A 72,089-nucleotide genomic window follows, 5' to 3' on the forward strand; every position below is an offset into this window, starting at 1 on the left:
TTGCCAAGGGGGAGAGGGAGGGAGTGAGATGGATTGGGAATTTGGGGTTAATAGATGCCAACTATTGCTTTGGAATGGATAAGCAATGAGATCCTGCTGTGTAGCACTGGGAACTATGTCTAGTCACTTATGATGGAGCATGATAATGTGTGAAAAAAGAATGTATACATGTATGTGTCACTGGGTCACCATGCTGTATAGTAGAAAATTGACAGAACACCATAAACCAGCTATAATGGAAAAATAAAAATCATTATAAATTTTAAAAAAAGAAAGAAATGAGATAGCGCAGACTCACAGACGTAGAGAAGAGTCCTGTGGTTGCCAAAGGGAGGGGTGGTGGGGAAGGGGTGGGGTTCGAAGATGCAAACTATTACATATACAATGGATAATAAAAAAGACCTGTTGTATAGCACAGGGAACTAATTCAATATCTTGTAAACCATAATGGAGGAATTCCCTTCATGGCTCAGTGGCTAATGAATCCGACTAGTATTCATGAGGATGTGGGATCGATCCCTGGACTCTCTCAGTGGATTGAGGATCCGGCATTGCCATGAACTCTGGTGTAGTTGGCAGACATGGCTTGGATCCCAAGTTGCAGTGGCTGTAGCTCTGATTTGACCCCTGGTCTGGGAACCTCCACATGCCGTGGGTGTGGCCCTAAAAAGACAAAAGAAAAACAACAACAACAACAACAACAAAACCCATAATGGCAAAGAATATGCAAAAGAATATATATATATGCATAACTGAATCACTTTGCTGTGCAGTAGAAACTCACACAACATTGTTAATCAACCATACTTCAATTTAAAAAACACAAAAAAACTTTAGCCAACTGAAAAGAAAGAAAGAAAAAAGAAGAAAATGAGGTGACGTAGTCTTGGCTAATCTACACACTGAAGAATTGGATATTGACATATTTAGATCCGTTGCAGAAAAACGTTCTCGAGTGTTTACCAGCTATTAATTGGAGACTCCAGCATGACTCAGGGAACGTGTTTCGCATTTTAAAGCAGGGGGCACAGTTATAAGATGGGTGGGATTGGCTTCTTCAGGTCTGTGGCGACCTCCGTCCATCTGCCTTTCAGACCCTGGTGCTGGAGGAGAGCATGGCCCTGAACCACACGGCCCCGCCCCCGGATGAGCGCCGGCCACACTACCTTCGGGAGGGGGATCCCTTTGCTTCCAAGCTTTCCTGGGAAGCGGATTTAGTGGCCGGCTTTTACCTAACAATCATTGGTAAGTTTCCTTAATTTTTTCCGTGCAAAGCCTGCACCTAGAAAATTCATGGGCCGCCATGTTGATTTTGCATGAAGATGCCAGCACTCCAGTGGATATTTTGAGTGGAGATAGAGAGGGGGCGGAAGAAGGAAAAGGGGGTGTGGTACCACGACGTTCATACGTACTTCATAGAAGGGACTCCATTACCTTCATGATTAGGAATGAATAATAGTCCCTTAAGAATCCAAAAAGAAGTTCAACCACAAACAGTTCGAGATTACATTTCATTTTGGTTGCTTGGATAGTAGGCTTGTTCACTGAACAACAAAAGTCATGATCATGAGAGCTTCTTTAAATTTTACTTGCTGGAGGATGCTTTTGATAGAGTGCTAAGAGGCTAGGCTCCGAAGGGACCTTAGAAGTCATTTAGTTTAGCCTCTGCTTTTCATAACGGAGGGAACTTGGTCCCAATGCTGTAGGATGGATGTGCTGAATTGACTTCGCTTTAGTCAGGTCGCTCTGTGATAGGGGGAAGAGATGAAAAAAAAAGTGTGAATAATAAATGGAAGTCAGTCCAGGGTCAAAAGTTTTTGTGCCTAACGCACAGCACAGGACGTCTGTCTGCTGTGCAAGACTCTGCCATCCAAGGCCGTGACCGCCCGGGACTCCTGAGTACTTGAAATGAGACTTTTCCCAGTTGAGATGTGCTGTAGTGTAAATAGATACACAGATACTGAAGATGTAGAATTAAAAACAGTACTGTAACATAACAATTTAAAACAATTGACTACATATCTAACCCACAACACTTTGGACATATTAGGCTAAATACATATGGTATCAAAATGAATTTAGTAATATTTTCACTTGGTTTACTATAGCTACCAGAAAGAAATTTAAATACATGTGTGGCTCATATTTCTGGCTTACCTTACGTTTCTATCGGACAGCACTAGTCCAGGCAATTAGCTTCAATCATGATACTTGTCTTACATTTAAAGCTGTTTTAAATTTGGGTAACCAGTGTGCAGGTGGGTTACGTCTTTAGATGTGTCTGCCTTTAATCTTTTCAGACGCTGGGTCAACCTTTCTCTCTTCCCCTCCCTCCTTCTTTCCTTCCCTCCCTCTTTCCCCTCTCTCTCATCTACCTTTTATTGGCTAAGACTTTCATTTAACCTCCTAAAATTAGCCCAACTCATTAGAAAAGTCTGGAGACCTCTCTATGGCCAGTGCTTGAGGCAAAAGGAATCCAGGAAATTGAATCAGAAAGTCCACTGCATAGGGATTCCGTGGGTCTTTGGCTTTATTATTAGTTATTATGGTGCTGATTGAAATTCTGTTTCTTATAAATGGACCTCCACGTCCTTTCAAATGCAAATATATATCAACTGCCTATTCATTGTCACGGTTTAAATTGCTGGGCATATAGCAGTGAACACAATGAGCAAACGACTCGCATCCACACAGGGACCATCTGGTCGTAAAATCCACATGGCATTTTTATTAAACCTAAGTACTGTTGATGATCAGAAAAGACAGAACAATTCTTAGAAGAATTCAACTTATATTCTTATAAGTTGAATTTGTCTCTATAAGTTGCAAGGAATGAATTAAAAAGTAGCATCTTTAACCTGACAGATTTCTCCAATGACACAAAATAGGGAGGGCAATCGGTCCGTCCCCCATGAAGGAGGGCGGAAGAGAGACAGCCAGGGTGGGCAGGGCAAGCAGCAGAATTTCCCCCTCAATGTCTGGGTGGGGTTGGAAGGGAAATCTACAATTATATTCAAATGGGAGTGCTGAGGGGAACCAGAACAAGAGGTCCCAAACAAAGGGAGTATCAGGTGACGCAGAAAGATAGAGATGGAGCCAAAGGTAGTAAGTTTGAGAAGAGTCATTCAAACTCAGCATCAGCTGGGAGGGTTGGACTCATCCTGCACCCAGTCTTAGGCTTGGTTCTATGTCTGGTTTCATCCCATCCTAGGCTAAACATGGGGATATACCCCGATGCCTCTTAAGGAACCAGAGCAGGATGACCTTCTTGGTGAGCTTCATTAGATTCTAGAAGTCTTCGTAGAAACTGGAGGAAGAAATGATGATGTGAACTTGGAATAGAGGAGAAACCCTCAGAGACCCATTTGCACCCTCTACTCTTTCATCATAAATACTTAGTTCACTGACAGTCTATACATGAGATTTAAGCTTTTTGTATTCCTAGAAAGATTCAGGATTTTGATAATCAAAAAATGTCCCCCTCTCCTGAGCTCTTATCTTCTTAATTTTGTTTTTCCTTTAACTCTCATTAAAAAGAAGTTTCCCTTCCCTCATCCTCTAGATAAGATAACCTCCATGCAGCTCCTAGAGAGTCGACTATTTTTGGATAAAGCTTTGGGCACTGGGTGAAACCTTCTGAATCACTGGTAGCGCTAATTTAAGAAAGACAAGTCAGAAAATCAACATGCTCAAAAGAGAAGTAGAAAGACACCAGGTGTTTAATGAGCTTTGTGCATCAGGTGCATATGCATAGGTTTGGTTTTTCATCTTTTTGGATGCAAAGTAGAAGGCATGTGTTTATGATTTTGCAAGCCGTGTTTTCACCTTTTAATTCCCCAGTGTGCCTTGCTAGCTGGTTTCCTTTAATGCAGCGTGGGTTTCATGTAGGCTGGTTGGCTCTAGAATCTCTGCAGCCTCTTCTACCTTTCTTCCCTCTTCCGACTTAAGAAAGCTAAAGACGTTTTAATGCACCACGTGGCAGCACTGAGTCCTGGGATTCGATTTCCTAAGAGCACAATGCAGTTAGCGCCTGGTGGTTTCAAACCATCAGCTGAAACACACATTTTTTTGCCCCCCAAAATGAATGGTGGTGGAGAAGTAGAAGTTAAGAGAGAAAAATCTGGGTTTCTCCTGTTAATACTCTCCTTATTCCTTACTACCAAAGGCAGCTGTACCAGATTCTCATTTATACACAGCTACACTATGAAGCAAGAATTCCTGAAGAAATCTACTCTACATGTTAAGCTATGGAAGTAGGTGTATTCTTTTCTTCAATACAGTCAGTAGGGATTGGGTCTTTTTGGATTTAAACTGGGTTTGTAAGAACTTTGGAACAGTATCCTTGTAATGCCAAAGCCAATCAGTCATTAATAAAAGGATATGAAAAAAAGTGGGAGCACATGGATCCCATTGTTGGTAGGTTGGTGGGTTGACGGGCATCTTCTCTCCCTTTGGTGGGCGGGGAGAGCCCATATAACCCACTGTCACTCACTTCCCCTCAATGCCTGGTCCAGTAGCAGCTGCAGACACCCAGCGTCCGTGTGTCCCAGGATGCAAAATGTCTCCAGAGATGACTTTGTTTTTGCCGGGGGTCATGCCAGCCTAACCTGGCCTCTGCCTCTCCTGAATGCCGGCCACCCCTCTGGAAGTCCACAAGGAGAGTCAAACACCTCATTTGGTTTTGAGTCATTTCGTCTTCAGACTATATCGCTAGTCCAGGGCTTAACCCTTCTCATCAGAGGGAAGGTGTTCTGTAAAAGCCAGTCCTCTAAAGATGGCTGAGGAGTTGCTCCGTCCTGGGGGCCAGTACAAGAACTGACCACAGGATTCCCTTTCTCTCCTGAGCTTCACTGGGAAATTAGTGGTTCCTTTTTCTGGGTAAGTGCAGTTTGATGATTCCCTGACTCCTATCCCTTTGGAGGCAACCCATCCCTCGCCTGTCACTCACAACTCATGCCTTTTATTTCATCTTCTTGACGTAGATTTTTATTTAGAGTCCTCTCTAAATCTATGGTGTCCATTTTTGAAATTGAGAAGTGTGTCATAGCAGAGTGAACTCTCCATCCTTGTTTTAACGAGGGGGATTTTTTATTTTTCCTTGTAGGGATTCTGTCCACATTTGGAAATGGGTATGTCCTTTATATGTCTTCTAGACGGAAAAAGAAGCTGAGACCTGCAGAAATAATGACTGTCAATTTAGCGATCTGTGATCTGGGGATTTCAGGTAAGGCAGACATGCCGTTTCTTCTTGGGGCGGGGGGGGGGGGGCTGGAGGCCCCCTTCTGAAGTCCTCACTGGCTTGCAGACCACCTACCCCCATTTTCTTTTGCCCCTCCCTTCACAAATCATCTTTACGGAACTGAGGGTAAGTCCATGGAGGGTTATCTGGCTAAAGAGATCATTCATGGAACACACACTGAGTCCTTTTTAGGCACCGGGCGTGTCAGATGCTGAAGAAACACTTTGAAAAGATAACTGATCCTTTGAATACCTCAAAGTGTAGTGGGTTGAGTGACTCAGAAAACAGAAACTTGCCGGCACATTCCAGATCACTGTTTGGAGGTCTGTTATATCCCTCCCACCTTTATGGAAATGTTTAAAAATAAACATCAAGGGGGAAAGGTCTTAAGAGTAAAGGATGAGTCTGAGAAGTGAATACAGGCTGAGGAAGAGCTGCCCTTGTCATGACATGTGTGTGGTTTAGGGACTGATTGCAAGTATAGGGAGCTTCTAGTTCAATGGTTCTTGAACTTGGCCGCACAAAAACTGTCACTTGGGGAAGATAAAAAAAATGAACAAACAAACAAATAAAAAACTCTGGGGTGGGTTTCACTCCCAGGAATTTTTATTTAATTGGTTGAGAATGTTACCTGGACATCAGATTATTTAAAATTTAAGATTTCCAGGTAAGTTTATTGTGCAGCCAAAATTATGAAACAATGGTTTATTTCTGGATTCTTTGGTCTCTCTGATACCCCAGCAAGGAGGGATTGGAATACCATTTCTCTTTAACTGTAATTCATTTTTACAAATATGAATGATTTGGGGCAAGTCACCTCCCTTTGTGTTCATCTATAAGATTCCAAGGTTGCCTAGATATACTCAAATATGTCTTTGGATCCCCACTCTCAGTTGGGTAGCCTGTGGTCTTAAGGTGTAAGAACTGGGGGAAATTGAATTTGAACAGCACACATCAATTGGTCTTTCCACTGGAAACTTTTTAGCAATTTCCATTCTAAAGCATCCTTTTAAAAATATTTCCTGATATGTATTTCTCTCCTCAAAAGTGTATTTTTCTGCCACTGCCAATCTCTAAAAACAAGGCTCAATAAACGTCTATCTATTGAGTCACTATTTGTCGCTCAGCAGTGGATGTGCTGCCCTCTTACTGAGTTTGAATGGTCTTAAGTATTTGGGGAGACTTTACTCAGTATGCACAGGCTTAAATATCATGAGCTCTTTTAGGAAATTCACATACACACTAAGAGAAGCATGACATATCTGGCCCCTTTCTGTGAAAATAGTCAAGGTGGACCCCAGGGAATTTGCCCAGAATCCAGAATGACTGCCATTTCCGCTATTGCCACACGATGGCGGTGTCACAACATGAATGATAGCCCTCCTGCCCCCTCGAGGTTCTCCCCCTGCTACTGAATGTAAAAGAAATGGAACCTGCCGTTTCAGCCTCATCCTGGAAATAGCTGACTGATGCTTCAGGCTGAATTAGACTAGGCTCGAATAAACATGTCCTTAATTGGCCAGATATATTGAAAATGCTTTCAATCAAGCAAATTTGCTTTAAAATTGCATAAACCACCCCATTACTCTCCATTTATCTTTAGTGCAATTCACCAGAAAGCATTTTCTTCCATGGGTTAGTTTTCTCTGATTAACTCAGATCACTTTTTCAACTTCTGAAAAACTCCCATAAAACACCTTTCTCTTCCAGTAAACCTTAAAAAATTATGTCTAAATTTTTTTCTTGACTATATTCCATTTAGGCATCTTGAGGAAATACATCCCAGAGACCAGACGGATTTCATCTACAACAACTAATATTTATTGTTTCAATATCAATGACTCTTGAATGTATATACGTATTAGAATCACATGGGGAGCTAAAAAATATATTGTGATGGCCCTGCTGACTCCAGAGAAATTAAGCCAGACTCCCGGGGGGTTGGAGCTGGACATTTTTTTTTTTTTTTAACTTTTTAGGGCTGCGCCTATGGCATGTGGAAGCTCCCAGGCTAGCAGAATTTTGCTCCATTTGAGTCACTTTCAGTTGCCTTTGGGGCTGCCCCTCCCCCTGCCCCCAGCAGACCCTTAGCTTGAACTCACAGTTTGCTGTCTCCCAAGCCTAGAATATTTTTCCTCTAAATGTTTGCTTGCCTTCCAGGCTATTGATTTATCATCTGCCTAAATGTCACATTCTCAGAGAGGTCTTTCCCCATCTCCTAACATAAAACAACAATTTCTGTCTGCTCCCCTTGCTTCATTTTTCTTCCCAGCTCTCCTCACTGCCTCTCATTCCATTTGCTCACAGCTTCTATTACAGTTTCTCTGTCTTTGGTCTCCTCTCTCTATTAAATAATGAATCTGTTCATCTTGATCTTTGTTCTCCAGCCCTCTGTGGCCTCGGGGGCACTGAAACATTATTTGTTGAATGAAAAAAATTAATCTTTTACCCCTGGGTTTCCCTCCTGGCCATGGGGTTTAGATCCCATAGGATTAGGAGGCTCAGATATGAGGGTACAAGTCTAGCCAGTTGGAGTATGACACTAGCTGTGTAGACAACGAGAGGTGAGGTGTGCCTAGCTTATAAAGGTGCCCAGTAAATATATGTTAACAGGTTGAACTGTGTACCAGGAAAGGGCATGACTAGGAGGGCTGGGGTGGTGGTCCCAATGCATGCAGATTGGGGAACCTTGTTTTGGTGATGGAGCAAATAGAATCTTTAGAGACCTCCTCAGCCATTCCCTTCAAGGAGGTAGATATTAGGTCCAAAGACTGAATAAGAAAGGTGCAGGGGAAGAATGAAAGTAGAATACAGTCTAGGAGTTCCTGTTGTGGCTCAGCAGTCACGAACCCGACTAGTATCCGTGGGGACACAGCTTTGATCCCTGGGCTTGCTCAGTGGGTTAAGGATCCGGCGTTGCTGTGGCTGTGGCATAGGCCGATAGCTACAGCTCCGATTTGACCTCTAGTCTGGGAACTTCCATATGCCACAAATGTGGCCCTAAGAAAACAACAACCAAAAAAAAAAAAAAAAAAAGGAAGAAAAAAGAAATAAAAGAAAGTAGAATACATTCTAGAAAGTTAAAAACAAATAAACAAAATGAGCTGGAGGAATCAAGAGTTTACATCCCAGAAATCCAGGTCTGGTTGTAAATAAATGGGACCCCACACTGAACTAACGTCACTCTTTCATCTGCCTGGGATAAAACTCGACAGCAAGTTGAGGAAGGCGGGTCTGTTTTTCCTGGAGGGACCTTCCCTTGACCAATTGCTTGGTGCTCTAGTTGTAGGCAAACCGTTCACCATCATCTCTTGCTTCTGTCACCGCTGGGTGTTTGGCTGGATTGGCTGCCGCTGGTACGGATGGGCTGGATTTTTCTTTGGCTGTGGAAGTCTTATCACCATGACTGCTGTCAGCCTAGACCGATACCTGAAAATCTGCTATTTATCGTATGGTAAGTAGGAAGGTTTCTAGTCCCTGATAGTCAAATCTAGGTGGATTGTCAGACCACTCCATGTTTTACCTATAGGTATAAACAAAGATTATGCATAACCTCAGGGATCAGGAGTGTTTCTATTTATAGCCTACCCTGTTCTAACATATGTTTAAGGATTGGAACCTGTGTCCATGTAGGTTGCTTTGACTACTCCTCTTATAGGAATGTCTGGTGTTTGGCTACAACGCTTTTACAAGTACCACTCCTTTGTATAAAGAATAAGCCTTTACCGTGTTATGCCATGCAAACAAAAGAAATAAAATGCCTTGAACGGATGTTGGGTCCAAAGCATTTAGCTGGTTCCCCATGAAGTAAATACAATTATATGGAAAGATGCTTCCTGTTCTCCTTTAGTGCCCAGGCTCCCCAGGACTGCAGAGATGAGGAATCCCCCTCCAGGTCAGAGAGCCGTGCCTGCAGGAAAGGACACACAGACAGAAATACTTCCCAGCATTCTTTTTGTGGTGTTGGTAGGTAGAAAGATGAGTGGCAAAGAGAGTTGATCAGGGGTAAGCCAGCCATGAACAACAGTGTCAGAGGCTAAATTTTTTTTTCTTTAATGATAAGACCATTCTACATGTGAGAAAAATAAATTTTAGTACTTTGGCTTCTTGGGGTTCTGGAAATGTATTGTATTCCAAAGAGAAGAATTTAATGTCGAGAACTAGGCGCAACCAGGGAATAATATTGGTTTCACTGGGCTGCTTTGCTTGTCAGTATCCATCAGCTTGGTGCTTGTGACCACGGGGACAGAGCCTGGCCTGGAGCCTAAAATCAAAAAGACCAAGTTGAGCTGACACTCTCAACAGGGTGTAATTTTTTTTTTTTTTTTTAGGGCCACACCTGAAGTATATGGAAATTCCCAGGCAAGGGGTTGAATTGGAGTTGCCTCTGCAACCTACACCACAGCTCATGGCAACGCCGGATCCTTAACCCCCTGAGTGAGGCCAGGGATCGAACCCACATCCTCTTGGATTTGTTTCCTCTGTGCCACAATAAGAACTCCAGGATTTTTTTTTTTTTTTTTAACAGTCCTAAATTCAAAAAAAAAAAAAAAAAAAAAAAATGGAGGAGAGGGTCACGGCCCAAATGTCTTCACCATCCAGCACTCATTTAAAAAAAAATTCATGCCTTTTTCTAAACAGTTCAAAACTTCTGATAGAAATAGCTTGAATCCAAAATTCTAATACAATACAAAAACAAAAAATACAATGATCATATTCGGGATGACTTCGGAGTCAGCTTGTTTCTAGAAACGTAGTGTTGGTCATAGCGAATCAATTTTCGATGTCTACAGATGTGACAGACCCAAAGGCCAAAAGTTCAGTCTCCTGGGACTGTCTGAGGAATCCTCAACCCTGATGTCTCTGCCTTTTAAAGACTTTCCTGACTTCAGGCTCTGTGTCCCTTAAAGACACCCATCCCCAGAATCACTGCAGGACCTAACTTCTAGGGGAGCTGGGTAATTTTCCAGCTTCTTCTCAGTTGATTCTCAAGAGTCTGGTTTCATCATTGATTTGTCCCTCTGTTAGACCCTCCACACAGTGTCTAAGAATGTTGGAAAAAGAAAGTCGCTTGGGGACCTGTAGACCTCGTCCCCCCCGTACCGTGGGAAACTGTTTGAAGGCATTCCTGCCAGAGAGCCGCTCGGCCTCTTCTTGAATACTTCCAGTGACCAGTGACGGGGAGCTTACTACTGCACAAGGCAGCCCATCCTCTGATTGGTCTGCTCTGGTTGTTACAATGTTATTCCTTATATTGAGACAAAACTGCCTCCCAGTAACCTCCACCCATTGGTCCTAGTTCTGACTTCTGGAGCAACACAGAACCAATCTACTAACCTCCTCCCTCCTGTACTTGGCAGCCTTTCACCACACTCGAATGTAAGTATAAAGCACCGCGCCAAGTGACCCTCGCCGTAAATGCTTCTACGCATGCGTACGCACACTCCCGTAAATATGCATCAATCTCCGTGCCAGTGTTGTAACCATTAGGATGGATAACCAAGAGCTGACGGACGTTGTGGCTACCTGATTGCTCCCCCGGTCTAGATGGGTCCATGACACTGGCATCTTACAATACAGAATTGCCGTGTATTTGAAAAAATTGAGACGAAAGAAACGATCCGTTGTATTTCTTGTTAGCGCTACCTGAGGCAAACACAGGAGAAAATACTTGCTTAGTTTGCAAAGGAGGCCTGGTGGTCTTTCCGCTCACCCTCATCAAAATCTGTAAGCAGTCTCGTTTTATCTCCTCCGTTTACTACTGAGAACACAGATGTCTGGAGAGGTTACGGGAAGAGGGTCACATACTAGAAATGAGAAGCCTTAGGTCCCTCGGACCTCCCAGGCGGCACGTGATGCCAAGCAGAGGCAGGCCTAGAGTCTGTGCTGAGCTGATCATTGGGCTTTTATGACATACGTTCTGATAGTTCTTCTCTGTTTCCCAAACCCAAGGCAGCTAAGAGTCCCTCCTCCGGCCCTTTCGGTTCCAGGCAATAACGGGGTGTGGAGGTAATTTCCTGCATAGGCTGAAGCCCTAGATCAGACCATCCTGTCTACCGTGGTTGCGTTGACCTTTGGGAAATGATCACTGGTGCTTTACAGCTTTCCTTAGACGACGGCACGTTTTCCTTCCGCTTGGAATTCCCTTTGGGCCAATGGAAACTAGTGCTGAAACATGGAGCCCATTTGTTTGTGTTACTGAACATATTTGCAGAAGGTGATACAATCTCCCTAGGTTCTCCCCTCCCTCTAGCACTATGGGAGTGTGACTCTTGTCTTAATAACATTCGAAGATTCGAAATCTGCTCTCAGGCAGCAGGGCCCACCCCGCGTCAGGTCACACAGTCTTGACCTTGGCCCCAATTCTGGCCCCCAGAATTGGTGCTTAGGAAGTGCTGCGAAAGACAAAGGAGGTGAGAGAAGGCCCAAGGGCTTTTAGGAAGAAGAGTATTTTAAAGAGGCAGGCAGGCAGCGGCTTATCATTTCTCACCTCCCCTAAAGGACTCTGCCTTAGATGAACCCTTAATCCACACGTTTGGGGAGCTCCATCTTTATATGCCACCTGTTGGCCTCCAACACTCGATAGGATCTCAACGGTCATTCGGATGTTTCCCCGAGAAGTTGCACCGTCTCGGGCATCCTCGTACCTTTTTACTGCCACCTCGCCCCAGCTTTTGTTACTTCCCCCTCCGAAGCGCCCAGATACCTAGAGAAAACCTTCCCTGTGACATCACTTCCAGTCTTTTTCTCTTGGAAGAAGGCCCAAGCTCTGGATCTCTTCTCCCTCCACCCCACTCTCCCTCTGGCTTCGGTTACCAACCACTTCTTCCAGAATCCAATGGACTAACTCTTTGGATGTGGAATTTGCCATGTCGAGGGGGCGTAGCTGGGTGGAGGGCAGATGACATCCCGCTAATGCTCTTCTTCCACCTCCAGGGGTCTGGCTGAAAAGGAAGCATGCCTACATCTGCCTGGCCGTCATCTGGGCCTATGCTGCCTTCTGGACCACCATGCCCTTGGTGGGTCTGGGGGACTACGCGCCTGAGCCCTTCGGAACCTCCTGCACTCTGGACTGGTGGCTGGCCCAGGCCTCCGTGGGGGGCCAGGTTTTCATCCTGAACATCCTCTTCTTCTGCCTCCTGCTCCCAACGGCGGTGATCGTGTTCTCCTACGTGAAGATCATTGCCAAGGTTAAGTCCTCCTCCAAAGAAGTCGCCCATTTCGACAGTCGGATCCATAGCAGCCACGTGCTGGAGATGAAACTGACCAAGGTAACGGCGGTAATAACTGACAGATGTGTTTTCTGATCCCTGAAAATGTCGTGGGGCGAAGAGGGTAGGGGATGCAGGAGCCTGGGAGAACCGCAAATGTCCATTGGGTGTGTCCTTCTGAACTTTGTTATTATTTGTTTAAGCCTGAGTGACACCTCTTCCCTGTCTCTGTCTCGGTCTCTGTTTCATTTACACACACACACACACACACACAAACATGTGCACACACACACTTCTAATATATCTATCAAATTTATGTAATAGGTCTACTGGGGACTTATTTTCTTTGTTGAATAGGATATTACTGGTTCTTTAAAATTAGTTCGCTAAGAAGAATAATAACTTTGGAGTTCCTGCTGTGGCACAATGGGTTAAGAACCCAGCTGCAGGGAGTTCTTGCTGTGCAGCAGTGGATTAATGATCCAGCTTGTCTCTGCTGTGTTGTGGGTCCCAACCCCACCCCAGTGCATTGGGTTGAGGATCCCACTTTGCTGTAGCCGTGGCATAGGTCACAGCTGCGGCTTTGATTCCATCCCTGTCCTGGGAACTTCCATATGCTGCGAGTGCAGCCATGGAAAAAAAAAAAAGAGAGAGAAGTTCCCGTTGTGACTCAGTGGTTAACGAACCCAACTAGCATCCATGAGGATGCAAGTTCAATCCCTGGCCTTGCTCAGTGGGTTAAGGATCTGGCATTGCCGTGGCTGTGGCGTAGGCTGGCAGCTACAGCTCTGATTCGACCCCTAGCCCGGGAACCTGCATGTGCCACAGGTGAGGCCCTAAATAGACAAAAGACAGAAAAAAAAAAAAAGAATATCTTTTATGAGTCATAGAATGGCTCACAGTATTTACTGTTGTGTATGGATCTGGATGGGCCTGATGAGCAACATTCTGTTGTCCTGCCTCATGGAGAGAGTAAGAGCTTACCATGTCTGGTTTCCTCTGGGAGACTTATCTTCACACAAGAGCAATCTTTGCAGCATTGACTCCTTTGGTCAATGCCAGCCTCAGAGTTGGCAGCTCTTGAGATAGTGTGGTATAAGGAAAAGAGCAGATACGTTGCAAATGGACGAGGGCTTGGATTCCATCATTGACACTTTCCAGGTTTGTGACCGAGGTAGATGCTTCTTTGAAGCTCTCTTTCCTTTTTCATGTAACAGGAATAGGAACATCTATTTCCTGGAGTTGGCGATGGAGATTCAGTGAGATCAAACGTGTTGTCCTGTCATCTGCGGCACAGATGACATTAAAGAAACTGTAGTTCCTCCTTTCTCTTTCGACTCTTAAGCGTTCTGGTCGGGTCTAAGGCCATGGTCTTTACACTCTCCACACTTCTCACCTTAGATCGAAAAATATTTTTCAGTACATATCCTTGATAGAAATGACAGGTCAGGAGTTCCTGTTGTGGCTCCGAGGTAACAAACCTGACTAGTATCCATGAGGATGTGGGGTCAATCCCTGGCCCCGCTCAGTGGGTTAAGGATCTGGCATTGCCATGAGCTGTGGTGTAGGTCACGGATGTGGCTTGGATCTGGCATTGATGTGGCTGTGGTGTAGGTCACAGATGTGGCTCAGATCTGGCATTGCTGTGGCTGTGGTGTAGGTCACAGATGTGGCTCAGATCTGGCATTGCTGTGGCTGTGGTATAGGCCGGCAGCTCTAGCTCTGATTCAGCCCTACCCTGAGAACCTCCATGGTGGCTGTGGTGTAGGCCAGTGGCCACAGCTCCAATTGGACCCCTAACCTGGGAACCTCCATATGCCTCAGGTGTGGCCCTGAAAAGCAAAAAAAAAAAAAAAAAAAAAATCAATAACAAGAAATGACAGGTCATACCATCAAGCTGTATTTTTAGTATTAGCACCCTCTAGTTTCTTTCTTATAAAGGTAAAAATAAATGTAGATTCAAGTTCTAACCATTCTTCTGGTATCCCCATCAGTCAGGTTGATTGACACCCACCTTCAAGGGATCTCAAAGCCTATTCTGGAGACCAGTGGACTTGGGGACCCGGAGTAACAGAGTTCCCTCCAGACCAGAGGAGGCTTTCTAGTAAACTAGGACCTTTGTCCTAGTAACAGTTTTCTCTCCAGATTTCAGATTTTTTTTTTTGTCTTTTTGGGGCCACACTCACAGGTATGGAGGTTCCCAGATTAGGGGTCCAATTGGAGCGGTAGCCACCAGCCTACACCACAGCCACAGCAATGCAGGATCTAGCGGTGTCTGTGACCTACAACACAGCTCATGGCAACGCCAGATCCTTAACCCACTGACTGAGACCAGGGCTTGAACACACATCCTCATGGATGCTAGTCAGGTTCATTAACCACTGAGCCATGATGGAAACTGCAAGATTTCAGATTTTTTTGACATCATTCAAGGACCTCGTGGTTGCACAGTATGAGCTAGAGATTCTTGATGGTTCCAGGTGCCCCTTCCTCTCTAAACTCCACATCTGAGTAGGAGGAAGTTTGAGAGAAATTTTCATCACTGATAACCTAAAAATAGAGCTGTTTTATGTAGAAAGAAATGCAGACTCAGGAATCACGACCTACTTCTAGCTTGTCATTGGTTGTAAAGTAGGAAAAATATTTCCATCAAAGGCAGGATCATGAATTAAGTTCTTCATTTCCAGTTCTTCCTTTAGCACCTGTCTGTGATTTTTTTAAAAAAGAATTAATGCAAATAAATGAATCCAAGTTAAATGTGAATAACATTTCATCCAAATCCTATTCTGTACCAAATAGTGTTTTAGGAAACAGCTGAATGTAACAGAGATAAAAGGGTTCAATTTTGATGGTTTTTGGAAGTGTGCCGAGGGAACGAGGTGGTATCTGCTACAGGGGTATATGGATTTCAGTTGACCTTGAACCCATGAAGCTGCTGAGATGTCATATGATGTCCACCCTCCTCTTCCCATCCCCCAAGGTTCCTGACCTTCTGACACTTAGGTGGTCTGGACCCACCCCCACTTCTCCTGTTTCTCTGAGTCTGTTATTATCATCCTGACTCCTGTTAGTGGAACTTCTCAGCTCAACCCACTCACAGTCAGCTCTTACAAATACCCTAGCATCTGGTTCTTTGAGTATTCTCTATTTTTTCTCTTTCATTTTTTAAAAATTAAAGTACAGTTGATTTACAGTGTTGTGCCAGTCTCTGCTGCAGCAAAGAGACCCAGATATATATATATATATATATATATATATATACACACATTCCCTTTCTTAGATCCTCTTCTATCATGGTCTATCTCAAGAGACTGGATAGAGTTCCCCGTGCTATAATAGTACAATTGCTCATCCATTCTAAATGGAATAGTTTGCATACACTGACCTCTTTGGGTGTTCTTGAGGGTGGGGAGCTTGTTTGGGTTTTTGAAGCTCAGTATGCACACACAGGGAAGCTCGGCATACACCATTTCATTTGATATGTTCCCTTTTTTTTTTTTTTTTGGTCTTTTTAGGGCCACATCCTCAGCATATGGTGGTTCCCAGGCTAGGGGTCAAATCAGAGTTGCAGCTGATGGTCTACACCACAGCCACAGCAATGCAGGATCCGAGCTGCATCTTTGACCTACACCACAGCTCGCGGCAACGCCAGATCCTTAACCCCCTGAGTGAGGCCAGGGATCGAACCTGTGTGCTTATGGATGCCAGTCAGATTCACTTCTTGAGCCACGATGGGAACTCCATGTGATGTGTGCTTATCATTCTCCATGGACCTGCACTGTATAGGCCGAATAGGCAGACTCCCCCAGACCGGATTTAACCAATGAGATGTTAAATGAGGGTAGGCCTATCTGTGTATGATTTTATTTTTACATATCTGCTAACATGTATTCTAAATGATCTTATAGATGATGTCTACATTATATATGGCATCTATACTGCATTTGTGTATATAAAACTTATATTGAAAGAACAAAAATCTACACTGTTTCTTTTTTGTTTGTTCTTTTTAGGACCGTGCCCATGGCATATGGAAATTCCCAGGCTAGGAGTGGAATCTGAACTGTAGTTGCCGGTCTACACCACAGCCATAGCAAGGCCAGATCTGAGCCGCATCTGGGACCTGCACCATAGCTCATGGCAATGCCTGATCCTTAGTTGGTCCTTAACCCCAACTGAACAAGGCCAGGGATCGAACCTGAATCCTCATAGATCCTAGTTGGGTTTGTTACCACTGAGTCATGATGGGAACTCGTACACTGTTGCTAATTATTTGTGCAAAAAAATTTAAGTCAAAATTAAACCCTTGTTCAAAAATAAACAGAACGTTCTATTGTGGCACCTTCTGTACTAAGTTCAAACTATTTTCAATTACTATTTCATTTTGATCTTGTTATTTTGGGTACTGAGTGAAAATAAGTAGAGAAACGTTTCCTGGGTCTTTTCATGGTCTTAGAAGCCTTGTCCTTTTTCAACTACCTCTCAGGATCAGCAATTTGCTTGTTAACTTGGTGCTTCTAATCTTCAGAGCAGCCTGGCCTAAAAGCTTATTATTAAAGACCACCTCACTGGATTGTAGGATGAAAATCATTCATTTTTTTTGTGTACTCTGATTATTTCTGGGTGGATTGTCATCTGAGCCTGCATTTTGCCAGCCTGGCCTCATCCAGTTAAAAAATGATGTTCCATCTATCAACCTTTCTCCCCATTGTTATTTCCTTCTAATCCATTTTTTAAAATGGTTTGGCTAAACTTTTAGAGCAGGCTAAAATTTCACAGACCTCAGAAATTGCAGAGGTGTACACAAGAAAAAAAAATTCAAAGAAACCCCCCTAAAAAAAAGAGAGAGAGAGAAACCCTTCTTTGTATTCCTATGACTCAGTATAATCTCATTTTGTATGCCTGCATTTGACCTTGTAAAAAAAGCACCATTACACATTCAAGGGAAGTTCATCTGAGTTGGGTTCTCTTCCTCTCCCTAGACTCTGTGTAAGTTCCTGGGAGGTCATTATGATTCCATGGGACCAGGGGTTGGGGGACTCCTGATTTGATAGTTGGCACTTAGTGACCCTGGTGCTGCTGAGATAGGTAAGGTCCTTCTGGTCTCAGGCATCAGTTGTCATGGCTCACTTTGCATCCCTGTTGTTTCACCTGCAAGGCCTCTGTAGACTCATGGTCAATTCCAGCTATTTCCTCATCCTTTGACAGCAACCCATGGGGTGGGTATCCAGAGCTTGGCTGGGACCCTAGGAAGTGAGGCACCAGCGTTCTGCTCATGCAAATGCATTGAGGAGGATCTACTGCTCCCCCAATCCCATTTCTGGCCCCCTCCTCCCCCAGGCTCAGTTCCATGGAGTAACTTCAGGACAGCTTCTCAAGGTCATTTGCAGCTCCTTTGGTGTCCTCCCTTGCCTTTGGGCTGTGGGCCCTTGACCCTTTAAATTGTTCTCACAGCACTCTTCATGCCTTGAGGGCTCCAGATCTCCAGGTATAGATGCTCAGAGTCTTTTTTTTTTTTTTTTTTTTTTTTTAATTTTTAGGGCTGCTCCTGTGGCATATCAAAGTTCCCAGGCTAGTAGGGGTCAAATCAGCTATACGTGCCAGCTTGTGCTACAGCCACAGCAACACCAGATCCGAGCTGCGTCTGTGACCTACACCACAGCTCTCAGCAACACTGGATCTTTAACCCACTGAGCAAGGCCAGGGGTCACACCCGCATCCTCATGGATACTAGTAGGGTTCATCACTGCTGAGCCACAACAGGAACTCCCAGAGTTATTTTCATCATTTTCATCATCAAACCCTTTTCTTTCAACTAGTCCCTCCCTTGTAAGTTTCGGGTATCTATTTTGAAGCTCAGAAGCTGAGAAATGAATGCTTTATTTCTTTGGACATTTCTGCTTGTAAAAACCATACCAATGCAGCAAACACTCTTGCTGTTGCTTTAATAAGGCGGATGCTAGAGTAACAGGAAGGAAATGGCAGAAGCCTTGATTAATTTGTCCAGATGTTATTACGCTGTGCGTATTGGTACTTCATGTTTATTCCTTTAACACACTGAGGTCGCCTGCAATGTTCCAGGCCTATAGTTAGTAGCCAGATTCTGTGGACACTTGAGTTTCTCTTGATTTCTCTTATTTCTACCGGACACTCTTCCTGATCCCTGCTGGCTAGTTGAACGCCCTCTGCTAGAGGCCCTGAGGGCACTTGGCACATCTCCTTTTCTGAATGATGCATCCTTATGGCTCTTTATTTGCAAGACGGTCACTGGATGAAGATGAGTACCGTTGGCTCTGGCTCCCCACTTCCTGGCTTCTGCTGGACACTTGATCAGGGTTGCTAGGATGACACATAATTGAATACACTGTGCTAACCTCATTCCCTTGATCAGTGTTAATGGTTCCTTGACCCCTGGCTTGAGTGCCTCTGTCCCTTTTATACCCATATTGGCATTTTGTTTTGCTTTTTTTCATTCCAATTGATTGTTTGTAACCCGCTGAGCCACAACGGGAACTCCCTGTATTCCTTTTTTTTTTTTTAAATCAATTAAGGAGTTTCCATCATGGCTCAGCAGAAATGAATCTGACTAGCATCCGTGACAATGCAGGTTCAATCCCTGGCGTTGCTCAGTGGGTTAAGGATCTGGCATTGCCATGAGCAGTGGTGTAGGTCACAGACAAGGCTCGGATCCTGCATTGCTGTGGCTGTGGTGTAGGCCAGCAGCTACAGCTCTGATTCAACCCCTAGCTTGGGAACCTCCACATGCTGTGGGTGCAGCCCTAAAAAGACAAAAGACAAAAACAAACAAACAAACAAAAACCCAATTAATGAATCTGGTTTCTCTTAGCTGTTCTTAACTTAAAGGTTGCTTCCCAGCGAAGCATCCTCCAAATTGAGTTCAAGTTCTATTAAAATATTTCATTGCTGCTTTTACATTTCCCTCTTAGAACTTGTTACTATTTTTAATTGACAATTGTGTACTGATTTCTGCAACTGTTGGTTCAAAGTCTGTCTTTATCACTAGCCAGTAAGGCCACATAGCGTGACAACAACCATGTCTTTCTCTTCACGCTGTGTTCCCAGGACCTAATACAAGGCCTCAAACATATACAGATACATCTGTCCAAGGAAAGAATTTCAAACTAGGGGTCAGTACCAATGTTGCTGCTAGCCCACTGAGAAATCTCACATAGCTGACATTTGTTATGTATTTTGGCTGCCAGTGGCTGGAACCCTTTCTGGCTCTGAAATTTCTGCGTTAAGAAACTGTCAATATATTGTGTCTGGCTGGGGAGTTGCAGGGAAGGAACACTGTGTCAGTGAAAAGATGGTCTCTTCATTTAAAAGACACATGAAGATCAGTTATTCATTTTCCATGATAGCTAGCACGCAGCCATGACCCTCGGCTCTGGCCACATCAGCCTCTCTCAGGGACTAGCCACACGAAGGGAAGGGCAGGTAGGTGGCGCCCGACGTCAGGGCTACAGCAGCCTGCTTTCTGTATCAGAATCCATTCAGGTCATGGCTTTGGGTAGCATGTCTGTCTGCTCAGCCCCGATTCTAAGTAGAACATTCCTGGTGATGCTGAGTCCTAACCAATGTATTCCTTTTCTGTCTTATTCAGCTAAAGTCCTTTGCTGTTGCTTGCAACCCAGAATCTTGAATGATTCATCTTGGGAAAATGACTTAGTCTCTTTGGGTCTGAGTTTTCTCATCTGTAAATGGAGGTGGGGGAGAGAAATTAAAAGATAGCTAAGCTATCTTCTGATACTCTGAGGCCCTATGCAAATGGTGAGCATGGTTGGATTGCTTAGAAATCTACGGCAGCAGCTTTTATTGCTAAAATGACCAGGACTGGGCATTTGTTGCTCTTGGAGATGCACTAGCCCTGCCTTAAAGGCCTCAGTTCATCTATAGAGTCTAGCGAGGTCTCCTTGTTTTGTTAAACCAGATATTTATAAATGTATATGTTCTGGAGTTCCCATTGTAGCTCAGCAGGTTAAGAACCCAGCTAGTATCCATGGGGATGTGAGATAAATCCCTGGCCTCGCTCAGTGGATTAAGGATCCAATGTTGCTGTGAGCTGTGGTGTAGGTTGCATCTGCAGCTCAGATCCTGAATTGCTGCGGCTGTGGTGTAGGCCAACGGCTGCATCTCCAGTTCAACCCCTAACCTGGGAACTTCAATATGCTGCAGGTGCTGCTCTAAAGAGACAAATAGATGATAGACAGATAGATAGATAGATAAAATTTCTGTAAGCCAGCCACTGCCTAGTCAGGGAATACTGTGCTCAATTCTAAGCCCACATCCCAAAACACAGATGCACAGAGTGACATGACCTAATTTGCATCCTTTCCTTCCCATCACAGTTTTCACTTGTTTATGGCCTGGTGGTATTGAAAGATCAGAGAAAATTGTAACTGGGAAGCATAGAATTCTTTTTTTTTTTTTTGTCTTTTTTGCCATTTCTTGGGCCGCTCCCACGGCATATGGAAATTCCCAGGCTAGGGGTCTAATCGGAGCTGTAGCTGCCAGCCCACGCCACAGCCACAGCAACTCGGGATCCGAGCCATGTCTGCGACCTACACCACAGCTCACTGCAACACTGGATCGTTAACCCACTGAGCAAGGGCAGGGATCGAACCCACAACCTCATGGTTCCTAGTCGGATTTGTTAACCACTGCGCCACGACAGGAACTCCCAAGAATTCTTCTCTTCCTCCTCCTCCTTTCTCTTTAAGGAATTAATATTTTCTGGTTGATTTGCCAACCAGGCCTAATATACCGAAGACAGACCAAAGCTCTCAGAAATTGTTTTCCTTCTAAGTGTCTGAAGGGGAGGCTGAGACGGCTGGCCTTTGTCATCCTTCTGCTGCTGAACTGGAAGGAAAGAAGAAACTCAAACTAGACACGCTTGGAGTTGTTGAACCACTTAATTTCTTTTTTTCAATTAAAGTATGGTTCATTTATGATGTTGTGTTTGTTTCAAGTACACAGCAAAGTGATTCAGTGATTCTCACACACACACACACACACACACACACACACGCACGCACACACACATATTCTCTTTCAGATTCTTCTCCATTATAGGTTACTATAAGGTATTGACTATAGTTCCCTGTGCTATAAGTAGATCCTTGTTGTTTATATATTTTATAGATGGTAGTGTGTAATATTAATCCCAAGCTCCTAATTTATTCCTCCCTCATCATGTATGTTCCCTTTGGTAACCATAAGTTTGATTTTTTATGTCTGTGGGTCTACTTCTGTTTTGGGAATACATTCATTTGTATGATTTTTTTTTTTTAGATGCCACATATAGGTGATATCATGCAATTTTTGTCTTTCTCTTTCTGATTTACTTAATATGATAATTTCGGGGTCCATCCATGTTGCTGCAAATGGTATTATGCCATTCTTTTCATGGCTCAGTAATATTTCAGTGCATGTGTGCGTGTGTACTGCATCGTCTTTATGCATGCATCTGTCTATGGATGTTTAGGTTGCTTCCATGCCTTGGCTCTTGTAAATAGTGCTGCTGTGAACATAAGAGTGTATGTATCTTTTCAGAATTATTCAGTTTCTTTTTTCTTTTTGGTCTTTTTTAGGGCCGCACCTATGGCCTATGGAAGTTTCCAGGCTAGAGGTCGAATCAGAGCTGTAGCTGCTGACCCATACCACAGTTACAGCCACAGCGACACGGGATTCGAGCTGTGTCTGTGGTCTACACCACTGCTCACAGCGACACTGGATCCTTAACCCACTGAGCAAGGCCAGGGATTGAATCCGCAACCTCATGGTTACTGGTTGGGTTTGTTTCCTCTCTGCCACAGCAGCAACTCCTTAGTTTCTGGAAGGTGGTGTGGAAGCTGAATATGGCCACCCCTGTTTGTGTATAGATGAAGGCCAAGAAAGGTGGGTCACTACTGTCTGGCCCCCACCTGCCCCTTGCCCTTGGAAATCTCCCTCAATGACAGGATGCCCACATGTGGAGGACTGTAGTCTGATCACTGGCGTTTATCATTGCATCGTCATCTTTTTTTTTTTTTTTTTTTGTCTTTTGTTGTTGATGTTGTTGTTGTTGCTATTTCTTGGGCCGCTCCCGCGGCATATGGAGGTTCCCAGGCTAGGGGTCGAATTGGAGCTGTAGCCCCCGGCCTACGCCAGAGGCACAGCAACGCAGGATCCGAGCCATGTCTGCAACCTACACCACAGCTCACGGCAACGCCGGATCGTCAACCCACTGAGCAAGGCCAGGGACCGAACCCGCAACCTCATGGTTCCTAGTCGGATTCGTTAACCACTGCGCCACGACGGGAACTCCTGCATCAATGGCGTTTATCATTGCATCGTCATCTTTTAATATCATTTTCTCCTCTGGTTAGGAACAGATCCATATATTTGCCAACTAGAGCCAAGATAGGAAAACCCAACCTAATCCTCCTTATGCTCTTGGGAGACTGTTCGCTCCCTCCCTGCCCGGTCTCTCAATACACAGATGTGGTCTCTCTTCTTGTGACCATATCTTGTCCCAGCCATTGAAATATCAGTCTTATCAGCGGTCCAGCTTGTCCTGGAGTGTGATTCAGCCTCGTTTTATTGGTGAGGGCCCTCCTTCACTTGGGCCCTCATTTCCAAGCCTTCAGTTTCACGTTAAGTTCTCGTCTCACCTATTTCATTACCCACGTGTGAAGCAAGCAGCTTCAAATATTGGCTGAAGTCATACTTCTATCTGAGCAAAGGAGCCTAGTGCGAGCGACTTCAGCGGCGGGTCTTAGAGAGTCAGGGATCCTGTCTCCTGCACAGTGGTCGGTGGAGCTGAACCAGGATTGGAATCCAAACCCCAGAGGATGTCCAGGTCTAACTTTCCCCTTTTTCCATGCCGTCCACCCACAGGCAAGACAGGAGTTCCCTTCTTGGAAATCTTCTCTGCTCTAATGGCTCAGATGCAATGGTTCAGTGCTATAATGCAGAGCCTTATCTTGGAGAATTTACTTTCAACCCTATTCTAGTCTTTCTTTAATTGATTAATTTGCTGGATTTGATCCATTGTGGGCTGTCTTGCTTATGTGACACTTGATGCCAGCTTGAACTATCGCTAGAACATACCCATATCCTCTGGTCCCCTGCAGCAGGATATATTTAAAATCAGCTGGGTTGCAGATGTGTGATTCTTTTGCAGAAGTGAAACACATATTCTGTGAATTTCCTCCCACAGAAACTGTCTAATTTAAGAATTTCAAGTTTTTACTCCTTTTCCAGTGAACCAAAAGGCGGTGATCAAAGAGAAGCAATTTAGAAAATAAACAACTTAGGGGAAATTGATGGGTACAGGTGCCTGTGTTAGAACTGGTTTAAAAACGTCTGGGAGAGAATTTTGGAAAATGGAAATGAGGACACACAGAGAAATGTGGAAAGTGAAGTTCAGATGTTCCAAGTTGAGTAGAAAGTTCTGGGAAAACTGAGTGTCACATAAAATTCTGCACTTTTTTCTTTCTTTCAGTGTTTTAGGGCTACACCTGTGGCATATGGAGGTTCCCAGGCTAAGGGTCAGAGCTGCAGCTGCTGTCCTACGACACAGCCACAGCAACACCAGATCCAAGCCTCATCTGTGACCTACACCACAGCTCATGACAACACTGGATCCCCGACCCACTGAGTGAGGCCAGGGATCGAACCCTCATCCTCATGGATACTAGTCAGATTCATTTCTGCTTCGCCACAATGGGACCTCCCTCCGCACATTTTTGTAGCCTATCTTAAAATAGTTTTAATGTGGAATAGTCAATGTTTAATATTTTGTGGCATTTATTTTGATCTGAGAAGTTTGCAGAAAATGATGGTGCCTCATATTAACTTTGTATTCACTTCAAAACCATAAGCAACATCATGCAGTACTTGGAGATCTAAGCCTTTCTCCTTCTTTCTGCTTTAAACTTGACTTCAAGTCATTCGATTTGAAGTATTCAGCTTTATTCTAATCTCAGAAAAACCACATGGATTCATTTGCTGTGTGTTAAAAAACCACAGTCTGTTTAATTCTGCCATGTCCTTTAAAACAGGATAACAAAATGCAAATGTTTTAAGTCCTTGCTGTTCCCCATTGCGCACTCCCATAAAAATAGAAACTATGTATAATGGAGAAAATATTATGGAGTAAGTGTTAATCTATTTTTTGTCAATGACTTTGCCAGCAACACAGAAAACAGCTTTTGAGATACTGTGAAATCATTTTATGACTCACCGAAGGAGAAAGGATGGGATTATGTTGAGTTCCCAGACATCTGCTAGAGCAAGCTTTATTTATTTAGTTATTGTTTATTTGGGGATTTAGGGGGAAAAAAAAAAAAAGACCCTCACTGTGAGCTTTGAGGCATCCACTCTGTTTACAAAAACAAAAGTCACACAGACCAAACCAAATGCCGTTTCTTCTGCATAACCGCCTGCTGAAAGATGGGGAGGTAAGCAAGCAAGAGCTGCCTGTGTGCCCCAGGCCTCCTTTCTAACCACGGAGCACAGGTGAGAATTTCGGCTCACGGCCCTGCCATAGGGCTTCGGGACGTGTGGGAGGTCTGGGCTCCTTTGCTCCAGCTCTTTGGGATTTAGATTTTCTATTTGCAAAATGGAGCAAAGCAGATATGGATGAGGCTTCTTCCTCTGCCGCCGCTAATATTGAGAGATGAGCCTTGAACTTTTAGAACCTGAGACTTTCCAGTAGATTTCTCATGCTTCCTTCTGGGCCCATCCCATCAATGTGGGCTTCCTAGGGCAAGCAGGTCTTACTGAAAGGCTATTCCACAGGCTAAGCAGACAGAGGGTAACGACCACTTCCTGCGCCCAGTAGCTCTGCTCCTACAAAGGCATATTGTAATGCACATGCACACAGATGACGGTGTTATGAGAAAAGCATTTCCAAAGTGAATTTTTTTTTTTTTTGTCTTTTTAGGACTGCACCCACGGCATATGGAGGTTCCCAGGCTAGGTGTTGAATCAGAACTGTAGCTGCCGGCCTACAGCACAGCTCACGGCAACCCTGGATCCTTAACCCACTGAGTGAGGCCAGGGACGGAACCTGCGTCCTCATGGATGCTAGTCAGATTTGTTTCCGCTGAGCCACAACGGGAACAGGAAACAAAAAAGCGTGTGCAAATATTGTTGCTTTAGTTGTTAGTAATTATTAGTAATTATTCATCTGATGTCCCATTTCTTGTCATTGATCCTCCATGTGAGCTTTTTGTGACCTTGATGTTGGGAACTGGTATTTTGCTTAAACAAGGAGAGGGAAGCTGAACGAGAAAGTGGCACCTGGTCTCAAAAAGTTCCATTCATTCATTCTCCCAGGGCTTTAGGGAACCCACAGATAAGAGAAGGCTGGCTTTTCCTGAAACTGCCATATGAAAACTCAAAGGTGGGTCTGATTGTGCTTGTTTCCGTCATATGTCCATCTCTGATCTTATGACAGCAGCCAGGGGTACGCAGTCCTCTGGGCAGACTTGGCTCATATGATTCCTGTAAAGCCAACTCCTTGGAATAGCAGAGGAGGCAGAAGGGGGGCTGGTGATGCTGAGGTAGAGGGTGTCCTGGGAAGGGGAAAATTAGTGTATACAAATCACACCACATCTCTGCCGTGCAGAGGGAACATTTGTATATAATTTATTTCTTTATCTAATGGAAAGAATAATTGAGTGGATAAGAGTTTAAGTGCACTGTCTCTCAACTAGGTTCCAAAATAGCTCCAGTTTAAAATAAAATGCAGGAGTTCCTGTTGTGATGCAGTAGAAATGAACCTGACTGGTATCCATGAGGATGTGGCATCGATTCCTGGCCTCTCTCAGTGGGTTAAGGATCCGATGTTGCCGTGAGCTGTGGTGTAGGTTGCAGATGTGGCTCAGATCTGGCCTTGCTGTGGCTATGGTGTAGGCTGGCAGCTGCAGCTCCAAGTTGACCCCTAGCCTGGGTACTTCCATAGGCGGTGGTGCAGCCCTAGAAAGCAAAATAAAATAAATCAAAGCAAGACACAGATACCACCCTCAAGATCACAGTCTTCTCTCTCTGGGGTGAGAGACTGGAAACTTGGGTTCTGGTTTGACTACCAAAAGAAAAAAACCCCCAAAGCTTGGACTTCCTTTGCCAGCCTTAGCACTCTCACGAAGACCCCTCTTGTTCCTTGTTTAGAGTGTTGCCTAGGAGTTCCCGTCGTGGCGCAGTGGTTAACGAATCCGACTAGGAACCATGAGGTTGCAGGTTCGATCCCTGCCCTTGCTCAGTGGGTTAACAATCCGGCGTTGCCGTGAGCTGTGGTGTAGGTTGAAGACGCGGCTCGGATCCCACGTTGCTGTGGCTCTGGCGTAGGCCGGTGGCTACAGCTCCGATTCAACCCCTAGCCTGGGAACCTCCATATGCCGCGGGAGCGGCCCAAGAAATAGCAACAATAACAACAACAACAACAACAAAACAAAAAAAAAACAAAAAAAAAAAAATAGAGTGTTGCCTAAACAGACCCTCTCAGAGTGGAAATCCTTTGTGGGCGGATCTTGTGTCTGCTTTGCTCATTGTTTTATCTTCAACACCAAGCTTGTAGGAGATGCTGAATCAGACTTGCTGGTTGCATGAATAAACAAGGACCTTTCTGCCTCCCGTTTCCTCCCCTTGTTTATTACTTTACAGATTAATCCTCCTAAATGCCGCTCTCATAGGTCTCCTGCTCCAAAGCCCACTAGTGCTTTTAGGCGTATGGAATTCTGTGCAAACTCAGTAAAATGTTATATAGAACCTTGAGTACCTGGATGCTCTCTTTCTAGCCTCATCTCCTTGGGTTGCTTTCTCTATTGCAAAGGGAATTGCTCACGAACTCCTATACAAAGTTCCGGCACAGCTGTCTTTGCCTTTGCTTGTGCTGGACTCACGTTCCTTTATTTCCATTTGCCAGTGTGCCGGGTATATGTCAAGAATCTGTGTTTACTTTACTCCATACCATGTCATTTTATCCTCTGAGCTGGCCCTTAAACCATATTCAGCTTTGTCCTGTAGTTGTGTTCTAGAGGGTTACGACCCAGACTGGAAGGTGTGCTAGTGTTCTCACAGCACCTCCACAGCATCTTACACAAAGCACTTGCTAAAAAAGATTTGGTTGAATTAAATGATCTCCAGGGTCAGGCAGAGAGTTCCAGGGGACTGATTAAGACTGTATTCCTGGAGTTCCCATTGTGGTGCAGCGGAAACGAATCCAGCTAGGATCCATGAGGATGCAGGTTCAATTCCTGGCCTCACTCAGTGGGTTGGGGATCCGGTGTTGCCATGAGCTGTGGTGTAGTTTGCAGACGTGGCTCAGATCCCGAGTTTCTGTGGCTGTGGTGTAGGCTGGGCGCTGTAGCTCTGATTCAACTCCTAGCCTGGGGACTTCCATATGCCGAAGGTACAACTCTAAAAAGGAAAAAAAAAAGGACTATATTCCTTAGGGACTGAATTTCAGGTGGCCAGAGGCTAGTCAGGATACTTTAAGCCCAGTCTTGAGCTATCCCTTGGTCTGAAAGTTAAAAGGCTCCTAAGGGTAAAGGTAATTTTGTGAGAGAAAAAAGCACCTGCTGGAAAAGTCTGGTTTTATACAGATGACTCTCTTTTCCTTTGTAGCTAGTCAAGTTCTACTCTCTGAGCCTCAGACTTGAGAAGAACTTGAGCTGAAAGAAATAACATTTAATAGAAATCTCTGAAGAGGCTTCTTCTTAGAATTTCAAACCAGGGCAGAGTTTCTAAGTTTCCTGAGGCAGATATGGGCGATTTAAAAATTTCATCAAGGTGAACCTCTTCTCCATCTAGTTTTTAAGTGAATGTGGGTTGAGAAGGCGGGACGTTTCAGGTGCACGGATGTCTTTTTAGCATGATTTCCTGCTCAATGTCGGCACAGTTTTTATAAGGTTAAACTTTGGGTCTTTGGGTCCATTCAAATTCTGGAGTGGAGAGTGGGTAGGATGTGGTAAATGGGATAAGAATGGTCCTATTTTCTTCTGGCTGAACATCTCAGAGATCCTTATCAAAAGATTACATGAAAAGATGATAGACGGGGAGTTCCTGTTGTGGTTCAGCGGATTATGAACCAACCACAACTAGGATCCATGACCACACAGGTTCCATCCCTGGCCTCACTCAGTGGGTTAAGGACCCAGAATTGCCATGAGCTGTGGTTCAGGTCACAGGCGTGGCCCTGATCCCATGTTGCTGTGGTTCCGGGGTAGGCCGGCAGCTGTGGCTCCCATTCAAGCCTGGGCCCTTCCACCTGCTGCAGGTATGACCCTAAAAAGCAAAACATTGGGAAAAAAAAAAAAAGGTGATTGGCAGACTTTCTTGGGTGTAAGTAGGCTACCCGCCCCTCCCCCACACCCATCGTCTCCACCGATCCTCTTGAGATTTTGTTCTCTGTCGCTTTCTTTCCCTCACCAGGTGGCCATGTTGATTTGCGCTGGCTTCCTGGTTGCCTGGATTCCCTACGCAGTGGTCTCTGTGTGGTCAGCTTTTGGAAGGCCAGACTCCATCCCCATACAACTCTCCGTGGTGCCAACCCTCCTTGCCAAATCAGCAGCCATGTACAACCCCATCATTTACCAGGTTATCGATTACAAGTTTGCCTGTTGCCAAACTGGTGGTTTGAAAGCAACCAAGAAGAAATCTTTGGAAGACTTCAGGTAAAATTTCAGCTGCTGGAAACAAATGATGCTTTTCATGATTCCCTGGGGATCAAGCCACAGGGATAGGCTGTCTTCTTAGGGTTAGAGCTCCGCCTTTAGGATTGGCTCTAGGAGGACTTGATTTTCTGTTCATCAGTGTTCCTGAAATCAAGTAATCAGATATGTAGGACTTGGAGAACATGGGACGAGGGTGAGAAAAGTGATTCCCTTTAAAAAAAATTTTATTAAGGGATGGTTGATTTACACTGTTGTGCTCATTTCTGCTGTAGGACAAAGTGATCCTGTTATACATACACCTATATCCATTCTTTCTCAGGTTCTTTTCCCATATGGATTATCACAGAATATTGAGTGGAGCTCCCTGTGCCACACTCAGGTCCCTGTTGATTATCCATTTAATATGCAATAGTGTGAAAATGCAAATGCCCCTGTGAAAAGGGCTAGGTGACAACTCTTAGTGTCCCCCCCTCCCCACCATATTCTTGGTGCTTGTTACTTTCTCAATTGAATTGAATCGTTAGGTTCAAATGGTAAAATGCATCTAGGATTTCCCATCATGGCTCAGTGGTAACGAACCCAACTAGTATCCATAAGGACACTGGTTGGATCCCTGGCCTTGCTCAGTGGGTTAAGGATCCAGCGTTGCATGAGCCACGGTGTAGATTGCAGTGAGGCTCAGATCTGGCATTGCTGTGGCTGTGGTGTAGGCTGGCATCTGCAGCTGCAGTTCGACCCCTAGCCTGGGAACTTCCATGTGTGGCAGGTGCAGACTAAAATAAAATAAAATGCATCTATTTTGGATGTAATAACACTTTGCCTTCATCAGCTATTCATACTCTATTAGGAATGCACGTAGAGAGCATACTTTTAATAGAGCAGTTGTGGGAGAAAAGAGTGGGACACCTTTTATCTGAAGGAGAGAGGATTTAACAGGAATGACTGAAGGCAGATTTTCACTTCCTTCTTCCTCATTTTGCTTCAGAGCAACTCTGTGTTCCGTGCATTCGCGCACAAGCATGAGTAGCACATACATATTCACCACTCAGCGATAAAAAGAGAAAATATTTATGTGGGAGAAGGTGACTTAGGGCTACAAACCTTTGGAAAAATCAGCCAGGCAAGAAACAATTCAGCTTGCCTGCTCCCATTAGCCATTTATATGAAATACAGCCATTGCTTTGCCGGAGAAAGTCCCAGACTATTTCCTCACTCTGGAGTTTTCAGTTTGGGGTGGAAAAAGCAGGCAGTAGTGATGAAGCAAGGTGTTGGCCGTGGATTCTAGAGGTTGCAGCATCTTCGGGGAACAAATGTTGAAGAGGTGTGCAGGTTTTAGGAAGATCTACTTTGGAAGAGAGCCAGAAGGCTTAGAAGTGGCTACCGGAGTGTTCTTTGTAGCTTTCCAAAGAAGACAAGTAGACGAACAAATAAAAAGAGTCTCATCTGTCTTTGTTGTTACTAAGACGCTAACAAAATAGGTAATATGGAAGCCCATAGAGTGATAGGAAGCCAGTCCAGAGTGGTTAATGTACTACCAGAACAATTCAATTGAATTAAACAGGATTAATTTTATCCTTTAGTCGTTCCTTTTCTGAGCTCTGAAATGTATTTACTTGTAATGGGAGACCCTCTTGGGAAATATTTTCAATTCAAATAAAAAAGCTAATGTGTTGAATATGAGATTGTGGAAGTAAATTTTGAGTAATTGTAATGGTTCATTAAAAGTTAACTCATTTTATTTTCCCCATTAATTGGGTCCTCTGAGACTGGTAGCAGCTGATGAACAGAAGGAAAAAATGTGGCCCCAAGCCCTTTTTGAAAAATGTTATTATTCACCACCGCACTACGTTATCCAGGCACAGTCTCCCATATTTTGTAAACTCTTTCTGCACTCCAGCTATGAACGAGAGACATCCAGGGAAATTTGAAAAAAAAGCTTGCAGACATTTGGATTGAATTGGTCCAGATGGGGGCTGAACTTCAGTTGTTGGGTTGGTTTTCCCTCCCAGATGATTCACATACACAGTCATGGTCCAGAGCCAGTGACCTAGAGTCTGAGAAAGGAAAACGCAGACAGTGCAGTTGGTGGAGTCAGACGCCATTCATCCTGCCTCCCTAGAGACCCTCGAGGTCACCCACCACCAGTGACTTCGGACGCCAGGCAATCTTAGGTGGAAGAGAAATGTTCAAAAGACACTGGGGCTGTCTAGTGAAGGACCAAGGGCATCCACATGCCTAGTAGTTTAGTAAAGATAAAGAACAGGTGTTCCCATCGTGGTGCAGCAGAAACGAATCTGACTAGGAACCATGAGGTTGCGGATTCCATCCCTGGCCTCACTCAGTGGGTTAAGGATCCAGCGTTGTCGTGATCTGTGGTGTAAGTCGCAGACACAGCTCGGATCTGGCATTGCTGTGGCTCTGGTGTAGGCTGGCTGCTGTAGCTCCGATTAGCTCCCTGGCCTGGGAACCTCCATATGTTGCTGATGCAGGCCTAAAAAAAGACAAAAAAAAAAAAAAAAAAAAAAGAACCCTCCCTTGACCACCTTTGTTTCAATGCCATCTTTCCAAAGAGTATTCTTTCAAGGGGTGAGTCACAGGGCCCACCAGAGTGGTTGGGGTGCAACAAATTTTGTCCTAAAGGACAGGAAACTCTCCAGGGCACAGGAAATGTGCCCTCGACAAATGACTTATTTTTCGGAAAGCTCTGCCCAAGGGATTTCTTGACTTTGAATATTCTAAATGGAATTTGTATTTTCCATCTCTTTCTAATTCAAGTCTTACGCTTATCATCTTCATGGAACTCCAGTTTAACATAATATGCATGTATGGAGTTCCCGCCGTAGTGCTGTGGTTAACGAATCCGACTAGGAACCATGAGGTTGCAGGTCTTCCCCTGGCCTTGCTCAGTGGGTTAAGGATCTGGCGTCGCTGTGAGCTGTGGTGTAGGTCACAGATGCGGCTTGGATCCCACGTTGCTGTGGCTCTGGCATAGGCCCAGCGGCTACAGCTCCGAATGGACCCCTTGTCTGGGAACCTCCATATGCCGTGGGTACAGCCCTAGAAATGGCAAAAAGACAAAAAAAAAAAAAAATGCATGTATAACCATGTGTCTGTATCTCTATGTATATGTAAAATATCTAAGTCTAGGTATATGTTTAATGGCATTTTTCTTCTGTATCTAGGCTACACGCCGTCACCACAGTCAGGAAGTCTTCTGCTGTGCTGGAAATCCATCAAGAGGTATGAAGATGGACATAGCATGATTCACGGACACAATTATTCACTTCTTTGCCTCTTCACTGCTGTTAACGTCTGATTGTGACCACCCCTTTCTCTCGATATTATATTTTTATATTTTGTACACTTTTCCCCTTTTTCCTTAAGCCAAGATTTGCTGGGACATTCCAATGGCTAAGTGGAAGCTAGAGTATGGGTTACCACTCTAAGGAATATTACTAGGATAAGCCTCCCTGGAGTTTTCTTTTTGTTGTGTTTTAAAACCTATCATCACGACAAACAGGATTAAGTCTGAGCTAGGCTGAAAAATGTTTAAAAATTGTATTTATTAGGGTGTATTTACTTGCATTACATCATCGTTATTATTTCTTAATGTAGGGCCAGGGAGGCAGGTTCTGGGTGGGTTTAGGCAGGTGATCATGGGGACAGGATGTTGGACCATGGGTCTTTGACTGGTAGATGCTTCTAATTCTTGCATCTTCTCCTTCGCAAGCTCACAGAGGGTCTCGCTGTAATGGCAGCGATGCCACAAAATCATCCTCTAGGGAAATCAATTTTGCCTTAAATCCCTAAATGGAAAGCTTCCCTGTGTCTCAGAATTTGAGGATAAAAATAATTCCCACTGATGCTACCTTTACTCCCGTGGATTTTCCCCATCAAGTTGTACCTACTAATATAGGGAATGTTACAGGTCATTATTGGCTATAATTATTCAGAAACAAATTTAGCGTACATAGCCATGTATAAGTGTTTTTCTTTTATTCATTTGTTCTTTGCTATCTTTGTTCTTTGCTTCATTCCTTCTTTTATCCCCCCAACAAATACCTTGTGAGGTCTGTGGGTAAAGCGATGCAGATAAAAATGGCAGAGAGAGGGAGTTCCCATCTTGGATCAGTGGTGACGAACCTGACTAGTATCCGTGAGGATGTGGGTTTGATCCCTGACCTCAATCAGTGGGTTAAAGGTCTGGTGTTGCCGTGAGCTGTGGTGTAGGTTTCACACACGGCTCAGACCCTGCATTGCTGTGGCTGTGGTGTAGGCCGGCAGCTACAGCCCTGATTCAGCCTTTAGCCTGGGAACTTCCACATGCAGCAGATGTGGTCCTAAAAAGCAAAAAAAAAAAAAAAAAAACAAAAAACAAAAAAAAACTGTATATAAAACGTATTCTACAATGAAAGCAACAGGTATGATGGCTCTACCTGAAGTTTGAGACTGCTCACTGAAGTCTGGAGGAAGGAGGCAGGGTTGTCATCGGGAGAGAGAAGCAAGAGGCATTTAGGCCAAGTATCAAGGAGGGAAGGAGGTGAGGAGAGGGACACAGGTTTGGAGCTCAGAGTCAAAAGGTCGCTGTCTGCATCCAGCTCGGGACCCTTTGGAGATCCTGTAAGATGAGGAAAACAAACAGTATTTGCTCACAGCAACTTTGGGAAGCTTAGAAGAGGAAATATCTGTGTAGTTCACTTAGCACCGTGCCTGAAACGCAGGAACCATCCCTTACACATTGATGACTGCTCTAATTATGGTTACAGTGGGTGCTGGTGGTCAGGAGTGGGGCCAGAAATGACGGGCCAGATCAGACCCAAGGGCTTTTGTTGTTGATGCTGTTATGTGGCTTTTTACCTCCAAGGTAATGCAGAGACCCTGCAGGATTTCCAGCAGGGCAAGTGATGAAGCTTAACAATTTTTAAAAAGACCAGTCCGATGACCCCCTGGAGGTGGATTGTCCAGGGTGGGGGTGGGGTTCAAGATGAGAAATGAGGGGACCAGTTAGGCAGTGTTATAAAGAAATCACAATAACAATTATTCATGAGACCCTGAGTTAAGGAATGGTAGTAGAAATGGAGAAGAGATGAGAAGATAGGTTTAAAGCCTTGTAAGGAGTTCCCGTTGTGACTCAGCGGAAACAAATTTGACGGACATCCATGAGGATGCAGGTTTGATCCCTGTCCTCCCTCAGCGGGTTGGGGATCTGGCGTTGCTATGAGCTGTGGTGTAGGTTGCAGACATGGCTCGGATCTGGCATTGCTGTGGCTGTGGTGTAGACCAGCCTATACAGCTCCTATACAGCTCTGCAGGTTCAACCCTAAAAAAAAAAAGACAAAAAAAAAAAAATGCACGAGGTAAAGGCTTTTAAGATGGGATCGGATCGAGGTATTCGAGGGAGATGGAGGAGTCAAAATAACACTTGGGTATCTGCTTAGAAATGTGAGGGTGACGGTTTCTACAGGATGGAAAAACGCAGGCTAGAGGATGGGGTGGAGGGTGGATAATGAACTATATTTGGATGTGTTGAAAACAGTGTCCACAACACAGATCCAGCCATTTAAAATAGGTGGTTAGAAATAATCTAGGAGTTCCATCGTGGCTCAGCAGTTAGTGAACTTGACTAGCATCCATGAGGACATGGGTCTAATCCCTGGCCTTGCTCACTGGGTTAAGGATCTGGGGTTGCCATGACCTGTGGTGTAGGTCACAGACATGGTTCGGATCCCGATGTTACTGACTGTGGTGTAGGCCAGTGGCTTCATCTTCAATTCGACCCCTAGCCTGGGAACCTCCATATGCCTCATGTACAGCCCTAAAAAGACAAAAGACCCTCCCACCCCCCAAAAATCTAAAATCATACCCTATGATATGGGTATTGGCGTTATCAGGTTGGAAAAGAATGTTAAGGGAGAAATTGCTGGTTTCAGAAGACCTGGAGAGAATGAAGTAAAGGAGTTTGTGTTTGTTTGGTTTGGTTTGTGAGGGAATGAGTATAGAAGTGAATGATGGAGGGAATACGTGGAAAAGAGCCTTCAGATTCGTGTTGGCTTGTCTACAAAGTGGAATTTAACACTGACGTTGCAGGAAGGCCCTGAAGGTGGACCAAACCCCGTCATTTACTCCCTGTTTCACCGGAATGTGGTCTTTCACACAGCATTAAAAAGCATGAAGAGGAAAAGATTAGAATAGTTATGGGGGGCTGGTGAGCGGAGGAAGCGTTTAATACTAGGAGTCTCGAGGGAAGTTCTGAAAATCAATGTCTGCCTCCAATTTGAAAATATGATTTAAAAAGTGATCCTCCAGCATTTTGGTGTGTGATGCTCTGGAAGCTGGGAGGCTCCAGAACCATTCCCAGTGTGGATAGGGAAGGAGAGAGTTGGTATCTGGGGTAGGAGGGAGGAAGAAAAGAATGAGGAGTTCCCGCTGTGGTGCAGCGGAAATGAATCTGACTAGCATCCATGAGGACGCAGGTTCGACCCCTGGCCTTGATCAGTGGGTTAAGGATCCAGGGTGGCTGTGAGCTATGGTGGAGGTTGCAGATGTGGCTCAGATCTGATGTTGCTGTGGCCATGGCCAAGGCCAGCAGCTACAACACCAATTCAGACCCCCTAGCCTGGAAATCTCCATATGCCCCAGGTGCAGCCCTAAAAAGACAAAAAAGAAAAGAAAAGAATGCATCCTTGAGGGTTAGCTTGCCATCACCAGGCTGTCGGTGGCTAATTGGCCCTCCCCCATGGTGGGCCAGTGATTCGAGAAAGCTCTGTAGTCTCCAGACACTTCTAAAAACTCCATGTGAGTTTACTTTCATTTAAAGAAAGACACGTTTCATTTTGTGTGCTGACGTGGTTGTATGTGAGACAGGTTTTGACATCTCGAGGAAACACCAGGCCAGTTGTCCTCTAGGCCCTGGTCCCTGGACCACTGTCTGATGCGAGATGGCACTGGGAAATCCAGTGCTTGAAATCAGAAGTGTAGCTTTCTGGTTACAATTTGGGAGAGCTTTGGGAAGTTTCCATTGTGGCTGAGTGGTAACAAGGCCAACTAGCATCCGTGAGGATGTAGGTTTGATCCCTGCCCTCGCTCAGGGGGTTAAGGATCCAGCATTGCCATGAGTTTCTGTGTAGTTCGCAGATCTGGCAGCTGTAGCTCCGATCTGACCCCTGGATTGGGAACCTCTATCTGCCATGGGTGCAGCCCTAAAACAGAAAAAAAGAAAAAAAATGTGGGAGAGCTTTGGAAACATAGGATAGAGTATTACATCAGGAATGTAGGAGTTTCTGTTGTCGCTCAGCAGAAACAAATCTGACTAGCATCCATGAGGACGCAGGTTCAATCCCTAGCCTTGTTCAGTGGGCTAAGGATCTGGCATTGCTGTGAGCTCTGCTGTAGGTGGCAGACGCAGCTTGGATCCCACGTTGCTGTGGCCAAGGCTGTGTGGCCCAAGCTGGCAGCAGCCGCTATAGCTCTGACTGGGCCCCAGCCTGGGAATTTCCATATGCCTCGGGTGCGGCCCAAAAAAGACAAAAGAAAAAAAAAAGTAATGTAAAACCCTAGATCCTTGATTTAGTCCTTATTTTAAATTCACTTATTCACTTGCTTCTGCAATTTCTGTTTAAACATGACCTGTCTCATGAATGAATAGATAAATAAATGAATTCGTGAAAGGTGGATTGAGACTAGAAATGCCCTCTTAACTTGAAAGGTTGGATTTCAATCATCAAAATTAAATCCAAATAAATTTTGATTTATTCCAAGGAGAGTGAGGCAATAGGAATATATTAGAGAGTAAAACCCAATTAGAGTTCCCGCTGTGGCTCAGTGGTAAAGAACCCAATTAGGATCCATGAGGATTCGGGTTCAATCTCTCACCTCGCTCAGTGGGTTAATGATCAGGTGTTGCTGAGAGCTGTGATGTAGGCTGCAGATGCCTGTCGGATCCTGTGTTGCTGTGGCTGTGTTGTAGGCCAGCAGCTGTACCTCTGATTCAACCCCTAGCCTGGGAACTTCCATATGCCTCACATGCTGCCCTAAAAAAAAAAAAATAGACAGTCCCTCCAAAAACAATTATTTGACTCTAAGAAATACAGTTGTCTCAGGAGTCAAGCATTGTTTATTTACAACTAATGTGGTAACGAATTTTTTTTTTTGTCTCATTTAGTTTTCCCTTGAAAAGCATACTACCAAAAAAAAAAAAAAAAAAGGAAGAAAAACATACTATCATCTCTAACAGCCTTTAGAAATATCACCCCAGATCCACAAATGGGAATGCTTCTCCCTTAAGTTAATGTAATTGGGGGAAAGACAGGAGAAGAGAGGGAGAGAGGAAGAGATTGAGAGTGAGTAGGGTACTGAAGGGGTCCCTGCTATCTGCATCACAAAATGCCTTAAAAGACTGCCGAAATGTCACAGGGCATTTTATAGGGAATGAAGACAGACAGACATATCTTGGAGACATGGTGAGTTCTGTTCCAGACCACTGCAAATCAGTTGAATATCACAGTAAAGCAGGTCCCCTGAACTTTGTGATTTCTTAGTTCGTGTCAGAGTTATACACTATGACACTGTACTGTAGTCCTTTTATTTATTTATTTACTTATTTATTTATTTGCTTCATAGGGCCACACTTACGGCATATGGAAGTTCCCAGGCTAGGGATCGAATTGGAGCCACAGCTGCTGGTCTACACCACAGCCACAGCAATGGAGGATCCGAGCCACATCTGCAACCTACACTACAGCTCATGGCAACACTGGATCCTTATCCCACTGAGCGAAGCCAGGGATTGAATATACATCCTCATGGATACCAGTCAGATTCGTTTCCATTGAGCCATGACGGAAATTCCTATACTGTAGTCTATTAAACGTTTAATAGCGCTATATCTGAAACAACAGTGTACATACCTTTATTAAAAAATACTTTATTGCTCAAAAGTGCCAATCAACATCTAAACCTTCAGCAAGCTGTGGTAGTGACATGAAAGAGCACTGATCACAGATCCCCAGCACAGATATAATAATAAGGAAACGTTTGAAATACTGCGAGAATTAGAAAAAATGTGACCCTGAGACACAAGGTGAGCAAACATTATTGGAAAAATGGTGTCTCTAGACTTGCTCAATGCAGGGCTGCCATGAACCTTCAATTTGTAAAAATGCAGTATCTGTGCAGTCAAACGAAGTGTGCCTGTATGTCCTTATAGAAAAATGTTAGGGAAGATAGTATCAGCTTTTGATTCAATAACTGGTTTTGTAGAAAGTGAGCCAGATCTATTACTCAGGAGGCCAAAGTGTTGACCAGGCTCCATTCCTTGTGAAAAAGGAGGAGATGTCAAGAAATATAAGAGCTATAGGAGATTTGATAAGAAGACACAGGGGAGGGTGTGTCTAATCTCAAACCATTAACCTTCAACCACTTAGTAAACCCACTGGTCACCCTGTGACCTTGAATGATTTTTCAAAGATTGTACAACTTTCAGCATCATGTCCAGGAGGTTAGGGAGTTGTGGGGAGTATATTCTGAAGGCAGTTTATCCAAGAGGTTTACATCAAAACAAGCATCACCAGCACTTTTCTCAATTACTCTGAATTTGCTTTCCTTAATCATGCTGGAGTAATTGCATGTAAGACCTTGCTAGTTTGGCTATGAAATTAATTATATATGTGTATTACCCTCACATGTACCACACATTCTAGAATAGACACAGACATTATATACATTACATGAAACATATTTGAAAGCAAAAATCATTCAAGCTGTGCAGGTGCATTGTTACTGGTGGTGTTTTACTTTGGTTTTAACCTTGACCAAGTCTACACAGCATATACGGTATCCTCTCATTCAACTTTGAATTCAGGAAGCTTTTATGAAAGTTCTTGTAGTACACAGGTCCTGCAAAACAAAGGGAGGACATGCTTTCCCTTCCTTGAGAATTTGGCCAGTGGGGGCGGGGGGAGTTGGCATAGTCTTGAGCTCTATCTACCTTGTAAATGGTGTTAATAGCAGCGATTTTTAGGTGGGGATCTACACCATCACCGGTTGGATTTATTTTGATGGGATACTTTGAGAAAATGCAAATTATCAAGACAGATCTTGGGAACCAGTCTGCATCGGTGCCTCTGTGCCCAGGATGAAGAGAGCTATGGGGTTTCCACCAAGTCTTCTAGAGCTGAATTCATTTCTTCCCTGGGGCGATGATTTGCTGTAACCTTTGGGTATGTGAATGCTTGGTTTGAGCAAAGCATTTGCAGGTCTGTTTTTTTTTTCCCCAGGTTACAACAAAATTGGGCCAGCTGGGTGATTTGGGGCACAATGAATTATGCATTGTCTCCCAAACAGAGATTCCAGCATCAAAAAGACAACATAGTGTACAAGTACTAAACACAGCTGCTCATTCAGCCAGAGCTGATCTCAAACTCTGATTCTGTCCCTCACCAGTGGCATGGACCTGAGCAAATAGTTCCATCTTTCAGTGTCCTCATTTTTCTTAGCTATAAAATAGGTCAATCTTAGCTCATTAGGATGCGTGGCGAGTGATTTGAGTTTATAAGTTTCTTAGGACAATAGCAGCCCATTGAAAGGATACCACACGTGAAAGCTGCTATTGGCATGGTTATAAGAACCATATTATTCCAAGTGGCTTCCAGAGTGACAGCTCTGAACTCTTTTCTCAAGGTGGTAGGAGCATGTTCTTCAAGATGCTTGGTCATTCCAGACCTGGGAGACATTCCAGCTATATGAGAAGGCGAGAAGCAGGACACCAAGAGTTTGTGGGAGTGGCCACCACAGCTCTGTCTCAGGGAGCTGCTAGTATTATGGATTGTCACCTTGGGAAGATACTTACCTGTTTGGCCACATGCGGGCAACAGGGAGAGAGACCAGGAGTGTAGAGATTTGCTCTGTTCCAGTGGGAGCCCTTCTGGAAGGAGAAGGGGGCTGGAGTACCTTGTCTATTTAATTCCAGTGGAAGGATCAAGATGACCAGCCCTTCATAAATACTGTACTAAGATGAGAACACTATAACTTCCCACTCTGCATCTTTTTGGGAATGGAGGCAGAATCAGAGATTCTCTTTGAGGTTTAAGCTACCTGGTTCAACTACCTGGTTCTCAAGTTTCTAGCTGGAAGAGTGTATTTAAAGCAAAGGAGATCCCATTCTGAAGGCTTATCTAGAATTTTTAACCCGCTAATATCAACGTATGATGTTGTACAGGGTGTGGTCTAAATCCTTGTGGCCTTGAGGGTAGTGTTCAGAAGCAGAGCTTGGATGTTTTTTTCAAAGCTGGTTAGATGCACCGAACCTGGTCCCCATCCTGACCTATTAAATCAGAATCTGCAATTTAATAAGGCAATTTGCATCTCCATTGAGGTCAGTTAAGTCAACGGTTATGGTTATTGTTAGACTAATGCGGTGATGAGACCGGTGGGACAGCTGATTATAAGAACTGGGAACTGGAGGCTTGGACGTGCCCCCAGGTGCTGGAGAAATGACTCTTTCTCTAAGTCGTGTCCTCAGAACAAAGATATAAGGTGGCACTAAGGGTTAGGGAGAGAGCACGCTGACAGCACAGTCTCCTGTGGAGTGCTGGAGTCAAGGACCCATTCTCTTCCTTATGAAACCAGGGGAGGGGACCACGAGGCTAGTGGATGTGTCAGTGCACCCTTGCCTACAGCGATGTTATCAGAGGTTGACTACTCAGCTAACTTGCTTAGGGAAAGCAACTAACTCGTTCCTTAGTCCCAAGAGCTACACTTTTGTATGTATTTTCTATTTCGAATGTGGCATCCACTTGCAACACCCACCTTCCCCACATACAGATGCGCCCAAATGAACAAAATCTAATTTTGTTAGAGGAAAAGAAAAGCATCTGATCCATTCGAAAAAGGAGCCAAATGTGGCCGCAGCCAGCATGTAGGATTCATGCAGACGGCCCAGAATTATGGCTAGCTCTACACATTTTGAACTTCCATCCGTGTAGGAAGCAAAGCCAGGGATGAGCCCAGATGGATACAGAGTTCTAAAGCATTGGAAGTGAAGAATACTAGCACTAAAGTAGCAAGTCGCTGAACACTTGCAGAGAGTGGAGAAACAGGCATCCTTTTCTACATACAGGACCTGCCTGAACCCTGTTCCAAGCCAGTGCTTTGCAGGCACTTGCTGCCACTAGGGGACTGGCAGGACATCCACCCAAAAGATAAGCTAATTGCACAGTTGAGCCTGATTGTGGGTCAGCGATGAAGCCCTTAGCTCAGGATGAGGCTGAAACCAGGAACTCTCCAAAGCTGATATGTCTCCTAAGGTGAGGAAGATGCACAAGGTGAGAAAAGACCCTACCCTCCGTTATCAAATTGGGTCCGCTGCTCTCCGCTTACAAAATCAGTACTCACAGGTGTTAGGAGAAAGGAGAGATGCCTTTAATCAGAATGCTGGCAATCTGGGGGAGATGATAATTTAGCCCGACCCCCCCCCAAAAAAAAAACCACCACCAAAGATTCTGCTCATCCATGAAGGATTTTAAAGGAAAAGAGGGATGCAATCTCAGTTGATCATTGAGATGGGGTCAGAGTCGTCACCATCCCCCCACCCCCGCCGAGTCCAGGCTCATAGACGTCTTATGATCTTCCTTTAGATGTTTTCTTGTTCACAGAGTTTGTCACACGTTTTCTCTGGGAGATGACTGAAGGGAAGCTAAGGAAGAGATGGAGTCATCTGTCAGTTACTTATTCATCATTTTTACTTCTTTGATCTATGAAAGGACCTGATAAGTTAGATAAGGTGTGATTAAAAGAGTTTCAAGCTGTGCTTGGGTTAGAGGTGAGTAGCGCATGGGGGTGTCCGGTTTAAAAGTTAGTTACAATGCAGGTTTGCTAAAGTGAGGAGAAAAGAGCTTCCTGTCGAGGGCAGTGTCCTGCAAAGAGCTGCTTATATGTTCTCTTTTGAGCCCTTTCCTGGGGTTGCTAGCTGGGGTAGCTGGGCAGGCACTAAGGAGGAGCCTGCAATGGAGGGTGTTGGCTGGAAGTGGGACAGTCCTGGAAATCAGCTCCAGATTGGCCTGGAGCCAGGAGACTGGACAGGCACTGCTCTGCGAGGCAGGGGTCCCAAAGGTCTTCATGGTAAGAGTCACGAGTCCCTGGACTGTCTTGAGCGGATAAGGTAGAGATGAGAGCGGAGTGGCGGTGCACTGAGGGGGTGAGGGAACAAGAGCGTTTCCTGTCTCGGCTGGGTTGCAGCAGCTGTGGCTGCTCCAGGCCCTGCAGGTGGACACAGCCGCTTGGCAGGTCTGGGTCACTTAAGGGACTCTGTAGACAGAGGAGAGCAACAACTTCTTCCAGGCAAACTCTCCGAAACAAATATTTCCTTGCCAAAGTTGCTAGGAGGAGGAGGCAAGTGTGACTCCTTTAAATTCATTTAAAAATTATTTATTTACATTTAGCTCCTGGAGAAAATAACGGCAGTGCCTAAACCATCATGTGCATAATTTAGCAGCATGACCAACACCACAACTAGAATATCTAGCTGTCACCTTGCCCCCTGGCCAACCCAGATTTCCTAGGCAGTGGCACCAGTGACTCGCCTTCGCTGGTCATAATTAACTGAATAATTATTAGGCATTCTAAGTAGAAATGGGATACTGGAGGGAAGAAAGGGAGCAAGTTAAGTGTAGTGCCTTGGTTCTGTTCAGTGTCTCATCTTGATTTAATTTAGCATAATTATTAATTAACGGAGTTTCTCATTCAGTAGAAATGATGTTCAGATGAACAAAATCATTCACGTCAGTCAAGCTGCTGCTGTTGTTGTGTCTTTCCCAGGAGAGTGTCTTCTGGGTTTTTCAAACTGTTTTGTATTTCAGAATGATGGAAATTACAGGAGGAGCTGTATTACCCCGGAAAATACTCTATTGGTTTTATTTCTGATGATCAGCATAAATGAGAAGGGGTGGGAAATACAATGATCTGCTGATCTGTCTCCCAGGCAGCCTGTTTTGTATTGATTCCAATTACTGCAAATAGGTGACAAGTATTTTCTGCGTAGTGGGAGCTACACGATTAAAGGCAAGTAAATTTCTCCAAGGAAAAGTACAGCAGCTACAATATTATTAAGTTTAGGCCACGCAAGCATTGCTCCAGGGCAGAGGTCAGCAAACTGTGGCCCTTGGGCCCAATTCCAGCCCATTGACTTTTTTTGTCAATAAAGTTTTATTGAAACACAACCACACTCATTAGCTTACTCATCATCTATGGCTGTGAGACTGTCTTGCAGAGTCTAAATTAAGTACTTTCTAATACATGACAGAAAAAGTTTGCTAAAAGCTGCTGTCCTGTCTGACATGTCTTAACAACTCTAGTGGATATTCTTTGTCCCCTGTGAGGAAACTGAGACACAGAGAATGTGTGCAACATACTCAAAATGCCACAGCCCAGCAGGGGAAGAGCTGGGATTCCAGCTTGCTCTCGCTGCTTTTAGAGCCCGGGCCTCTTACTGCTGTAGTTATTCTGGGTTTAGATTTCCTCCTTCCCTCTTGCTTGCTTTAAAATCCTACCTTGGAAGTTCCCATTGTGGCTCAGCGGTAATAAGGCAGACTAGTATCCATGAGGACGCAGGTTTGATCCCTGGCCTTAGTCAGTGAGTTAAGGATCCGGCATTGCTGTGAGCTGTGGTGTAGGTTGCAGATGCTGCTGGGATCCTGCATTGCTGGGGCTGTGGAGTAGGCTTGCAGCTGTAGCTCTGATTCAACCCCTAGCCTGAGAACTTCCTCCATATGCCGTGGGTGTGGCCGTAAAACTTCCTTGTTTGATTTACAAGAATGATGGAGAATTAAGAACTGCTTTCTAGTCCTTTTAATGGACTCAGGAGGTCCCAGACCAGGTGTTACCAGGTCCTAGCTCCATTCTGGTTATAAGGGAACCAGTAATCGGTGTGTGGGGGGGGGAGTGACGAGTGAGAGCAGGTGAGGGTAAATTCAAGATGCAGCTCATGAGGGCCTCCTATAGGGGTGGGTAGGCAAAAAAGAATGTGTTCTCATTATAGGAAAAGAGGTCATGGTCTGGTGAAAAAGCAGATAGTAAATTGATGATTTCAGCGCAGTGTAGAGAGTATGAGGATAGCAGCTGTCCAGGGAGCTGCAAGAGCCATTGGATGGGACACAGGGACATGCCTGGGAGACGGAATCCCTGAAAGGAGTCGTCAGAACAAATTGCTGAGAGCATCTTCAAAACCAGAGAGAGTTTCGGAAGGAAGAGCACCAGGACGTCCCGGCCATATGTGCTGTGGAGGCTCTGAGAAGTTGGGTGAGAGACCCGGATAAGGTCCTGGGCTCATGAGGGTCTTTAAACATCATGACATCTTAACCCATCTCTTCCTTCCTCTTCGGTTGAGGGTGGGCAACTGTGTATGTGTTGTTAGTACAGGTAGATGGTTTCCAGATTTCCATTTGGGGATCCTGTGTTTGAGGACAGTGCAGTCCTCATTCTCATCAAAACATGGCACTTGGGTTAACGATCCGGCGTTGCCGTGAGCTGTGGTGTAGGTTGCAGACGCGGCTCGGATCCCGCGTTGCTGTGGCTCTGGCGTAGGCTGGTGGCTACAGCTCTGATTCGACCCCTAGCCTGGGAACCTCCATATGCCGTGGGAGCGGCCCAAGAAATAGCAAAAAGACAAAAAAAAAAAAAAAAAAAAAATGGCACTTGGTGCATCTGTGTCAGAGTGGCCTGAGATGCTTGGTTAAAATGGAAATCATCAGCCCCACTCCACACCTCCTACATCAGACTCTCTATGGAATGGTGCCTATTTAAATCTGTGTGATGTTTAAATCTAGCAGTGTTTATTTATATCTGCCTTTAAATAAACCCCGGGTGGTTCTCATACACTCCTCCATTTAGGTTTAGAAGTATTGAAGGGTGGTTTTAAGGAGTAGAGGAAATACTAAACTAGAGATGTGGATCTGAAGAGGGGCAACTGGGCTTCAGAGGAACAGATGAATGTTAGATGTATTTTGGAATCAAACACTGGTAAGAGGTGGTGATGAATTGCTTATGGGTAATGGATCGAAAAGGCAAAGGAAATGCTTTTCCTGATGGAAAAAACTCCCTGGCTTAGGTTATCAAAATGAGATAGAGACCATTTTTCTCCCACCTAAAACTGTACCTCTTCCTGCCTCCTCTCCCAGGTTAATTCAGAGACTTGCTCACTAGCTTCCTGCTTTTCATCCTGGAGATGAACCAGACTGCCTGGAAATGAGCACTCAGTTTAGTTCCCCAGAAACGCAAAACTATGTCCAGGATCTTGGGTTGGAATGTATATTTATTCGAATGAAGCTCCCCGTACATAATGTGGTGTATCTTTGAAACAATGCCAAATCTGAGGGATGTGGAGCCTGGCAAGAAGAGTAATTTACTTAAATTAAGGAGTCTGTTCTGTGGGCAAGTTGGCCGTTAGAAAGCTAATGAAGGCTTGCTTATGAATCAATGTTACCACGGTTGTTTTTTGTCTGTGTGAGACAGTGTTGTTTGGTAGTTTTATCATCCAACCCATCTGCAGATCAGATCCCCAAAGGAAATACCCAGACTTCACAAACCCACAAGCTAGTTTGTTATAGACCATCCAAAAGAGGCATTGGTGGTCCTTGCCATCTATTTGAAGGATGCACTTTGCTTGGATGGTGCTGAACAGAGTACCATGCCCTGTGTGATTCCAGCAAAGCCCCAAGCCACAATCTGGTTGGAGAGAATGGAGTTGTCAGAGGGAGTGGTCAGAACCGGGTTCTGCCCCCAGTGAGTTGTATGGCCTTGGTCCAGCACATCCCTGGATAGTGATGTTGACTCCAGTAGGAATTTAAACCTCAAGAAGCTGGTTTTCCAACAGGAAGGGCAGAGTTGGGGATGGATGGTTTCAAGGAGCAAGTACAGGTTGAACAGAAACTTACAGGATTGCTTAGGTTTTTTGGGCATAGCCAGAGGTGGAGCAACTGGCCCCTATTGGGGCACGACTAGAGAATAGGGAACAGTTTGTATTAAATGGACCAAAGAGCCTGTGGGAGTAAATTCGGCCTTTCAGGTGAGTAGTGAGTACAGGTTAGTCTCAGGACGCTGCATTTCATTCTAGGCAATGCAGAACAATAGAAGACAAGGACAGGGGTTGGGAGACTAGGCAAGTGGAAGAGAAAAGAAGGGAGTCCTGAACTAGAATAATGACCATTAGAATGACCAGGAAGGGAGCAGCATGAAATGCATCTGGAAAGTTTGAATCTGCAGGACCAATTACATGTGGGAAAAAAGAGAAAGAATCTCATGGGGAAGCTGCCCTTATTGACAATGTGACAATGTCCATTTCCATCCCTGTCCTTTGTGTGTGTGTTTGTGTGTGTGTGTTGTGTGTGTGTGTGGTATGATTAGGAGCTGAATTTATTTTAGAATCTCTCCACTAAGTGGTGATATGCTTCTCCCTGAAACTCAATTTTTCCTTCTCTACAATGGGAATAACAAACTTACTAGCTGTGAAAACTGCATCTAAAGTTGCTTACCTGGTGTCTGGCACATAGAGAGAAGTGAGCTAACAAATGTTGAGTCTCTGACCTCCCACCCCTACCCTATTTACCTTATCGAGAGAAAAGTAATTTACAAAGAATATCAAAATAATGATGGAGTTCCCTGGTGGCTCAGTGGGTTAAGGGCCCAGAATGGTTACTGCTATGGCTCCGGTCACTGTTGTGGGGCCAGTTCAAGGTCTGGCCAAGGGACTTCCACATGCTGTGGGTACAGCCAAAGAAATAATAATGCACCCTAGGAATATTGAAGCCAGATATCTTAGCTGAATGGCCCCATTCTGGTAAAGTGGCAGAGTTACCAACAACAGCCTGCTGGAGACCCACGCTTTCATCCTCCTCTGGACACCTCAGTCTAGTGAGTAAGGGGCTGACGTTCTACTGAACTGGGCTTGTGGAAGCTTGTCTGGATACAGTGCTGATTCTAAAAGGTCTGACTGCATCTCCATCTGGGGCAGCTTCACTCCTCATCTGTAATTTGACTTATTTTCTTCCAGATAAGGTGCTAGGCAAACATGAGTGTGGACTGGTGAAACTGTAGTTTTATAACTGACAAAGAAATGCCTAGGAGTCATCTACTGATGGGAAAGGTCACCAGATTAGGGAGGCAGGGGCTGGTCCTGATGCCTTTATTATGGTACCTGAGCATCTCTCTGGGATTTTCCGAGACCAGCTCTATTTCCTTGAGGAGAGTGTTGGTTTCCTACACTCAGAATGTTTCCACTCATTAACATGGAGGTTGTTGCCCTGTCCCAGAGGCAGGTTCCCAGATCCAGGTCCTCCATAGGCAAAATCTGTCCAGATCTTATTTATATCACATGAAAGAAATGGCAAGAGTGGATATTTACAATATTTACTAGGCATTCACTAAATGCCACGTTTTCATGCATTACCTTATTTAATTCTTATTATCATCCTTTGAGAAGGAGTTTCCAGATGAATAAATTGCCTGATTTTCAGATGAAGAAATAGAAGCTCAAAAATATGAAGTAGCTTGACACTGGTCACAGCAGGTAAGAGACAGGGCAGGATTTCCTCCTAGGTGTGTGTGACCTTTGGGACCTGTGTTCTCAACATGTCAAGAGGAGGTATTATTCCCTGATGACATGAGCATCCTCTAGTCACTTTGATAGCCTCTTATTTTCTGACAGTGACAGAGGAAACAAAGAGACCACCAAACACACTTGGTCAGAGTCACTAGGCTGAGGGTTTTGTTTAGTGATACTGTTTTCTATTTCCATGGTGCTTTGTACTTTCTAGATTATTACCAACACCTTTTGAAAAGGGAAGGGATGAGTGTTGTTCCCATTCAGCTGATAAGGCACAGAAAAGGTCCATGTTTTGCCCAAGGTCACAAGTTTGTTACTGGGCTGGAATCAGAGCCAAGATATTTACTCCCAGTGTGTTTTCTTTTGACGGCCCCTGACTTGTTCTGGTTGATGTGAACGCTGGAGGCAAAGGCAAAGGAGGTTGGTGAGGGTGACTTCCTTAATCCAGAATTACTTGATAGTGGAGAGTCCATAAGTGGTAATGCTCAAAATATTTTCAAAATATTCTACGTCAAGCCCTGGTGCTTCCTTTAACATCTAGATCGTGTTTTTCAGGCTTTAGGGTAGCAAAGAAGAAAGCTAAAGATTTCGTTTTCTAAAGGCAATCTATGACTGCTGTCATATCCCTTCCTCCTTTAGATCAGGAAAAATTCCACCAGTGCTCATTGTGATACTAACCATCCCCCAACTCCCAGCCTGTTTTGGAGGCTCTGGTCCATGCTCTGTTTGTGATGGGACAGGCTTTGTGTAACCACTTCATGGTACCTTGGGTTGAGGTGTCCGTGATACAGCACCTATGGGGAGTTGGAAGGGCAGCTCCTTATCATCTATCTCACTTTCCTTTGTCAAGGTCAAGATACCACCTTCTAGAGTACAAGTGTGGTAAATTCTCCCCTGAGTGTAAAAGTCTGCAGAGCATTTTTTAGAATTGTGCAGTTATTTTCGAATGTATCGTGGGAAGCAGAACAGTTGTATAACCTCTACCCGGAGTGAAGCACCAGCATTCTTAGAGCTTCACTAAAACTCTTCTGATCAACTGGGCACTTATTCTGGCTGAGGCACACTTGCATGGAGATGGGGCACCTGTGGATGTGGGCAGCTAATAATAAATATTATCCTTCATTCAAGTAGGTCAAGGTAAGCAAATGTGAGGTTTTTTGTTTTGTTTTTTTCTCCCACATGCTATAATTACCAAGGGCAATTCAGTAGGTTTTAGTCCTGTATATATTTAGGTCATTAAATTATATAATAAACAATTATTCATTGCAGGTCATTAGAATATATGTCTCCAGACAGATTAAAAGAGGAGAGTACAGAGTAAAGCACCATGATTTCATTTTGTATTATTTTCCCCCTTGTAATTAAGGAAAGTGTAAATTTAAAACTTATTCAGATGTGGAAGCCTCATGATCTAATAAAAAGAGCATGGGTCCTGAGGTTAGACAACCAGAGATAAGGAATTGGTTTTTATACTTTTTACAATGTGACCTTGAGAAAAATTACTTAATTTCTTTGAGCCTTGGTTTGCTTCCTTGGAAGTGAAGTTAATAATAAACCCCTAAAATGTTGTTCTGGGAATCAAATAATATGATATAGGGATGTACAGTCCTAAAAGTTTATTAATAATAATAATTTTAAAATGTGAGTGATAAAGCCAGAACAGAAGGGCAGTAGGGAATGACAGTAGAGTCCCCTGTTAGAGGTGGCATACCTGGGAGTGCAAATTGGAGACCCATTTCTCTGAAATGGGAGTGCATCAGGCTGCCTCCAAGTTCACTGATGAGAGGAGCTAGTTTAAGAGCGATGAGCCAGAGAAAACCGTTTGCACACTGAGTATCAACCTAAGATATGCAGTATATACTGACTTTGAGGTCTGTGACACTAAGGAGAAAGAAAGATTTTTTTTTTCTGGCCTGGCCATGTGGTTCCTGGTTGTTTCACATATGTGTAAGTAAGTGGTTATTGTAATAAGAGAATGTAAACCTTGTTTATTTTTTGGTTGTCTTATTTCTATTGTAATAATGTAGAATGAAAGCATTCCCGTGAACCCAGGGAACTCTTGCTCACATCAGACTTTCAAATCAATGAATGTTCAAAGCATTCACTTGCCCCGGGAAGTCAGGCACCCTATCCAAGTTTCACTCCAGGAGGTCTTAAGACTCAGAGAGCCCCCCAAACTCTTCCCAGAAAGCTGGTGATAGAGCTAGAGATGGCTTCAGGAATTGGGATGTTACTGTCTGCTTTGTCTACTAGAAGCTAAATGCGTATTTTGTAACGTGTCCCAAGCATGGATATTATTACACAAAAAGGATAACATCAGGGGAAAGAGAGTCCTTAAAACATTGCAATGGTAGGAAGAAGTGTCTGGCATAGGTTGAGGGTAACTTTCAGAGGAATCTATGGCGATCTGGTAAAAGAAGTTAGAAAGTCTGAAGTAATTACATCCCAAACAAGAAAGTGGACTGCATAATCTCTCCAAATGGAAAAAGGATAATGCTTCCTGGAACTTCCAGAGGCATAGGAGGCTAGCCTTGGACAAGGGCATCTTATCGATAGATGGGGACTTGACAGGAGTAAGTCAGTTAAAGTTGAGTAACTGGCACTAGGGGGAATTTCATCTTAAGATTGGGTGGAAAGGAGTGGGTGAGAGGTCCTTGTGGTCTTAGAACAGGCTCTGGCACTTCTACTGCCAGTAACTGTCCTTCTGTTGCCCCTATAGGATTCAGGGTAAATTTGCCATTTGAGACTCTCCATTGCTAAAATCTCCCAAAGGAACATTTCCAGTTATTTTTCAAAGAAGCCTTGGGTCGATTACAAATAGTTTGAGTAGCAGGTTGAATTGTTGGGAGGAAATGATTTCCTCTGTCATTAAGTTTGTTCTTTATGTTAGAAATGTCAAATGAGAGAAGATGTAGACAGGTTTCAGTTCATCCTACAGAGGCTACGAAACAACACTAAGAAGAATTTTTTTAAGTGTTTTAATTTGGTGTTTGTCAATTTAAGTAGTAATACAATCTCGTTGCACCACGTGCAATGATGTTGGTCAAAGATGTATAAAAGCAAAATGATCCATCACCTTCTCTCCAACACGATCTCAGTGTTAACAGTGTGATGTGTATCCCACTTACGCACCTGAGAAAACATGTTAAAAGAGGCAATTTTTTAGAAGAAAAACAAAAACAGAATTTCAAAATGCCCGAGACCATTCAGCAAGATCAGAGACAACCAGAACTTTCTTTGGGTTGAGTCAATATAGAAGCTAGACTGAAAGCTTTGGGAACTAGAGTCATGCAGGGGTCAAAAAAGAAAACCAAGAGAAGCAGACTCAGAATAAGTTACTTCTAGAAAACTATCCCTGAGCAGAATTCTAGATGCCAGACAATCAGACTTCTGCCCTCAAAACTTATTACCCATTTCCTTAACCAACCATCACAGGAAGAAGTATATGGTGACATGGCAATCACATAGCCTTAGAACAGCAGTTATCACTAAAGTGTATTTAATATGCATCTTTTCAGGCATGGTTGTATGGTGCAAAGGTTAGAAAATCAAGCTAAAGAGACATGATCCAGACTTTCAGAGCACAGAAAGAGAAATCAAGGATCCAGAGGCAGATGAACAAGTGAATTAAGAAGTAGAATGAATCAAGGACTTAATTAATATATTTGTGGTGTGTGAGTTTTCATTCTGTGGGATAGTGAGGGAAGACAATCTGGAGCAGGTGTGTCTTTGGATAAGAAGGGGCTGGAGAGGAAAACCTGCCTTGATTCCGGGGGAAGCTGCCTCTGCCTGGTGAATATGATACAGGGAAATGTTGGAATGAAAGATAATAGTGTCATCATGCAGAGATAAAACTTTAATCTGAATCCACTGCAACATTATCCTACGAGTTAATCTCTTTGGGGCATTTGACTTGCATTGTGCTATCCAGATTGTAAGAGGACAAATAGCATTACAGCTGCACAATATATCTGTGCATCCATGGGAGAAATTGAGGAAATAACCCTTCCTTCCCTCCCTTCCTTCCTTCTTCTCTTCCTTCCTTCCTTTCTCTCATCTGCCCATTTGTTCATCTATCGATGTGATCATATTATGTCTATGTCTTTATATGCCTACATACAATAGACCAATCTCTCATCCAAAAGTTTTGTAAAGCCTTGTGGTGAGTAACAATAGCATTATCTCTGGAGTTCTTTGAAATGGAAAAAATTGCATAGTTCTCACTCTGGTGGCAATTGGTTTTATTTACAGAATGCTTACCAGTCTTTTCTTAACTTAGATTTCTGGTTATAAGTTCAACTGATTTAGGATACTCCTCCTGGGACTCTCTCTTTTGCACTGGAGTTTCATCTTTAGGATCCATCTAAAGTTACGTAAGGCAAGCATTAAACTTGATGCTTTGTAAAAAATCAAACAACTCCCCCCTCCACCCCAGTGTCCGTTGCTGAGACATGAATAAATAAATGAGAGTATGGCAGAGAGATTGTGGAGTGTCCACATAGTTGCGCCTTCTGTGAATAGTTACTCAGAGCTCTTGAATAGATGCAAACACCAATGGCTCCTTTGCCCATCAAAAACGTTACTCCCTATACAGAGCAGGTATAAATTTACTAGTACTTGTGACCTGGGTAGAAGGAGTTAGTAGTAATTAAGGGGACTGTGACAAGAAATATGGAGCCAAGAAACCCTTCACTTGTTCACCAGAGCCTCAGAAAAAAAATGACAGGTTCTAAAATATATTTATAAATATATAAATTCAATCTGTTATTGGTATTTATTTTTGAAGCTTGAGAAAATACATGACCAAGGCCAACTGAAGGGTTGCTATTTAATCATCAGTATGTAGCATATATTGCTAAGTACTTCACGATCTTCGCGGATGATTAAAAAACAATGACTGAATAGCATTGAGAACTATGTATAGATACTCATGTTGCAACAGAAGAAAGGGTGGGGGGAAAAATGTAATTGTAATGTATACATGTAAGGATAACCTGACCCCCTTGCTGTACAGTGGGAAAATTAAAAAAAAATATTAAAAACAAAACAAAACAAAACAATGAATGAATAAATGCAAACTATTGCCTTTGGAATGGATTAGCAATGAGATCCTGCTGTGTAGCACTGGGAACTATGTCTAGTCACTTCTGATGGAGCATGATAATGTGAGAAAAAAGAATGTATACATGTAAGTGTAACTGGGTCACCTTGCTGTACAGTAGAAAATTGACAGAACACTGTAAACCAGCTATAATGGAAAAAAAAAAGTCTTAAAACATGAGAAAACACAAACAAAAAAACCAATGACCCGAGATGCAAAAGACATTCTTAGCAATGGGAATGCAGTGAGTAGCTTAAGCTTTTTATTCATTGTAACAGCCATTGAGCTTCTTGATGCATTTATTGTTGTAAAAAATGTCTTTGAAATAGCCAATTTTTGCTACCTGTAGATGGTTAGAATTCTGCCTCTCATTTGGGAAACTTCTAGAAGCATAATTTGTCAAGTCAACTTGTACAAAGCATTTGTATGGACTCTCTAGGAGAATCTTCAGAAGATGCTTTAGTCTCCTATTCATTCTCTCTCGCCTGGTTGTGTGTTGAATTGAAGGGCACATTTCCCCCATCATGCTGGGGGAAAACAGATTAGTTCTTATCTCTGTCAGTTTCTTTGTATCCACACATTTAAAATAATTTCTCTCTCTTTTCTTTTCAAGCCACAGCTGTGTTATTCAAGTGCGTTTTTTCAATAAAGAAAATACGCTGCACTGACATGCGGAATTATTTTGGTTCTGTTGGTATTATTTATCTTCAATCTAAAGATGCAGCAGCACAGTGGGTCATAATCGAGAAGCTTTGACAGAATTGAGTAGGAATAGCTTCCTGTAAAGGCACCAGCCAAGTTGTACAATTTGGTAACTCTCTATCTGCCCATTAGGGTGATTTGTGTGGCCTTTTCTAAAACTACAAGATTTGGGTTAAAGTGCTCACTGGTTAGGAATATTTCTTTTTTTTTTTTTTTTGTCTTTTTGCCTTTTTCTAGGGCTGTTCCCACAGCATGTGGAGGTTCCCAGGCTAGGGGCCTAATCAGAGCTACAGGGGCCAGCCTATGCCACAGCCACAGCAATGCCAGATCCAAGCTGCATCTGTGACCTACACCACAGCTCACTGCAACACCGGATCCTTAACCCACTGAGCGAGGCCAGGGATCGAACCTGCAACCTCATGGTTCCTCGTCGGATTCGTTAACCACTGAGCCATGACGGGAACTCCTAGGAATATTTCTTAATATTTGATAGTACTGGGAGTTATTCAAGCACTTCAAAATATCCCTCAGGGAGTTCCCATCATGGTGCAGCAGACATGAATTTGACGAGGAACCATGAAGTTGTGGGTTTGATCCCTTGGCCTTGATCAATGGGTTAAGGATCTGGCATTGCTGTGAGCTGTGGTGTAGGTTGCAGATGTGGCTTGGATCTGGCATTGCTGTGGCTCAGGCATAGGCCGTCAGCTACAGCTCCAATTAGACCCCTAGCCTGGGAACCTCCATACATTGCAGGTGCAGGCCTAAAAACCAAAAAACCAAAACCAAAACCAAAAAAAAAAAACCTCTCAGAATTATATCCCTGGTTTCCCTATCTAAACAAAAGCAAATCCTCCAAGGTCACCCTCTGAAAATTGAAAGGAACAACCAATAGATATTTTATTGTTAACCCTTCTGCCTTTATCTTAGGAGACAGCATGGTCCAGTTAGAAAAGCTGGTTTTCCCCCATTATACGTAGAACAGTCTTTGCATATTGCAATAACAGCCCCAGAAATGTAGAGACATACCATCCAAGAAACCCAGTACCAGGACAAGCATCTCAATCCTGTAATATTGTCATTTAAAAAAGAAACAAAAAGCATGGGAGAGAATATGGAAGAATTTTTGTTAAAAATAGATGCATGAAAGTATGTGTATGTATGTATTTTGGGGGGGGCATGCTTGTTAATCCTACAAATAAAAGGGATTAACACAGGCAGACATGAATCAGCTCTCAGGGAATCACGGTCACATCTTACAGCCTTTTAAAACATCACTACTGATTCATTTTATTACAACAAAGGCCAGAGTTCCCATTGTGGCTCAGTGAGTTAAGAAACCGACATAGTGTCTGTGAGGATGCGGGTTGGATCCCTGGCCTCGCTCAGTGGATTAAGGATCCGGCTCAGATCCCGAGTTGCTGTGGCTGTGGCATAGGCCGGCAGTTGCAGCTCTGATTTGGACCCTAGCCTGGGAGCCTTCATATGCCACAGGTGTGGCCATAAAAAGAAAAAGAAACAAAAAAAAAAAACCCCAAACAAAAACAAAGGCCATGCTATGCTGCAGTAATGATGCACGCGCACACACACACACACAAAAACAACAAAAAAACACCTAACTATAAAACAAAAGCGACCTCATCTCTGTAGTTTAATACAATAAAAATGTGTTGGGAAAATGAGAGAATGGGGGACAAATAGCAGTCCTAGCCACAGCTCACCTCTCCACCGCCCAATACCAGTTTGCACCCTTCTTTTTACAGATAGAATGCACTCCACCTCCTGTACCCACTTCTGTCAAGGAAGACAACCTCGAAGTCCCATCTGTTTAATGCATGGAAGAGCCCAGAAGCTCTGGGGGATGGGAATTCTCTCCATCAGGTTTGGGTGAAGCATCTGTGGTCCAGTGACCACTCCTCACTCCCCAACCCTCTATAATAGACGATGGTGAGAGTAGGATATGAATAGACCCCATAAAAGTTCTCATCGTGAGGAGTTCCCGTCGTGGCACAGTGGTTAACGAATCCGACTAGGAACCATGAGGTTGTGGGTTCGATCCCTGGCCTTGCTCAGTGGGTTAAGGATCTGGTGTTGTAATGAGCTGTGGTGTAGGTCACAGACGTGGCTCGGATCCCACATTACTGTGGCTCTGGCGTAGGCCGGTGGCTACAGCTCCGATTGGACCCCTAGTCTGGGAACCTCCACATGCCACAGGTGCAGCCCTAAAAAGACAAAAAGGGAGTTTCTGTCGTGGCTCAGTGGTTAACGGATCCCACTAGGAACCATGAGGTTTTGGGTTCAATCCCTGGCCTCGCTCAATGGGCTGGGGATCCAGCATTGCCGTGAGCTGTGGTGTAGGTTGCAGACACGGCTTGGATCCTGCATTGCTGTGGCTCTGGTGCAGGCTGGCAGCTACAGCTCCAATTGGACCCCTAGCCTTGGAACCTCCTTATGCCACAAGAGCGGCTCAAGAAAAGGCAAAAAGACAAAAAAAAAAAAGTTCCCGTCGTGGCACAGCAGAAAGCAATCTGACTAGGAACCATGAGACTGTGGGTTCGATCGCTGGCCTCGCTCAATGGGTTGAGGATCCAGTGCTGCTGTGAGCTGTGGTGCTGTGAACATTGGTGTGGGTCGAAGACATGGCTTGGATCTGGTGTTGCTGTGGCTGTAGTGTAGACCGGCAGCTGTAGCTCCGATTGGACCCCTAGCCTGGGAACCTCCACGTGCCGCGAGTGTGACCCTAAGAAAAACAGACAAAAGAAAAATAAATAAATAAATAAATGAATAGTCCCCATAAAAACTCTCAGAAAAAGTGTGGGGTGGGAAACACCACATCCAGAACCCCATGTTGATTAAATCCCACCCAAGAGTCACGTTGAAGCTTCCCTGCCTGGCAGAGGAGGAAATTCTTTCATTAGCTCCATCTGGTAGCTTCTGGCTCTTCCCCCTGAAAGGAGTCTTTTGTCATTTGGCCCCTGTGTCATCTGGCTTTGCCCAAGAGGATCCTTTTTTGCCTTTTACCACCCACAACTCCATCTGAAGTGGTACTGTTGGGAGGTGGGTTGTGCCTTTCCCCAAGGCTGCAGAAGACTCTCAGCCTGCTTCCTGCTGGTGCAGGTTTGGAAATTTGGGGGTATTTTAGGGATCAAAATCATATGCTTTGGAAGGTGAGGCTGGCATGGGTTTTGCCCCACACCCGTGAGAATGGGGTAAAAGAAAAAAATGTACTAAAATTGGAGTTAGTACTGTCCTTGCCACAAACATACATGACTAGGACACGATCTCTTTGTCTGCCTCCATGTCACCTACAAAATGAGTGATTTGGACTCAGTGGTTTCTGAGGGCCCCAACCCATTCTATACTGACAGCCAGTTTTAAGTGGCTTAGCCACTGTCCTATCTAGGAATGTTTGAATTGAGTTCCTGTCTATTTTTTCTTAATCTCTTGTTGGTAGAAGGTGTTTTATTAAAACAGTAATGGATTAGCAATGAGATCCTGCTGTGTAGCACTGGGAACTATGTCTGGTCACTTCTGATGGAGCATGATAATGTGAGAAAAAAGAGTGTATACATGTATGTGTAACTGGATCACCATGCTGTACTATAGAAAAAAAAATTTGTATTGGCGAAATAATAATTTAAAAAAATAAATGAAAATTAAAAAAAAGAATAAATACAAGGTCTCTTGCATTTGGTTTGTGTTGCTAAAGCTACCCTTACTCTTCCCCCATGCCCCAATCCAGGAGATGGGCAGCTTCCTGGATTCTTCCTCTTTCTCGGGCTCTGTTTCTATGCATCCTCATGAGAGAGGGAGCTTCTGTGCACTTTCTTCTCTGAAAGGAGGAAATTGTCTCAATTCAGACTAGATAGTTGATAGTTACAGATCCTAGAGCAATGGTTTTCCATTTTGTGTGTGTGTGTGTTGAGGGGATTTGTGTATTTGGAAAAATATCCCTGGTATATTTTTCAATACACTGTTCTAATGCTGCCTGGTTTAAGCATGGTGGATTTTTTTTTTTTTTGGACCATGCCCACATGCCCTCAGAATTTCCCAGGCCAGGGATCAAACCCATGCTACAGTTGCAAGCCAAGCCACAGCAATGACAATGCTGGATCCCTAACCCCCTGAGTCACCAGGGAACTCCATAAGCATGGTGGATTTTTAGAGAGTTTCTAGGGTGCATCTGATGTCTGTTCTTCACCTTCAAAACCCCAGTACACACACATTAGGAAGCATTGCCCCAGACTAGGGAGGTTGCTAAATATTTCCACATAATGAGAACTGAAGCCAAGACGAAAATTTGTTGGAAGCTATATTAGCTTCCTATTGCTGCTGTAATAAATAACCACAAACTTATGCGTTAGAACAACACAAATTTATTATCCGATAGCTCTGGAGGTCAACAGCATAAAGTGGGCCCCCTGGGCTAAAATCAAGGTGTGGGCAGAGCTGCATCTCCTTCTAGAGGCTGCAGGGGAGACCCTACTTTCTTGCCTTTTCCAGCTTCTAGAGGCTGCCCACCATCCTCACAAACCCCCTCCTTCATTGTCAAAGGCAGCACTGGGTGGCTGAGTCTGTCACGATGCCCTCTCTCTCATTCTGACCCTCCTGTCTCCCTCTTCCCCATTTAATCCCCACGAGCTCACACTGGGTCCATCTGGACAATTCATATAATTGCCTTATCGTAAAATCAGCTGATTGGAAAGCTTAATTCCATCGGTGATGTGGGCTTAATTACTGCCCCTTGCAGTATATTAAAACATAACACAACACAATATAATACAACATAACAACACAACATAACACAAAGTAACACTAGGTAACACAACATGTTCATAATGATGCCAGAAAGATGTTACCGGAATCTGGGTTCTTGTTCTCACAGCCGAAGAATGAAGTTCTCGAACGCACAGGCAGCAAGCAAGCAAAGTCTTTATTACAGGAAAGCAAATAGCTCCCAGGGCTGCTGGGAGGGGGGAGAAGAGCCCCCCTCTCTATTGTCTTATCGGGGTTTTTATCCCTTAAAGATACCAACATGGGTTCCAGAAAGATGTGGTTTTCTCCCACTGGCCTTGTTCAATTACCTATATCAGTCCTAGTCCAACAGGGGTCTTAGTGGTGGAAATGTCCCCTAAGTTTTATGGTTTCTTTGCCCTTCTCTTCCTTTAGACTAAGTCACCTTTCCTCTTATTCCTTTTCTATCAGTTGAGGAGTGGGTTAGAGATTAAGGTCCATGTGGGTGCAGGTATGCTCCCTATAGTAAAAAGGCCTGTGGAGATGTCACTCTCCAGAGCCCTTAAGCCACAAATATTAATCGATAGCCATATCTAAGAATGCAACAAAGCCCATGCTCCTACAATAGGTTCTGGAGGGACCATTATTCCTCCTATCACAAATACCAAGAGACAGAGGAAACTGGCAGATGACAGCCATTTAGGCATTAGATAATGAGTTAATATAGTCCACGTACTCATTTATTTAGTTAGGAAATATCCCTTGTGTTCCTGCTGTGAATCTGCGAATGTTCCAGGTTATAAGGATAAAAGTACAGGGAAAAAAACCAAGCCAACAAATAAAACCAATCCTGTGACCTTTAGAATCTACTGGGGGAACTTACACAGTAAACAAGTCTTCAGCAATATAAGTTGGAACCCCTACCACAAGGGCAGTGCAAAAGCTACTGGAGCTCAAATTAGCAGCCTTGAACCCAGGCATGTGGTGAGGGTGGGGGGCCAGTGGGGCCGCCAGGCTAAGGGTGGGGTCGGGGTGAAAGGGGAGCTGTGGCAGGGAGAGAGAATAGAAGTGACTGGCAACTCAGTCCATAAGAATAACTAAGAGGAGCGGTTCACACTCGTGGAAGATGGGGACAGAATCTGGGAGATGGCAAATTAGGAGCTCAAGTGCGAAGCAGAACTAAAGGCCAGAGGATGGGTTTTATGTGTTATTTTGAGACTTTTGCACTTTATCTCCATGGTAACAGGGAATGGCTAAAGGCTTGGAGGGTCAAATTTCTCTTTTTTTATTTTTTATTTTTTTTTAATTTTTTTATTACTCAAATGAATTTATCACATCTGTGGTTGTATAATGATCATAACAATCCAATTTCACAGGATTTCCATCCCGCAACCCAAGCACATCCCCTCACCCCCCAAACTGTCTCCTCTGGAGACCATACGTTTTTCAATGTCTGTGAGTCAGCATCTGTTCTGCAAAGAAGTTCAGTCTCTCCTTTTTTCAGACTCCACATGTCAGTGAAAGCATTTGATGTTGGTGTCTCATTGTCTGACTGACTTCACTTAGCATGATAATTTCTAGGTTCATCCATGTTGCTAAAAATGCTGCTATTTCGTTCCTTTTAATGGCTGAGTAATATTCCATTGTGTATATGCACCACATCTTCTTGCTCCACTCCTCTGTTGATGGACATTTAGGTTGTTTCCATGTCTTGGCTATTGAAAAGAGTGCTGCAATGAACATCAGAGTACATATGTCTTTGTGAGTCATGGTTTTCTCCGGATAGATGCCCAGGAGTGGGACTGCTGGATCAAATGGTAGTTCTACAGGTCATTGCCTAGAGCAGCTCCAGGAGAAGGGTGGTGACGGAGATGAGGGTGGAAGGGTAGGTGTGGGACATGTTTAAAAAAAATATGTGGGACCAGGGACTGACTAGATGTGCTGAAAAAGGAGACAATATGGTCAATGACTCTGAGATGTTGTCTTTGGCGACAATGCAAAAAGGTGAGTTTGCAGTGGGGCTGATGGGTGTGAATGTGAAGATGCAGATGGTCGGAGATACCGAGCTCTTCACAGAGGAAACTTCAACATGGTTGACAAACCCTAATGAAAAGATTAGTCTATTAAATAAAAGTTTAGAACCACCTGTGGTCAATAAAGTTGCCACCTTCTGAGGGTTTTATTTTTAAATTTATTTTTATTTATTTATTTTCTAGGGCTGCCCCTGTGGCATACAGAAGTTCCCAGGCTAGGGGTCTAATCGGAGCTGTAGCCGCCAGCCTACACCACAGCCACAGCAACACGGGATCTGAACCGCCTCTGTGTCCTACACCACAGCTCACAGCAACTCCAGATCCTTAACCCACTGAGCAAGGCCAGGGATCGAACCTGTGTCCTCATGGATACTAGTCAGGTTTGTTACCCCTGGGTCATAAAGGGAATTCCCTTCTTGGGTTTTTAAATTGTAAAGTGTAGGTCAAAGTTGAAGGTGAAGGTTACAACAGCAAGCTTCCCTTGTAAAAAGATCCAAGTATGTTTTTCCTCCCAAGTCTCACCTAAAGATTCGGTGATGGGGAAGTTACTTCATCTCGCTGGACAAAGGGACAGAGGGTGCCTTATGAAAATCTATTTACAGTAGTACATTTTCAGCCCTGATGTCGCTGTAAAGTAGCCCTGCCCCTCCTCCGGAGGGTTTCACAAGTTAGTAATTCATTATGTCACAGGTTCCTCTTGGTGTGAAATCGCTCTGATTAAGAAGAGCTGACAGAGGCAGGAGACTGAAGTAATTCCCTTCTCCTCCCCTCCTACTTAATACTTCTTCAAGGTCAAGTTCCACTGAAAAGAGCATAGGGCGATATCTCCTTAGAGTTGCACCAATAGCTGGGTGTTCTCAGCAGAGGCCTTTTGGCAGGAGAGCCAAGTTAATTTATCAAAATGCTGAAGAAAGCAGAATTGCCTGCCAGGTAGGAGATTCAGAAGTTTCAGGGCCTGTCATAATCAGATCGCTCTCTCTTTTCCTCTATTAAGCATGAGCCTGATGAGGGCATGCAATGCCTTTGCAAGTCTCATCTCAGATGAAGAGCTACCATGCTATGCCTAAGGTTTTGTTCATACTTTTATTTTAGGTGTTGCTTTCTCACTGGCCTTAGAACATGTTAGAAAAATTATAAGAGGCCAATGCTCTTCATCCTGATGGTGACTGTTTGGGTAACACCTTGGAATATGTATTTGAAAGCCCAAGTGGTGCCTCCAATTAATTTTTCTCAATTAGCCCTTCAATCTTTCTGTTTACCTGTTGTGACTTGTTATTCAAAGCCTTGAAGGGCTAGAAAACTGATCTTGGATTCAAGAGCATGTACATATATCCACTTTTACTCACAGGTGTCAAACTGAGTTGAAACTATTTTTGTAACCAGTACTGACTCTCAAGCCACATAGCAGGTTTAAGATAAACATTGGCTCTGGACTCCAGATTCACCCCTTCCCAGCTGTGTGATCTTGGACAAATGACTTAACCTCTCTGAACCTCAATTTCTTAACCAAGAAAATGGAGATAAGAAGAATATTTAATCAAGGGAATAACATTCAGGCATAAAAAGTGAGATAAAAATGATCATTTATGACAACATGGTGGACGCTAAAGGCATTATACCAGGTGAAATAAGTCAAACAAAGACAAATGCTGTATGATTTCACTTACACATGGAATATAAAAATAACAACCCCCCCCCAAACTACCAAACTTATGGAAAAGGAGATTAGATTTGTGATTTCCAGAGGCAGAGGGTAGGGAAGGGAGAATTGGAGGAAGATGGTCAAAAGGTATGAACTTTGGATTATAACATAATACAAATGAGTTTATTTATAAAACAGAAATGGACATAGATATAGAAAATACATTTATGGCTACCAAAGAGGAAGTGGGTGTTTGGGAGGGAGGGATAAATTAGGTGTTTGGGATTAAAGATATAGACTGTTATCCGTATATTAAATAGATAATCAGTGATGACCTTTTGTATAGCACGAGCAACTGTATTCAATATCTTATTATAACCTATAATGGGAAAGAATCTGAAAAAAATATATAGGACTGGTGCTATACAGCTGAAACTAACACAGTATTGTGATTCAACTACACTTCCATAAAAATACACACACCAAGGGTAGCCCTCTTGGACTAGATGAATATATATGGATCTAATCCATTCCTTTAAATATTTGCTTGGTGTTCCATAGAATCATCTACAGTAAATATATATTTTTTTGGTTAAAAAGGAAATGTGTATCTAAAGAGATATAAACGAAAGAGGGGGAATATGGATGAAAATATGACGTGTGAAAGGGAACTCTCCTACTAGAAATTAGGATATTGAAGAGAGAACAGAGAAGAGCCTTTTTGACTTTGATGTTCTGAACAGATTAGATCTGGAAATGAGATCCAGAGAAAAGGCGAGAGAGCATATTTCCAGGATACTCAGAGGAAATAACCATGTAAGGGGTTCCATGGTTTGCATTGTTCAAGAAGGGATTATCAAAGAAGGGAGATATTTGAAGGTCAGTGTTTCTGGAACATTCCCTCTTCTATCCCCCTGTACGAATTCCACCCCATCTTCCAGCCCCAGGTGAGTCTCCATGTCACACACAAACCCCCACCCAGTAGTTAGCAAAGTTCTTCCTGCCTGTTCTTTCCCCTGAAGGCCCACGGCCCCTGGACATTGGAGATTTAACTAGACACTTTATTCTGGTCTAAGATTCATCTCCGATTGCTTTGATCTTGGTGACTGGGGTGCCGTATTTGATTCTATGTCCCTTCTCATGGGCGTGGGCATATAAATATTTCCCAGCACTTTCATTTAATGTTCACATTGCTCTGTGCGGAGTGGAATGCATATATATACCTCCCACTCTCCACGGAGGTCATTCAGGCTCTGGGAGGGGGTGAGAGACCTTCAAAGGTCATGCATCTATGCTTTCCCTGTCATCTGTGATTGACAGGAAGCTCATCTCCCACTATGCTGTACAATCCCTAAACTGACTTAACCCCCAGCTTCCTTCCTCCACTGGTCTTCGATTTGTACAGCTGTCTTTACCTTCAAATGGTTCTCGGAATGCTCCCTCCACATCCTGGCCTTTCCTTTAACCCAGCTTTTCTGTGATGGTAGAACTTCTCCTGTTCTTCTCTCCAGTAAAGACTTGATCTTTCTCTCACATCTCATAAACCTCAAGACCAGAAAGCAATGCAGGTGCATCCTTGACTCCAAATGCTGCTTCCAAGCCATTTCTCTTCTTTCCTACATCAGAACAAATCAATGCAGAAAAACAAAGAAACAAACGCTCAACCCCTTGGAACCTCTGTCATAATGCTTTCTTGGAACAGTAAGCTTTGTGGTTTTGCCTTGATGGTGAAAGTGTTGCCTCGAAACTATGCCCCCCCCAAACACCCTTTCTTCTAATAGGGGAGGAGTAGGATCATTACACAGGTGGTGGTAGAAGTCCCAATAGGGGACCATAGAGAGAGGGGGAAACCTAGGGAACTTTGGGAGATCGCTGTAAGTTACTAACTGCTCAAGGAGCCATCAGAACGAGGCAGGTTTGCTTGACTAGTGGAGGTGCCCAATATGCCTCAGGTCATTGGGTGAGGGATGGGGTGAGACCTGCATTCAGTCCCAGGGCAGGAGTTTAAGGACCACCCTTCAGTGATTTGAATAAGCACCATGACACTCCTAGTTTGACCTCATAGAGTCAAATACTCTCTTACTGGATACAGGGAGGAGCTACTATTCCAGAAAAGAGGAAGAGGCGGTCTTTGCCCACCCCTACTCCCCTTGGATGATAAAACTGTAGCCCACATAATCTTCGGGGCAGAGCCTCCTTGCCTGCCCTCTAACCCTAACCCTAACCCTTCCCCAAGCGTCCTATCTTAATAAATCTATTTCTTGCCTATCACTTCATCTCTCATTGAATTCCTTCTATGCTGAGGCACAGAGAACCTGAACGTCAGTAAGTCCAGACACCTGGTGAGTGATTCTAATTTAAAAATTGTGGGTTCAAGTTCCATTCTGGGTTCTAGCTAGGTTCGAGTTGTAAGTGTTGTCACTTTCACTTCTGCCAGTTTTGTCTTTGCTGTAGGTAATGCAGAGCAGGTGGTAACTATGGGTCACCAAAGTTTAAAAAACAAAAAACCCCCAAAACATATACCAAGTATGTTGTTCCTTTTATAAATGTTTAACTAGAAACAAAATGCATCCTGAATTATTTTGGGAAGGAAAAGAGGTTTTTTTGTTTTGTTTTGTTTTGTTTTTTTTGGTGTTTTTTTGCCTTTTCTAGAGCTACTTCTACAGCATATAGAGGTTCCCAGGCTCCTAGCTGTAATCAGAGCTGTAGCCTCCAGCCTACACACAGCAATGTGAGATCCAAGCCACGTCTGCAACCTACAACACAGCTCATGGCAACGCCAGATCCTTAACCTACTGAGTAAGGGCAGGGATTGAACCCACAACCTCATGGTTCCTAGTCGGATTCGTTAACCACTGAGCCACGATGGGGACTCTGAGAAGAGTTTTAAATAAGTGAAAATTATTCCAGAAAACAAGACAATGGAGATAGCCTATTAAAATGCCATAAATGATGTAAAGGAAATGAAAATCATATCATATCTGTTTTAGTTGTATAAGTCTGACCACCTTGATAATAGGCAAATTTCTCTTACATTTCTTAAATTTTTCTCAACCTAGTAATGCCATATATGAACAGTAAAGGAGGGTCTTGATAACCTCTAGATTATTTTCCAGTCCTGCTATTCTGCATTTTAGATTTTAGGCATTATAATGGGGATGGTGCTCGGTTTATCTATGACTGCATAACGACCATCCAAAACTTGGTAGTTTAAAATAATTTGAAGTTTCCATGCGGCTCAGTGGGTTAAGGATTCAAGGTCATCAGTGCGGTGGTTCAGGTCATAGCTGTGGCACAGTTTTGATCCCTGGCCCAGGAAATCCCACATGCCACAGGCGAAGCCAAACAACAACAACAACAACAATTTATTTCTCTTGGGAATTTGTAGGCTGGGCTTGGATCCATGGGGAAACGCTACTTTTGGCTCCAGCCAGCATCAATGGGGTTTGCTTGATGAGTATAATGAAAAGATGAAGCTGCAAGAAAGGAAAATTCAAACCAAACCTTTGGAATTGTTTATTATTTAACTCATTTCAATTGATAAAATAATTTATTTCTTGAAAATTCATGGACCATGAAATCAGTCAATCTGTAATTATAGCAACTAGATACCTCAATTTCTGTATTTCCATAAGACAGCGATAAATAAAGTTCAGCTTAGTATCTCTAGATACTGAATAAAGTTCGCTCTATAAGTAGAGTGTTGATGAGAAATGAAGGCCTTTGCCTCCTAATTCTTTGAAAATGAAAGAAGAATTAGCAACTTCAAGTGGTCAAAAAGTTCAATATACCTGGTTTCCTCAAGGTTGAGGCTGAGATGAACAGAGAGGGGAAAACAGAAGGGCAAACTGATTAGATGGATACGAGCTCAAAGATCCACACATACAGATTTTCCAAGTAATGGGAATGTTTACAGGTCCTTTATCAAGAATAAAAGAAAGAATAGTAATAATTAGCATTCCTGTTGTGGCTCAGCGGTAACAAAACAAACTAGCATCCAAGAGGATGCAAGTTCAGCCCCTGGCCCTGCTCACTGAGTTAAGGATCCAGCATTGCTATGGCTGTGGCAGCTGCAGCTCTGATTTAACCTCTAGCCTGGGAACTTCTATAAGCCACTGGTGCAGCCCTTAAAAAAAAAAAAAAAAAAAAAAAGAATAGTAAGAAACAATGACTTAACATTTATAAGATAAAGTCCTGTTTTAACATGTGACAAATTCTATATTAAGGATTTTACATGAATTATTTCAAACAAACCAATGAACACACCCAAGAATGTATGAATAAATGTTTGATGGATGAGTAAGTGAAAAAACAAAATGCTAGGATCTATATTTGTTGGATCAATATATTCACATTTTAAGAGATCGGGACCGGGAAACCAAGTTAATGAGAGGTTAACTCTCTCTCCCAACGTCACACTCAACTAGGTGAATGGCAGATGTAAGATTTGAAATGAATCAAGATATTTCAAATTTCAAATACCATGCACTTAATCCCCAAGCTATATCTGAACAACACACTGCAGGGAAATAAAGGAATAAAAATTGGAAATATGAAAATAGGAAATTCTAAAAAAAAAATTGTCAAGCGAATTTTCAGTGTTCAGTAGCATATGATAAAGTAAACCCACGTTTCTTATGAATGATTTATAACCTCCAATTGTCTTCTAAAGTGGGTGAGCCCTGATAGTTAGAGGTTCTTTTTACATCTGTGCTTAAGTGAGAGTTGGTGAATTTGAAAGATAGAGCAAGAGATACATCACTGCTCTCTGTGAAAAAGAAACAAAGGCTTGAAAGCCCTGAAAGAGACCAGAATTTGGGATGGAACTGTAACCGAAAATGCAGCCTCTGTATACTGGCATCACCCGAGTCTCAGCAACGGAGTTTTGAGGAAGAAAGAGAACAGCTTTATTGCTTTTACAGGCAAAGGAGGCGGATGCCTCGAAAACTATGTCCTGTCCCGAGAGGGGATAGCAAGGGGTTTATAGGTTTTGCTTGGAAGACAGGGTCAATGATTAAGGCGTCTATATTATTCTTCATCCACAGATCATTTCAGAGTCGTCAAATCCAAAGTCAATGGACCTGGTGATGGTTTCTGGTTGTCTTTGGGGTTATTGTCCCTTGACCTTCTTTGGGGAATGGAGATTGCTTACAGGAAGGGGTGTTAGCGAGTGTTAGAATTACAAAAGAAAAGACTAGTGCAATATAGCTCTAACTAGAAAGGAACCATTAGTAAAAGAAAGCAGTTAAGCAAGGAAGAGATCATTTATGAAAAGGCAGACACTGGGTGCGATATAACTAACTAGAAAGTAAACGTTAGTAATAAGTGAGTGGGGAAGGCAGGACATAACATCACGGAGACTTTTAACTCGTTTTTAGCTGTAACAATATTTCCTAATCATTAACTCTTGAGTTAGGATTTTGAAACTGAGGAGAGGCCTGGGAGGCTAAAGGAAAGGGCTTCTACTTCAAAACACAAAGATCTAGGGTCCGGTACATGGTTTCAGAACTCCACCTCCCCCAACACCTTGCACCCCTTTAAGGAATGGCTGAGAAAGGAAACTCAGGTGGTCAATATTAACAGGACTTAAGAGAAAGCTATTTTTTTTTTAATTAAAAAAAATTTTTTTTTGTCTTTTTAGGCCTGTACCCAAGACATGGAAGTTCCCAGGCTAGGGGTCGAATTGGAGCTGTAGCTGCCAGCCTATATCACAGCCATAACAACTCGGGATCTGAGCCACATCCTCAGCCTACACCATAGCTTAAGGCAACGCCGAATCCTTAACCCACTGAGCGAGGCCAGAGATCGAACCAGCATCCTCACGGATACAGGTCGGATTCACTACTGCTGAGCCACCACGGGAACTCCAAGAAAAGTCTTATTGCTCAGAGCATCACAGGATTACGTGCTACGGAATTTTGAGCGTGAAATATCTTTACCTCCCTTTTATTTTATTTATTTATTTTTTGTCTTTTTGTCTTTTCTAGGGATGCACCCGAGGCATATGGATGTTCCCAGGCTAAGGGTCTAATGAGAGCTGTAGCTGTCAGCCTACACCGCAGCCACAGCAATGCCTGATCCAAGCTGCATCTGCAGCCTACACCACAGCTCATAGCAATGCTGGATCCTTAACCCACTGAGCAAGGCCAGGGATCAAACCTGAAACCTCATGGTTCCTAGTTGGATTCATTAACCACTGAGCCGCAACAGGAACTCCTTTAGTTCCCTTTTAAAATCTCCCCTCAGTCCAACACTACTCACTAATGTTTTGGGCATGTGTTGATTTTTTTTTTTTTTTCTTTTGAGAAAAAAAAGAAAAAGATGTGCTGAGTCCTATTTAAACTTGGCCTGAGTGAGAACAAAGAGTAATTCAGGGGCAGCTAATGTACAGCAGGGGCAGCTGCTTTGTTTTACCTTGAGTGACAGATGATGGCCTACTAGAGTCTAGCATGGCCCGAGGCAAACACGCTTCAGACCACACAATTTCCTTACCTTTGAATCCAAGCCCACAGAGAAAACTTTGGTTCCTGAGGTTGCCTTCCCGCCTGGGGGCAAGATGGTGGTGGTTGGGGGTGGGACTAGTGTCAGGGGCTCCACAAAGTTTGTCCTAACTAGACTTTGGCTGCAGTCACTTTCACAGACTCCCTGAGAGAAGAGTCACAGACTCCATGTCTTCTGGTAAGAGTCTTTGTTTCTCTTTCCCTGTAACTTTACCAGGAACTGTAGACAAAACCTGTGTCTCTCTCTCTTTGGTACCTGAACCCTCTGCGGGACTCCAGGGAGAACAATAGCAAATAAGACAAACAGGTCTCTCTGCTCACAGTATGGATGATCTAGCCCAGAAATGTTTTTTCTTTCTTTCTTTGTTTTTAGGACCTCTATTTTTTTAAATTGATGTATAGTTAATTTACAATGCTGTGATAGTTTCAAGTGCCCACAAATGTTTTCATTATATATACAATATTCCTTAGTATGTATAATATAGTGATTATATCATATATACTATACATGATATCTAGTATATTTTATAATCTTATTATAAATACAATTTATAATGTAATGGAATAATTTACAATATAATATATATTATAATCTAATTTATAATATAACTATATACATATTGTCTTTGAGGTTCTTTTCCATTATAGGTTAAGACAAGCTATTGCATATACAATACAATAGGTCCTTGTTGTTTATCTGTGTTTTTTAATTTTTTTATTCTAGTTGATTTATAATGTTCTGTCAATTTCTGCTGTACAGCAAAGTGACCCAGTTATATGTTTATGTACCTTTTTTTTTTTTTCACATTATCCTCCATCGTGTTCCATTACAAATGCTTAGATGTAATTCCCTGGGCTATATAGCAGGATCTATAAAGGTTTTCTAGTGGTTGTTGCCAACCTCCAAGCAGGTAGAACTGAAATTTCTTTCCTTTGTGCTCCTCCATAATTTGTACAGACTGCAACCACATAATGGAATTTTCCTTTGGGCACATTTGGAAACCATGTTGGACGCCCCCTACTAAAATGTATGCTACTTAGGCCAGTGTTCCTCTCTCCAGTGCTTCTCTCGGAGTCTCTTACGGGGTAGGTGCTACGTTATTAATTGATGAGTGTAGATGATTGAATAAAAGACCGAAGAAACCTTTCAATATGACAGCTTCATGGACCAGGACAATAAGGAGCAGCCCCAGCAGCTGGTTATCCCGTGGTTGCGGTGTTCCTCCACGTTCTACTGTCCACTTGGGGCCAGACACCTGCAGAGGGGCTGTGATGGAAACAACCAAAATTGCATTATAATGCCTTTCGGCCATGAAGGCTGTAATGACGTGTGTACATCACCTTGTTAAATTGTGCCAAGAGAGGAAATTCCAGGTAGCAGAAAGGAAGTAAAAGAATATTAAGTTCTAGGCGTGCAGTCATTCAAAATCTGTTTTTATTTGTAAGGAACAAGAAGTTCAGAGAAGTTAGGCAACTTGCCAGTTATCCCACAGCTTGCATGCAGATTGGAGAGTAAGGATTCGCACAGAGGTCAGGAGACTCAGAAGGTCAGTTGCCTTCCAGAAAGTCGACGTCACTATGGGCCAGGTCTCCAAAGGAGAAGCCCTTCAGCTGTGAGATAGAGGCTGACTTCTCTCGCTGCCTCAGAACATGTATGTCAGAATCAGATTTTTGGTCTTAGGAGCAGATGGCAAGATGTGCAGTAACTATTGCCATGAAGAGGATGGGAAGGGAACAGTTGGTGGTGATTTAAAGGGCACTGGTTTAATAAACTGCCATTTTGTAAGCATATAATAAAAATAGAAGGCGGGGAGTTCCCTTTGTAGCTCAGTGCTTAATGAATCAGACTAGGAGCCATGAGGTTTTGGGTTCGATCCCTGGCCTCGAGCAGTGGGTTAAGGATCCGGTGTTGCCATGAGCTGTGGTGTGGGTCGCAGATGTGGCTCAGATCCCGCATTGCTGTGGGTGTGAATTTGGCCTGCAGCTGCAGCTCCACGGGAACTCCCCCACTGCTCTCTTTTTCCTGAGTCACAATTTATTTTTATAAGTGTATTCATCAAACTGCTTCCTATATTTCTTCTCACTCTTGATCCTTCCAACTTGTCCCAAACTTTTTTGGGGGGGGGGAGGGAATGAACATGGCCACCCCCCCATGTCAGTGGTATATAAAAACCATTTTCATCTCCCAATCTAATACTGCCTGTGACCCCAAACAACACTGGCGATTTAAGTCTTATAAATACTATCAATGCATTGTCTGCTTGCTTTCTCGTAGCTTTGGTGAGCCCTGTTGTTTTAACTCTTTCTTGTGTGTGTGTTTCCTTTAGCCCTGCCACCAAATCTAGGTTTCTGGTAAATTTCCTCGTAGGCTACTCAGCCAAAGTCATTTCTTTCTTTCTTTCTTTGTAAGCTGTGATTTATTGCTTTTTTTGTCTTTCTCCCTCCTTTAGATTTTTAGTTACCTAGAGGTTGAGTATTTTTTTTTTTTCCTTTTCTTTTTAGGGCCTCATCTGCGGCATATGGAACCAGCTTGGGGTTGAATCAGAGCTACAGCTGCTGGCCTATGCTACTGCCACAGCAATGCCAGATCTGAGCCATGGCTGCGACCTGCACCACAGCTCATGGCAATGCTGGATCCTCAACCCACTGAGGAAGGCCAGGGATGGAACCCGAATCCTCATGGATACTAGTCAGGTTTGTTACCATTGAGCCACAACGGGAACTTCTTCATTTGGGTTCTTGAATGCTTGCATCTTTAACATCTTTAATGCCTGTATTTCTTGATTTTCTTCCCCTGTGAGGGTGAGGAACATTGACTGCTTTATTATCAGTTGCAGATTTGGTTTATCGGTTGTTCTGAATCAATAACGAAGATGTAAAGCAATGTTTGGCTTTAGGGAACAGGGATGTCTCTTCCCTTCAGCGAGATTCATTTCTGTACATTTCCTGATGCTGTCAGCCTTCCAGCCACAGGAATGTGCAAAGCCTAAGCAATTTGCACGTAAGATTTTAGCAGTCTTATCTAAATTGCTTTCTGAGAGTCTGACTGTATGGGCATGTTGCTCATATACTCATTTTCTCTCCCTTCCTGATTTGAATGATTTTCATTTTCATCAGTAGGTGGACCTCATGGCTTGTTGTTTTTTTTTTTTTTTTTTTTTGCTCTTTATTTTCTGGGGCTGCCCCTGTGGCATATAGAAGTTTCCAGGCTAGGGGTCGAATCGGAGCTGTATCTGCTGGCAACGCAGGATCTGAGCCACGTCTACAACCTACACCATGGCTCATGTCAACGCTGGATCCTTAACCCACTGAGCGAGGCCAGGGATCAAATCCACAACCTCACAGTTACTGGTTGGATTAGTTTCCACTGAGCCACGATGGGAACTCCCTCATGGCTCTTTTTGAGATGGCTTAGATATTCATCGATTTTTCTCTTTACTACTTGATTCATATTTCATACCAAACTTTAATCACTACTTTATCAAATAGCAATTATCAAGATCTTTTTTGGAGTTCCCGTCACGGCACAGTGGTTAAGGAATCCGACTAGGAACCATGAGGTTGCAGGTTCGGTCCCTGCCCTTGCTCAGTGGGTTAACGATCCGGCGTTGCCGTGAGCTGTGGTGTAGGTTGCAGACTCAGCTGGGATCCCGCAT

The 72,089-nt window shown here is 43.7% G+C and overlaps 1 protein-coding gene across 1 annotated transcript; it reads left to right on the forward strand.

The window, feature by feature from the left end:
- Positions 1–1,115: 1,115 nt before the first annotated feature.
- On the forward strand, positions 1,116–32,378 carry OPN5 (opsin 5). Its single transcript, XM_021100002.2, has 6 exons — positions 1,116–1,245; positions 5,105–5,224; positions 8,523–8,693; positions 12,176–12,510; positions 28,891–29,132; positions 32,315–32,378. Exons 1-6 carry the CDS (start codon positions 1,116–1,118, stop codon positions 32,376–32,378), a joined length of 1,062 nt encoding a protein of 353 aa, XP_020955661.1.
- The last annotated feature ends 39,711 nt before the right edge of the window (positions 32,379–72,089 follow it).

Source organism: Sus scrofa, chromosome 7 (genome assembly GCF_054392235.1).
Source record: "Sus scrofa isolate SSC_HxYL_T2T_F1_AM1 chromosome 7, Sscrofa_HxYL_maternal_Yorkshire_Landrace_v2.0, whole genome shotgun sequence".
Lineage (NCBI taxonomy): Eukaryota > Metazoa > Chordata > Mammalia > Artiodactyla > Suidae > Sus > Sus scrofa.

What these genes read in the sequence shown, in the direction of transcription:
- OPN5 (XM_021100002.2), top strand. Translation starts at nt 1,116, where the DNA reads ATGGCCCTGAACCACACGGCCCCGCCCCCGGATGAGCGCCGGCCACAC. An exon ending in CTGTGATCTGGGGATTTCAG is followed by an intron (nt 5,225 to 8,522) that starts GTAAGGCAGACA and finishes TTGGTGCTCTAG; the next exon opens with TTGTAGGCAAACCGTTCACC. An exon ending in AATCTGCTATTTATCGTATG is followed by an intron (nt 8,694 to 12,175) that starts GTAAGTAGGAAG and finishes TTCCACCTCCAG; the next exon opens with GGGTCTGGCTGAAAAGGAAG.